Below are 72,089 nucleotides of genomic sequence, written 5' to 3' on the forward strand. Positions count from 1 at the left end.
ATTTCCAAAAACCACAAAAACAGCCCAAAGACATTAGCTTGCGTACAAAATATTGTGGCAGAAGTTGGCAGGTGCGCGTAGGGCTTGCCTTGCCATGTCTCGTTCTAACCTCATGTGCAGCGTGTCACAATCACAACTTTTCAAACACGGAACAGACTATTGTGCGACACTTGTTGTAACTCGATGAACACGTCAGTTGTATGAAATTCGATACGATGTAGCCTCCCTATAGATTTTAAGAGAAATTGGTTTTATTAAACATGAGAGAGAAAGGAAAGCATTGGAAATATCGTTAAAAAAAACTTTGAAGACTGTCCATTGCAAAGAGAGCTTAAATTGCAAAGAGTATCTCTGTGATGAGATTGGTTTGTGGAACCAATTGGGATGGGAAAAATTTTAGAGATATTTGAGAGAAACTCTTTTCTTTTTGCCAAGAGAAATAGCGTTAGCCTTATTTTTTTCTTTTTTTATTAATTCATTTTTTTAAGAAAATTGTTTTCTTCTAGATATTATAACTCTCTTTCCTTCTAGGAATAGAAAATGAAGTAGAAGAGAATCATGAGATTCTATTAATTTATAAATAATTAAATTAATATATATATTTCAAATCTACTGATTAATTAAACATTAATCAATTAGTTAATAATTAATGAAATCGAATTTAATTAAATAATATTAAACTAAACTATTAATTAATTCTCCAATTAACTAATAACACTAAATTATTTATCTTATATTTAACTTAAATTAAATTTGAATCATATTCAAATATAAGTTTCTCTCAATAATTTTAATATGAATCCAATTCACATTAAATTAATATTTGAACTCATTCAAAATATTTTATCTCTCATAAATTAATTTTGAATCATCCCCAAAGTTAAATTTATATAGTAAAGTTTGATAAACTTTATATTATAATGTATCACTATACATTATACTAATTCCCAAGTTAAATTTAAACATTTTAAATTACAACCAATACAAATAAATCTCATTACCCTTTACGAGCTAGGAAAGGGACCTAATGGACCTACAGATCAGAAGCTACAACGATCTAAGATTAATTGGCTAAACTCATTAATCAATATTTGTTAGCTTTGTGTACACTCCACTAAAGACTCACAACTGAACTCTTCTCACTAAAAATATATTTATGTGTCCATGGATATAGACCAATAATAGTAAGTTAGTCCTTCACGAGTGTTTGTAACACCAGTTGGACCAATTTACCGCTTTACCCCTATGTTACCTCTAATCCTTAAAAAACCAGTGCTCCTCTAATGAACAACTTGTTTATGGTCCTACTAATAAACAAAAACCCATCTCATGTCATAGAGAGGGTACGAGCCCTTTGTTCAAGTTTTGGAGACACCATTTAAGCTAACATTCATCTACTTACCCTAAAGTAGGAAATGAGTGAATTCCATTTTGTGCAATTATAATCCCAACTCCCCACTCAGTCTTGTCCCCAAAATCACTACTACAAAAACAGGCTCTCTTGACGGTTGTAGTTTTCCTTTCTTGACGTTTTTTCCCAAAAACGTCAAGAAAGATGTGATTTCAAATAAAAAAACGTCAAGAATTTTTATGAAAGGCCAATTTTCAACTTTCTTGACGTTTATTAAACGTCAAGTAAGATGTACTTTTTCTTGACGTTTTTTAAACATCAAGAAATATCTAATAATTTTTTGACGTTTTAAAAACGTCAAGAAATTTATAAAAAAATTCTTGACGTTTTTAAAACGTCAAGATAATTCTAAAAAATCATTGATGTTTTTAAAAACTTCAAGAAATTTTAATTTGTTTTTGATGTTTTAAAAACGTCAAGAAATTTCCAAAAAAATTATTGTGTTAATTTTCTTTTACAAAACGCAACGTTTCAATTAGATCACTTCCCCTTTTCTTAATTAAACCTAATTCGCCGCGACTTTGTCCCTTCTCCACCCGAAATCAAAAGCGTCGTTCACCTAACCTTCCCTTCGCGTTCATCTGTGCATTCATCTGCGTTCATCGCCGAAAAAGACTTCCCTTCGCGTTCATCAGCGTTCACCTTCATTCATTTGCCTTCATCGTCCGTCACTTCGTCTGCTTTGCGTTCCCTTCACCTTCGTTGATTTGCGTCCGTCTGTTCACCGTTTGAAATGTGTAAACACATTCTCTATTCGAAAACGAGTAAACACGTTCACCGTCCTTCTGTCGCATTCCACTTTCGCTAAACCTCTATTCGTTTCCAAATCCTTCATGGTTACTCATTCATTTTCTTCCCTTTCTAAAGGTAATAATTTTCCTTTTTTCGTTTGTGATTAAAATTTGTAATTTGGAATTTAAAATTGGAATGCAAAATTAAAGAAGAGGAAATATGCCTTAGAGAATGGAAGAAAGGTTTTGCATTTTAGGCTTGAAAAGGGGGGATACAAGTTATTATAATTGAATATATAATATTTTGAACAAGGCTACCAAGCCGTGCGAATATGATTCATGGTTAGTTTAGGGATTGGAAAGAGAAGGATTGTGGAGTTTGTGATAATATTTTTGGTACACTGGAGCTGGAAACAGAGAATATTAAAAAACACATACTGTTATACACAATATTATAATAATACGAATCACTAGATTTTCTTCTTCGTTTTCTTTTCTTCTCTCTTCAATTTTTGTTATGGTATTGTATTGAGTTTTGTGTTTTAGATTGTGAATATGGGTAGCTAAACTCTTAATCCTGGGATAGATGTAGACAAAGTTTATGAATTATTCTTTGTAATGCATCTGATTATCTGCTCTGAATCTTTTCATGTTTTTATGTGATTAATTGTTGATTGGCCATGAACCTTAATCTTTGCATGACTAGAGTGGTTATGAACTTGGAAAGAGCTAATTAAGGATCCTTGAGGAGGTTGTTGAAAGAAGTGGACCTAAAAACTTTTGTTTGTTAATAAAAAGAAAAATGAACAGAGATTCATCTTCGTGAGGGGTCTTGATGTTTAATTTAATTTAAATTGTGTATGAATTTTTAATTACGAGCATTTTAATATGTTGCGTTTTAATCCTAGGGATAGATGTAGACAAAGAGCACTATAGCCAAGGTATAGAGTGAGGGAGATAAGGTTTATATGTCTTAGAGAATGGAAAGATGGAATTTGTGCTAAAATCATTAGTGTTCCAAATACAATTATGAATTGGGTATAGTTGCATTCCCCCTTCTGGATTGCATAGCACATAAATATACTCTCATGGATTGCATAGCACATAAATATACTATCAAAAACAATAACATAAAACACAAACTTGATTTAGTTTCATTCACACTTGTACACCAACATGTTTCAATTAATGATCATATATTAAAAATCATTTTCAAATTTGGTAATATAAAATGGAAGAAGTGAGACCTTGAGGTTTTAACCACCAATACTATCTAACTGATGAGTTTATGATTTTTGTTTCTATTGTGTTTTTTCCTTAAGCTTTAACTTGCTTTAGGGGCAAGATGGTGAAGGTCTAGTCCACAACCTTTCCCAAGAATTTAATGATGTTTGGGTTGACCCAATTATTGTTATTGGACACCGTTTTATGGTAATTGGTTGTTATGGTTTTTAAGTGTGTTTTGATATCTTGTGTTAAAAAGTAATTGCAAAAAGTCAGAAAAGTTTGTTAAAGATTAAGTGTTTTTAAGTTTGTCATTCCACTTTAATTCTCACCAGTACTTGCTGAATGGAAGCCTCTTGTCTAAGACAATTCGAGTGGAATAACTCTCGTGACTACCACAACATTTGGGAACTCACCAAATGTAAGACTATTCCTTTATCCTAGCATTTGATCTCTCTCTATAATTTGGTTTGCTATCGTAAGTTTGATTAAAATAAATGCTGATAATTCAACTCCAATGTTCTTATTTTCTTAACTCTCATTCAGTCAGTTAGAATCAGAACTCATTTATTTATCTTGTCTCCATAATTTGGATTCAAAGATTCATCACAATAATCTTCTCAACAACATTCTTGAAAAGGTATTGAATTTTCAACTGTGTGACCTTTATACACAAATTTCTTCAAAGAAATTTACATTCTTTAGAGTTTAGAGCTTTGAATTCTAGTACAACTTATGAAGCTTTTGATACTTGTTAGACTTTTTTGCTTGGTGCGGATAAAACCTTATTTACATTCTTTCTTTCCTGCATGTTCTCTTTTGATATTTGTTAGACTTTTTTGCTTGGTTGTCCTTAGTGTTTTCCTCTTTAGCTGAAATTTCTCTATCTTGAAAAAAATAGAGCTTTAAAATTCAACTTCAACTTTATTTGATACTATCTTAGTCCATACTTATTTTGGTATTTCTTTCCTTTCTCACAAACACATCTAAGAGGTTGCCTTCACAATATGGCCAAATTAACAATATGGCAACCTTTTTCATTGCAAAACATATTAGAGGTTGGTTACTTAGTTAGCCTTATTGGGTAAATAATTGACATTTAGGTACTTTTTAGTTTGTATATTTATAGATGCCAAATCGATATGTGAATTTTAATTGTTGCTTATTTGAAACATTGCAACCATTTGATAAAATGTTGCTATGTGAATCCATCTTAACTTGATATATTATTTTATTTTGGTTTAGGTTGTGGAATCCAAGTTTGTATTTGAAGTCAAATTCATCCAAGATCATTGAGTTTCAAAGCTTCTTTAATTAAGATTTTGTTTCTTGAACTAGAATTGTAGTCTTGTGATTTTTGGAATAGCATAGTTGGATTGGTTTTGTAATTTTGGGATTATCATATTAGGTTGGGGTTGACTGAAGTAGTGTTTTGTATATGACAATATCGAACAAACATGTAAAGTTTTCGAAATGTTCATACATATATGATTAAATGTTAATATATGTTAAAGTTTTGGAATTGTATTCGTGCATATTTATGAGATTGTTGGGCCACACTACAAGAATTATAGAGACAATACAGGAACAAAAATATAAATAAATTATAATTTAGAAAAAAAATGAAACAAGCTTCATGTTTTTTAAATGTCATAAACAAATACATTCTTGACGGTTTTTCAATGTCATTAACAAGTAAATTCTTGACGTTTTTTAAACGTCATAAACAATTGTGTTCTTGACCGTTTTTAAATGTCATAAATTACATTCTTGATAGTTTTTAAATGTCATGAATACTCATTCACTTGACGATTTTTAACTGTCATGAATATTTGTATACTTGACGTTTATAAACTGTTAAGAATCGCTATTCTTGACGTTTTATTAACCGTCAAGAACTTTGACTTTCTTGACGCTGGCTTCAACGACGGTTTTAAAACCGTCAAGAATAGTGATTCTTGACAGTTTAAAAACGTCAAGAGAGTCTATTTTTGTAGTAGTGAATGATAAGCTTATTGAGTCGGCGATCTAGCCACTCTCACTCGTACAAATCAAAGGACAATCTCTCGCGAACAAGAGTTCATAATACACTCAAGATTAAGACTAAGTTATCTAGGTCATCCTAGTGAAATAGAAACCTAACTAGTTAATGTAGTAACACCAAGTGGTTACTATTTCACGGTCTGGTCTATTGCAATCTCATTGCATAGGATACCTTCACTCGCATGTCAACTACATGAACACATTGGATCATTGTATTTGTATCAAATACAAGGTGAGTCGTATTCATAATGTTACCAGGATAAAGGTACCCAGTCTTATCCCTATACTATAGACCCTTTAAGCTGATCTCGAACATTGATCCTTGTATGTCTCTACATAATATTCAATACTTATTAAACAGTTTAGGATGTTAGTTTATTGGATTTGAGTTATTAAGACAAAACTAATAATATAATCAATAACAATTATTACAATAATAACACTTTATTAACAATGGTCAATGGATTATATTTACAATCTACGAGTTTTAGGACATAAATTCCAACAAACTCCCACTTGGACTAAAACTCTAGTCTCTTTGGGATGTTCATAATAAAGTAATCCTCTAACATTGAAAATGGTAAAATGTACAAGTGTATTACATAGAATGTGTATATACAAATACAATAAACTAGGGCATCCTCATACCCATTACACATCTGCCACTTTTCCTAGATTACCTAATGTACATAACTCGCAGATCTAGACTTTCTAGAAGACCCTTGAACACTTTAGCCATGAGAGTCTTTGTAAATGGATTAGTAATATGCCCCACTATTATCACAATATAGAGTGATGGGGTATGTTCATGTTTGGAACAACTTCCAAATTATGCAAGAACTTCCTCAGCAAAACTGCTTCTTTTGCTGCTTCACAAGTATCAATATACTCAACTTTCATAATAGAGTGTGTAATGACGCGTGGCTCAGGCTGCTTGATCATGCTAGGACATGCTTTCTGCATGTCCGAAGCCTAAATAACCTCTTTCGCTCAAAACACACGCTCATCTCACCTTGTCATCCTGGCAATCAACCCACCCTTGGCCTTGCCTAGAAATATGATTTTTCTACCAGAAACTTAACTCGACTTTGAAGCTTAAATCAATAAGATTCCTTCTACAAACTTACTTAGAATGTCTTCACTAGCTTACCACAAAGTGTCACTAACAAATTCCAAGTATTGAGTTATGTAGCTCCAAAATACTCTAACATTGTTTAGGTTTTTTTTTTTTTTTTTTTTTTTCTGAAAATGACCTTTGAGTCTTTCTTCACTTCAATGCCTTTCTTCCTGGTAGCCTTTCTCCTGATACTACACTCAATTTAGGAGATTTTCGAAGTAGAGTTACCCAATTAACACAAGTTGATTGTTAACATAATTCGTCCAAAGTTGTACATATAGTGATCCTTGCATGCTCTTTGGTTGACACTTTTATTATCACCTCTTACGCCTATACTTGCCACTTTCCACCTCATGCAAGACACTTATTTGGCAAAACTTAGGTATCTTGTATGTTGTCCACTTGTACTCTACCGCACATCTTACCTCATATTGCTTAAGTCATCCTTGGACGCATATCCCTTTTTCTATAAGGGTTCTTTAGTAAATTCTTACTGCCAAGAATGCCTAAGACTTTTTTTTCTCGCCTAATCTCCCAAACATCCCTCAATGCCTTCAACAAACCATGCCATCTTGACTAGCATTTGGTTGAATTGCCCCATTGGCCGCATGGCCTATGTCCACATAGCCCACCTCTTTGTTGCATGACATTCCTTATCCACGTTCTAACTTCTTTAGAGTTTCTTGACATTTCCTAGATGCTTAGCTTCCTTGCCTAGCGCATACCCTTGGTCATATAGCCTTGTCTTATAGAGGTTGTCTTGACACCTTTCGGCCATACCACATCTCAACCTTTGGCCACCCAACATGTCTCTTTAGAGGTTCGCTTGACACTTTTGGCCGCCTAGAGTATGCAACATGCCCTAGCTAACACTTAGCCAATTTTCGAACACCCTTTAGGCCTTTCTTTGTTACGATGACACTTTTCTTTTGTCATCTTAAAAATATTAACACATCTTCCATAACACTTCAACTAAACTATCCAATCTTAAACCATCTTTCTCCTAACATCAACCCCTAATGTCCTATTGAGTTATTTAGATGAATTAAGGATTATTGGGTATCGGGGTTTACACGCGAGATGTAAGTCTTCCTCCTTGGAATTACGTATAGTAGTGTGCGGAGGGAGAGGAATGTGATGCAGTTCTTCCTCCTCAACCCTAAGGAATTCGTCTTCGCTAACAATGCCCTTTTTATCGGGTAAGGGCTTGTTCGGTCAGGTCGTGAGGTGAAGGATGTTGTTATAATGATGAGGTATTTGGTGGTGAGAGGATAATATTAAAGGTTTTGAGGTGTCTTCTTCTTCTCTGCCATTCCATTCTTCTCCCTTAGCTTTATTAAAGGTTTTGAGGTGTCTCTGTTCTTCTTTATTTTGATGGAGTGTTATGGTTTGGTTGAGATTCGCCTGAGAACATGCATAAGGGGTGATTGGAGAAAAGCTAAAAGCTTAGGAACCGTCGGAGGAAGGGCAGATCATTAATTGTATGTTACGCCTTCCTCTGACGTGGTGGCAGCAACGTTGAGAATAGATTTAGGGATTCCCGACGTATCATTAATCGCGTGGGAATATGTTTAGGGATTTCTGACGTTTAACAAATCAGGTCAAGAATAGGGTGCTATTCCCGACGTTTTCGTTGTGCGTCAGGAGTTCTCTGTCTTTTTTAACTCCATTCTTTACATAAAAAAAACATAAAGAGAAAGAAAAAAGAGAGGGAGAGGGAGACCGAGAGGAAGATTGAGAAGAAGAGGGCATTGTCATCTCCATTGCCGTCCCTGTTGTCGTCCTGTCGTCGTCGCCATCGGTAAGTGGTTTAGTTTAGATATTGTTTTGTTTTAGTTAATTAGTTTTAGTATTTAGATTTCAAATTTGTTTTAGGTGTTAGATTTTAGATTTCAAATTAGTTTTAGTATTTAGATTTTGAATTAGTTGTAAGTTTTAGTATTGAAATTTAATTTCAAGTGTTGTTAGAATTTTAAATTAGTTGTAGGTTTTAGAAATTTGAATTTGAAGTGTTGAAGTTGAGATTGAAGTGTTAAAGTTGAGGTTGAAGTGTTGAAGTTGAGTTTGAATTTAAAATTTTCAATTTGAATTTAGGAATTAATTGAAGTTATTTTTTTTAAAAAAAATAGAGGATCTCCCGACGCATGGTTCCTAGACATCTCTCGATGCTATATTGACAACATCTTCGACGTTCATACAACGTCGGAAGATGTCTAGAAACTCTCGACGCACAACATTGTGCATCGGGAGAGGAACTCCCGATACATTTTTCCTGACTTGTGTTCCGACGTATATTAGTGCGTCAGAAAAGCCTTTTCTGACGCTTTTTATATATCTCCCAATGATTTTATGCATCGAGAGAGCCCTCATTTCTTGTAGTGTTAGACAAAGAGCTTCAATGTGGTAGAGGGGAAAGGCATGACACCTTTAGGTTTCATCAAAGGGAGGATTGAGGTTCTGATTACGGCGCTAAGGTTAACTGCGCCATCTTCTTCTTAATGCAATAAATCATCATTGTGCACTCTAGTGGGATGGTGTTGTTGTCAACCAGGCAGGCGGTTTCGTTTTCAAGTCTTAGTTCTTAATTCTTAACAACCTTTGAGTATTGATGCTCTACCCCAACCCTCATCCAAAACGATAACTAACACAATGGTTTGGAAGTTTTTGTGAAACATCATCTATACTTTTTCTTTAATGGTCGATGAAAAAAAAGTCAGGAAAATGGTATTTCTGACCATTTTAAGTGTTACCAAAATATCACATTTGGTGTAGTATGGTATTGTTTTGAATATTTTTGTAAAATAGTGGATCAAGAAGTTTTACTAAGATAAAGTTTCATGTTGGACAAGAGGATAGTGGATGGGAATTAAGTTGAATGGTCCACTTTTTTTTTAAATCCTTTAAGGTTTTATGAAAACCTTTCACAATACCTTTTCATAATCATTTTGTAAAAATAATATCAAATCATTTAAATATACCAAAAAATTATTTCATTTCAAATAAACCTTTCTATGCTTAAAAAATCATTTCATTTTGTCAAGGATCCCGAATCGTTCTCTACGCTTGGTCTCATTACCTCGCGTTTAGACTACTGTATCAACAGCATCTGAGAACATACAAATTCGTCTTTGTTGCTCATACCGCTAAGCTTTATACGCTCATTTCAATGCATAAGTCAGCTTCTTATTACCATGTAGTTCGTACACTCCATAGTGGCCTTCACTCTTTATGTGCACACAAAAGTTAGCATCATCTCAAAGAAACATAATATTGAAATCATAGTCATCAAATCAAGCTTTAACATTATAAATAATGCTTGAAAACATAACTTTTCATAGAAATCTTTCTGAAACATTCTCATCTGAATTCTTCTTTCGAATCAGTAAAGAGAAATCGTAATAAAGTTTCTTAACATAAATTCTTTTGACTGAAAAGCACTCACCAAACTTTACTAAAGAAGTCCTTCTCACAACCATCTTTTCGTGTGGCTAAACCAACAACACTTTAGCATTTCAACAAAACTCTCATCATCCCCTCCTTAGTTACCTAAATTCTCCTATTTTATAGATCCCTTATACTAACTTAGTCATGCAAATCCTTAATATTTAACCTAGTCATGCTCAAATCCTTAATCTTACATGTTAACCCATGTCAAATCAGATTTGACATTTTCTTTACAAACCTTGCTCCCCACCTAACCCAAACCGTGAATAAATTCAACCACTTAACATTTCTCGTGAATAACCTTATCGCTTGATTATATTTTTATTATAAGAAACGTTCCACATGAACTAACCAACTTTTACTCGCATAAAACTCTTATCACGAACTTAAACTCCAAGGCTTCCTCGTAGACTTCTTCTCCACGAAATGCTTGATTCTTCTCGCGAAGACCACCCAAAACTCCTAGTCTAACACTCAAAACTTTCATTTCTTAACTTACGCAAAGACTTTTTCGCTTCTTATCGCACAACTTCTTTCGCGAACTACACACTTATCGCAAAAAAGTATACTTAACCGTAAAAGATCTTATCACTTAATCTTTCCATGGATTTATTTGAACACCAACTTCTTAATTCTTAGCCGAATTTTACTTCCTTACTCGAATTAGAAATGGGTCGCACAACTTCCTTCGCAAACTACCCACTGAATCGCAATAACGTATACTTAACCATAAATTTTTTTATCGCTTAATCCTTTTCGTGGATTTATTCAAACGCCAAATTCTTAATACCTAGCCAAATTTACTTCATTACTCAAATTAGAAATGGGTCTCACATTTAGAGCCTATCGCTTCTTTAAGATACATGATCTTACTGATTCAGAGAAATTAACCACAGGCGTTATTAGTTTTGATGATCTGGCATTGGATTGGTACCAAGCACAAGAAGAGTTGGAAGTTTTTAAGAATTGGGCTGACCTGAAAGAACGAATGCTTGTACAGTTTCGATCAATTCGAGAAGGAACTTTGGTTGGAAGATTTTTCTCAATCAAACAGAAAATGAATGTAGAAGACTACCGCAACCGATTTGATCGATATTTAGCTCTAGTAGCATTTCTTCAAACGGTAGTGTTAGAGGAGACTTTGATGATTGGGCTTAGCCCATGAATAAAAATGGAAGTGGAAATGTGGAACCGATTGGGTTGGCCCAGATGATGAAATTTGCGTTGAAGATTGAGAATAAGGAACTAGTGAGAAAAGAGTGTGGGTTGAGCAGTGCATTTCATGTAAAACTGCAACTCACCCTATCTATTGTGGAAAACAACAATACAATGATGACTAAGGAAGAAACCAGCAATGGAAAGTCTACTGATGAGAGCTATCACCCTGAAGGGAGTTACTGATAGAACTAAGACATGCACAACAGAAAAAGAATCGAAATTCTACCCTAATTGGGCTTAATTAACGAGACTAAACCAAAAAATAAGGTTTTTAGAATACTTACATTTGAAGCTGCGTTTTATTCGAACAACCACTAAGTTTGACTTAGTATCCTCTAGACTCATAATCGAGTTGTGGGACCCGTTGGATGAAAGAACCGGACGAGAGAAATAGATGAAAAAAATGGGCGTGGTAAATTTTCTTTTTTTTTTTTAAGTAAATAAGAAAAAGAAATTCCATTTGGTGTGAAAGCCCAAATTTAATAGGAAAATGAAAGGGAATTCCTTGGAAAGTTGGTTTGTGTGTCATTAAAAGTCAAGGTGGAAAACAAAGTACAACATATGGCTAAATGTGAGAGTAGGCGTGCAAGTATAATAAATACCTACCAAGATGTTTATTAATAACATGTGTTTGATACATAATTACAACACTTTGACCAAACAACCAATGCTTAACTATTTTCAAAACGTCTGGTCATCTCGCTGCAAATCCTTCAACCTTCTTCTCTACTTGGCCTAAACACCTCATCTTGGAAGATGAATTTTTGAAAGAATGTCTAAAAGACTAAGGTTTTATGAAATCCTTTTCGCAATACCTTTTCATAAACATCATTTCGCATAAACAACATCAAATAATTTTATCTCGCATAAACCTTTCTTTATCCTTAACATACTCATAACATAACAATTTCACATAAACACACATTAGTTAACATTCATTCCTTTCACCAAGGATTTTGAATCGTTCTCTACACTTTGATGTAGAACATCTCCCTTCTTGATGTTTCTTGAGTTTTATCCTAGAGGAGTGGTTTGAATTACCATTTTTATAGTTTAGGATTAGTTATTTGAATTACCAATTTTGTATCTTGAGTTAGTTATAACTAACTCAACTCCAAGTTAAACTAACTCAACCCCAAGTTAGTTTAACAACTCTCGTAATCTCCAGCCTATAAAAAAGCTTCTCATTTTCATTAATAAGACATAAAAAAAAAGAGGCATTATACATAAAGATTTCTAGCTTTGCAATTACTGCATCAATTGGTATCAGAGTGTGATCCTAGCTCACTCTTCCCTAAAAAAACTTGGATCCTACCACTCTTATCCATGGACGCAGAAGCCTCCTTCAACCAAGGCTTGCAGTTGGTAGAACAAGCTATTGAAGAACTTCGAAAAGGGCAGTCGATATACAGCAATCGTTAGTAGAATTAACAAACCTTTTTACCCGATTTCATGTCCAACCTTTAGAAGAAGCAATTCATCCCCCAAGAAACCCAATTGCAGCAAACCAAGAAAGACAAGAAAGACCAATAAACCCTGTTGTAAACCAAGAACTACTAAGAAATCAACCTATTCACATCCACAATAATCGATTGTATGGAAACAACGTACTTGGAAATTTCTTAAACGATTCTGACTCTTTCGATGAAGACAACTTGCTGAACATTCATCAAGAACCTCAACAAAGGTTTGGACTTCGACCATACTTTCAAGAAGATCAAGAAATACGTATGAAAGTGGATCTCCCTACCTTCAATGGTCGAATGGACGTGGAGAAGTTTCTTGATTGGATCAAGAACGTAGAAATTTTTTTCGACTATGCCAATACACCCGAACACAAGAAGGTTCGATTAGTTGCTCTCAAACTTCAAGGTGGCGCAAGCACTTGGTGGGATCAATTACAAAACAATAGACGATTATTCGGTAAACAATCTAAAGATTAGCTGAATATCTTATAAAAAGATGTTGCCGTAGGCTTAGTGGTGACAGGTGAGAAAGTAAGCTGTATCTTTTATGACTCTTAAACGTTGAAGTCAATCAATGAGTTCCAAATGCAATATTGGAAGTTTTCTTAAATATTTTGATGCTTTTGCATGTTGTGAAAGAACTTGGTTAGATGTGAGAAAGGGGTTTATGAGATTAGTTACTTACTATTCCCTTTTTCACTGTCATTGCTACTCCGTAGACATGCTATGGGCTCGTGTTTCTGTAGAATATAATTCAGATGCTCTTTCTCTAGAATATAATTTATGTGCTTTCTCTACAAATTTGAAGTAATTTCTACTGCTTTTGCTAATATTCTCTAAAGCTTATTCAAAATGTAGTTGTTTAATGATTGTTCAGATTTAAAATATATTATAGAGTTAAATTTAACACAGTTAATCAGCTTAAGCATTTGACTCTGGTGTTCTTAAGATATAAATTCAAATCCCTATAATTTTATCATGTTGATCTTTTCAATCTTCTCACATACCGTCTTCATTTCATAATCTTGCCTACTAGCTGTGTATCATCAATGAAATTACCATAGGAGTCCACATGTGGTAATTATGGATCTAGCACGATATACTGCGTATCATGTTGTTGGAGATCAGTTTAAATGATTAACCAGTCTATTGGTGGTTTGAGTCTTTTCTTTTGAATCTATAGGTTGTTCAATGGTCTAATATTAACTGTGTTTAGATTTATGGTAATTTTCATAAGCCTTAAGAAAAGGTGTGCTTTGATAATCTTTTCTTTCTCTTCAGCATGTTGGTAATGTAGAAAGATTACATGTATACTATGCCCATGGACTAGATAGCCCAACCTTTGTTCGCGGTGTTATTGGCTCCTAGATAAGTATGTTATGGTTGAAAGAAAATTGTTAAATTGCTTGCTACCAGTTGTTTCAGTGGGGTATATCCCCATCATGCTACAAGCAAAGAAAAATGAAATTAGACAGTGGCAGTATATCGTGTTCTACTTATATAATTTATGACTTTCTTCTGCTTTTTGTTCAGGACCTTTGAACACATTGTCCTTGTTCATTACCGTGAAACACAAGAGGTTAGGTTCAACACAATGCATCTGCAGTTACTAAAATATTATCTTGAGACAAACTTTTATCATTTGGACTACTACATCTATTTAAGATTTGCTGATTTTTCCTCCATGGTTGCAATATTAGAACTTCATCCAAAATAATGTTGTCATGTGTGTCTTTAAATTTTTACTGGCAGTCTGGCACCATATAGATCTAGTAGTTGTGCATGCATGTCTTCCTCTCTATCCTCCATTGAAAAACTCGATAATTATCTATTTGTGTTTTATTTTGATGATTTAATCCAACATTTATTATGGATAAAGTCAGCCATAAAATACATATGTTTACTACTGCTCTTTGTACATTTTAAATACTAGATTTCTTGATGATTGTTGTCTTTAAGTTGCTCTTAATGTTGTTGCATATCGAGAAATGCACTGTAATTTCTGTACCAATTTTATCACTGCTTTTAACTAAATCTTCAAAAATCAAGGCACCACCTGGATGTAGAGTGCTATATGGTGATTCAAGTGTTGAGAGTTCTCTTTCTTCTGCTATCCATAAATTTATGGAATGGAAAGGCAATGATCATGACACTATTTTTTGTCAGATAAACACAGGTTTCATATGCTTCAACTCTGTGGTGCTTCACAGCACACGGATAAAACTTCCAAACATTCTGCACCCAATATTACCATAATGCATTTGGACACTTCATTAACAACTTCTTACAATTAGCCTTTCTATATTGAAAATAATTCGTTGTCTTAACTTCATGTTGCTGCTAGTTTCAAAATTTTGCATCCACATCGTTGAACTCAAATTCTGGTTCTGTCTCTAACCCATCAACTCCGTGGCTTTTATCGAGGAACTTGATTCCAAGGCTACTCATGTTTATTCTCTTGGTGAAAATGAATTGTTAGGTGATACTGGCCGAACCTGTCAAAAATAAATGAGTCATAGTTTGTTTGATCATTCATTTTCTAATCTTTCTTCTTTATATTTAATTAGTTGTTTAATTTCTTAAAAAAGAATTCTGGTTTATTTATAGTATATTTGGTAGTATGCATGCCTCAGCTCCTTTAATGCATGTCTCTTACAGTATATTTGGTAGTCTTTTATAATGTTACACCCTTTTTTTTAATTCCTAAAACCTTTTAACTTTCCAAATTTTCATTCATTCTTTTAGAAAATTATTTTCATTATTTTTTTTGGTTACAAAACCATCCATTAACTACATTAATTAGACAATTCACTCCAATAATAAATAAATAACTTTTTTGGATCTAAGGTCTTTTCTCATTCTACAAATTTAATTTACTATATAAAGGTTATTATGCTAATTGAAAAATATATTTCTCTCAAGTATGCAATGACAGAAAATTAGGTTATAAATATAAAAAAATATATATTTTTAGGTATTATAATTTTTTTAAAAAAATTATATTTTAAATTTTTAATAAAACCTTGCATTTGGGGATTCACATGTTGTTACTTGTCGAACCAAAAAAGATAAATTCGTGGTGAAAACTCTTTAAAAGCCCAATTCGTGGAAGGAAAAATTGAAGTGTGGCGTTGAGTTATTTTGTTGTTGAAGAAGATCAGTAAAAAACCCACAGCATTAAAACTTCTTTTTGTTTCTTTAAGTATATTTTAGATTGCAACGTATTTTCTATTTGGGTTTAGTTAGGGTTTCTCTTGTTTATTCCAAGATATGCATGGATAGTTCATGTTCGACTATTTGGAAAGAGGGATTTATGTAGCACGGGTATTATATTCTGGTTTTGGAAGTGTCGAGATAAATTAAGGACTTTTTTAATCTTCTTCAAACAAACCTATACGAAGGCGAAGAATAATTTGTGCTTGTATTTTAGTCGGAATAAGAAGAAACATGAAGAGAATGCCCACGAGGAAAATGACCATGAGAAAAAGTTGTGTATTCCTCCATCCATAACTGAGCTCTCTAATGTGTATTCCTCCCTCCATAACTGGCTTACTTTGGACTGTTTGGATAGAAAGAAGAATCCTTCGAAGCCCTAGACTTGTCTCTACCGCATTCGAAAATGCCAAGTTCTCTCTGAGGATCTCTAACTTCTGCCGTGTTCACCGTCCGTCCGTCCGCGTTCACCACGTCCGAGTTTATCTAATATATTTTTCCAAATCTTAAAGAAGAACTTTTGATTTCATTGGAGTTTATCATTAGAGGCATTACTATATTGGCTGCCTCTCAGTGGGCGATAGGTTTTCCAATGGTCATTTGAGACTGGTTGATAATAGCAAAAGTTAGAGCTTGAGAAGAAGGAGCGAAGAAAGTAGTGAAGACAAAAAAGAAAGAAAGCTGAGTGAAAAACGAAAATTGACAAGGTAGAGATGTGACATGAAAATGATGATGAGAAGTGAAGGAGGCACGACACAATACTGGTACACAATAACAAAGCCTTGATAATTAAAAAAAGGATGGTGCCAAGAAAATTTAAATACAAAAAAAATGAAGGTTCTTGCAAGTGTATTGAGTGAATGGGAGAAAGAAAGGATAAAAAAGGTAGAAAGAGAGAAAGAGAAGTCAAGGGTAGAGATACATAGCTTTGTATATAGAAACTTTATGTTTATACTCCATTATACGTTGTGGAGAATATAACATCCTGATATGTTTGATTCAATTTGAATGATGCAATTATTTATTTTTCTGCAATAATTTCTACTACTTAAGAACCTAAATTTTGAAAGCCTACTAATTTTTCAGAATTAATTCGAGACCCCACTTTTGCTCCCCTTCCTACCTACGGTTACTTTTTGCTTAAACTTTAAAAGTTGTTTGAAAATTTTTGCTGAAACTTGTAAAATTTGTTTGAAGTTCGTATATCTCTCACATATTGCAAGGTTTCTTAATTATTTTATTGAATTTCCTACATAAATGCATTCAAACATGAGTTGACATAAATGCATTTTGCTATCAAGAGAGTATACCATACATGCATGTGTAGGACTTTTATCCCTTATATTTTATAATTTGTCTTACTACTGTTATTGACTGATATACCAATATACATGTGTAAAGTATTGATCATATAATTAATATTAAATTTATTACATTCACTCATCAATTTAAGTTTTTTAGTCAATGTATGTTCATGATGTACCATGGTCATATCATAATAGAATAGATCCAAGATTATATATGTTCAAACCAACTGGTGATTTAATTATCAAAGATATTATGATTTTGTCCAGTTTTTTTTCAGTCACTACTAGAAAAATGGATTTTAATCAAGACATTGTGTCGTTGAAAATAAAAGAAAAAAGAGGTGGGATGAGGTACATTGTGTTGTTGAAAATAAAAATATGGATTATTTCTTAAAACAATCATATTGACACAATTTAATTTATTTCAAAACAATTTTTGCGTCATTAATTAACAATTTTTTTGTCATTAAAAAATTTTCAAATGAAAAAACCTCAAATTTCAAAAAAGTTCGAAGTGGGCTACCGAGTCGTTATGAAGAACCCTTGCCCTCCAATTTTTTGCCACTTGCCGTCGTCGATTCCACACTCCAACCACTGTTGTCGTTGCTCCCACAACAAGCCTTCGCCGTCAAACCCACCAATCTAGCCACTTTCGTCGAATAAATTTATTTAGAAATATAAGTTTTAATGACACTTGAAATCAAGAAAAAGGGATATGAGGGAATAAAATGTGTCGTTAAAAATAAAAATACAAAATTTTTTGTGACACAAATTGGTTTTCTTGACAAAATTTTCGCATTGTAAATAATGGCATAAATTATGTGTCATTAAAAATTACCCTAATAAAAAATCAATGTTTTCCTTCAATCATATGCTTTTTGATTTAAAACAAATAATTCGAAGCTTTCATCCCACTTGTGAACAATGACCGAAAAAAACCTTACTTCATCCCACATCGTCACTGTCTTTAGCTCTCTCGCAAATGCTCTCTGGCGACGTTCCCCCTCTCTCGCAAATACTCTTCACGACTTTTTCTCTCTCTCAAAATTAAGCTCTTCGCCCACCGTTTGAAGGAACTCACCAAATTTGCAAGTAATTGAAGAATTTGTGGTCCATGAGATCGATTAAGTCCATTTATGAGTTAGTTTGATTAGATTATGTCACATATACATGTATTACAATTAAGGGACACTTGCGAAAATGGCAAAATAAGTTATAATAATTAAGTCCATAGAACACATACTTTATTATTTGAGAAAGTGACAAAAACAAAGACCAACTGTAACGACCCAACTTTTCTAGGTAAGTCGAGGTCGTTAATTTTTGACAAAAGACTTTGGTTGATACAAAATGAAATGTAAGCCAATTGAAAAACAACTTTAAGTCAGGCCTGATTTTCAAATATTCCAAAAACTTAAAAAAAGTACTATTTACAAATAAAAGTTTGTAAGCTAAGTTTCAATACAACGTCTTAAACCTAAAACAAACAATAAGCGGAAGCAAAATAACACATTTCCTATGGCAATCACACTTCCTTCCTGCCCCTCGCCGGTTTGCCGCCTTTATTACCTTTGCCTGAAAATTAAACATAAGAAGGGTGAGTATAAAAATACCCAGTAAGAGACCCTCTACTGGTCCCGTCAGGGGAAAAATAAATTGTTAACATTCTATTGGGACACCCTGTACAGTCGCAGTCTTGTGATCCCGTAGGATGCACATTTCAGTCTAACGCCCGAGGACGTACATTTCAGTGTAGTGTTCTGCAGAAACACATATCAGTCTAATGCTCCCGAAGGTGCAGAATAATTGGTGATCCCGTGGGACACCTACAAGGCACACATCCCAATAAAAGCTAACAATTTTTCCCCTCAATCCATTCGTACCATCTTTCAGTTACTTCAAAATATAAAGTTCTTTCACTCAACGTTCTAACAGTCAACTTATCTCACTTTAGCCCAATGTCTGTCAGTAACATACTAATACGTCAGTCAATCAAACTATATAGTCATAACGCCTCTCAGTTCACCAGCACACAGTCATACTTTAGTATAACGTACACCCAGTCTAAACGACAATCACAAGTTCACATCCGCATCTCATACAAACACAATCTACAATTGTCGTCCTGTCTACATCCACACACATATATATATATTCCAAGACAATCACAATATGCATTCAACATCAAGTCTACTTCAATCCATGTGTATATATATATTTTCAGTCATCCACAGTATACATTCAACACCGAACCTACATCCATACGTATATATATATTGTCTCAACACATTTACTCAATCAGAGGTGACTAACATTACAATTCAAAAGCATAGGTGAGTCCAGTAGAAAATAAAATCCCTTACCTCACTTTTATGCAAGTTCTTCAATCTACTAAATCCAATGAATCAAATCCTAAACATAATCAATCATAAAATCAACATCTTTCTAAATAGTTTCAACCATTCAAATTACCCCATATGTAAATTCCACAACTTACCCAAGAAGTGGAAAATCAAGTCCACTTCAACCTTTTGGAAAATCAAGGATTCGCTCACTGAATCAAGATGTACCTTCAAGAATTAAGCATTTCGCCAACAATTAAATCCAATGGCAGCATTCAACAAAAACCAAGAAACCAACAAAAACCATAACTTGTTCTTACCCAAATATGAGCCCAATGGTTCACGGCGAGGCAAAAATGACAATCAAGAACGAATCAAGCGGCTGTAAATAGAGCAACACTGAATGCGACTCAACTGGAAAAGAAAATCGGCTTCAAATCGTAACTCCGTCTTACAACGAGCAGAAGAACGTCGACTTGATAGGGGACACGTAATTTAGGAAGAGATCGACTTGGATCCGTGTATGACTTCACGAGATGTATGCGTCGACGGCTTCACGGAGGTGAAGACAGACGCGGTCGGAGAGTCACGCGGCAGTGCAGAAAACGGAGGAGAAAGGAACGGGCGGCGGCTGGCTTGGCTTCGACGGAGACAGAGATTGCGCAGCAGGGCTTCACGAACGGAGAGGAAAGGAATGGGCACGGCGATGCAGATCTGGACGACTGCTGCAAGGTGACGCGTACGGCACTTCACGAACCGGCCGACGGTTGCAGCGACGGATCTGGGTTATGGCGAACTGCAAGGGTGAAGCACAAGCGACGGCGAGGACCTGGACGGCTCGGCGATGCAGATCTGGATGACGATTTGCTTTCCGAGGGAGGCACGACGGTTGTGAGCGGAGAGGCACGGTGGTTGTGAGCGGATGGGCGCGGCGGTTTCGATCCGAAGGAGAAAAGGAAGACGACCGGAAAGAAGAAGAAGAAACGACCGGCAGCTTGTGTGGCCGACTGGGTGAACGGAGAAGAGAGGGATGTGCGGCTGCTAGGGTACGGGAAGGAGAAAGGGATGGAGGACGCACGGGAGGAAGAAGGAAGGAAAAATTTCTTTTTTCTTTTCTTTTATTTAAATAATAAAAATAAAACTAAAATATAAATAAATATATATATAATAAATTTCTTTTTCTTTTCTTTTATTTAAACTAAATAATAAAACTAAAATATAAATATATATATATAATTATATTATCACATTTTCAAATCTTCTTTCCCCCTTCAACATATTTTCTTCAAAACAATAAATCTTGTACAAATCGAAAAAATCTCTTAAAATAAAATACCTTCGAGTTTGGGGCGTTACATTCTTCCTCCTTAAGGCGAAAGTTCTAATCCTAAATAACTCTTGATAACGAGTCCTCATCTCTTCTTCTCGCTCCCATGTCGCCTCTTCAATTCGATGATTCCGCCACAAAACCTTTACTAATGGAATGCTTCTATTACGAAGCATCTTTACCTCTCTAGCGAATCTCCACAGGTTGTTCTACATAGCTCAAATGCTCATCAATCTCCAAGGTTCATAGTCCACGACATGAGATGTATCGGCCACATACTTCCTCAACATCGAAACATGGAAAACATTATGGACTGCAGAGAGTGATGGTGGTAATGCCAAGCGATACGCCACAACACCAACCCTCTCTAAGATCTCAAATGGTCCAACAAAACGAGGACTTAACTTCCCTTTCTTCTCAAAACGCATAACACCCTTCATAGGTGCTACCTTCAAGAATACCTTTTCTCCCACATCAAACTTAAGGTCTTTTCGCCGTACATCTGCATAACTCTTTTGTCTACTCTGCGCTGTTTGCATACGTGCTCTAATCTTTTGAATAGCCTCATTAGTAGACCGAACTAATTTAGGTCCCATCAACCTCTGTTCACCAACCTCACTCCAACAAATAGGGGTTCTACAACATTTACCATACAAAGCCTCAAATGGTGCCATACCGATGGTAGCCTGGAAACTGTTGTTATAAGCAAACTCCATCAAATGTAGATGAGAGTCCCAACTACCTGGAAACTCTAGAACACAAGCTCGTAGCATATCCTCTAAAACTTGGTTCAAACGTTCAGTTTGACCATCAGTTTGTGGATGAAAGGCTGTACTGAAATCTAATCTCGTACCCATAGCAGTCTGAAGTCCCTTCCAAAACTTGGAAGTAAACCGTGCATCCCTGTCAGAAACAATCGATACAGGCACTCCATGCAGTCTCACAACCTCAGTTAAATACAACTGTGCCCACTTACTAGCAGTATAAGTGGATTTCCCTGGTACAAAATGTGCGATTTCGTAAGCCTGTCTACAACAACCAAAATCACTGTGAAACCCTTCAGGGTCTTAGGCAGCCCTGAAATAAAATCCATCGACACATTCTCCCACTTCCACTCTGGCACACTTAAAGGTTGTAACAAACCTGCTGGTTTCTGTCTAGGTGCCTTAACCTGCTGACATACTAGACACTTACTAACGAATTCCGCCACTTCCCTTTTCATATTCCGCCACCAATAAAATCGTTTTAGATCCTGATACATTTTCGTACTACCAGGATGCATGGAAAATGAAGAATTATGGGCTTCATCTAGTAAGTCAATCTTAGCTGCACTGTTCGCTGGCACACACAAACGTCTCTCAAACATCAATCCACCATCAGAGGATATGGAGAACTCATCAGTCTGCTCTGTTCCAACAAGGCGACGTCTCTCCATCAAATAAGGATCATTACTCTGAGCATCAACAATCTTCTGCCTCAGAGTCAGTTGCACCGTTAATTGAGCTAACTGTGAGGTGACTCTCCCCACAGATACTACAATCTCAGCTCTCTCCAAGTCTCGATGTAATGGTACCTGTCTAGTAATGAGTGCTGCCGAATGTGATACTTTTCTACTAAGAGCATCAGCCACCACATTCGCCTTACCAGGATGGTACAATATCTCACAGTCATAATCCTTTACCAACTCGAGCCACCTTCGCTGTCTCATATTCAACTCCTTCTGAGTGAAGAAGTACTTCAGGCTCTTATGGTCAGTAAAGATTTGTATCTTTTCACCGTACAAATAATGTCTCCATATCTTCAATGCAAAAACCACTGCTGCCAACTCCAAATCATGTGTGGGGTAGTTCTGCTCGTGACTCTTCAACTGACGAGAGGCATAAGCAACCACCTTACCTTTCTGCATCAAAACACAACCCAGTCCTTTCTTGGAAGCATCACTGTAAATCACAAAACTTCCGGATCCATCTGGTACTGTAAGGACCGGTGCAGTAACTAACCTTTGCTTAAGGTTCTGAAAACTATCCTCGCAAGCTGGACTCCAAACAAACGGAGTTCCCTTCCTTGTCAACTGAGTCAAGGGAGTAGCCAAACGTGAAAAATCCTCCACAAACCTCCGGTAGTACCCTGCTAAACCCAGAAAACTACGAACCTCACTAACTGTAGAGGGTCGAGACCAACTGGTAACCGCTTCTATCTTTGCAGGGTCTACAGAAACTCCCTCACTGGAAACCACATGACCAAGAAAAGCCACCTGCTTCAACCAAAATTCGCACTTAGAGAATTTAGCATAAAGTTTATTGACTCGAAGAGTCTCTAACACTTTATGTAAGTGTTCCTCATGTTCGGCCTCAGTCTTGGAATAAACCAAAATATCATCAATGAAGACTATCACAAAAGTGTCTAAGAAATCCTTAAACACCCTGTTCATCAAATCCATAAATACTGCAGGTGCATTAGTCAAACCAAAAGACATTACCATGAATTCATAATGTCCGTACCTCGAACGAAAAGCAGTCTTAGGAATATCACGGTCTCTAATCCTCAACTGGTGATAACCTGACCGTAAGTCAATCTTAGAGAACACCGTGGCTCCCTGTAACTGATCGAACAAATCATCGATTCTAGGTAAAGGATATCTGTTCTTGATTGTTACTTTATTCAACTCTCTATAGTCAATGCAAAGACGCATCGACCCATCCTTCTTCTTCACAAACAATACTGGTGCACCCCAAGGCGACACACTAGGTCGAATAAAGCCTTTGTCAAGCAACTCCTGTAACTGTACCTTCAGTTATTTCAACTCGACAGGAGCCATCCTATAAGGGGCTCTAGAAATGGGAGTAGTGTCTGGCTCCAACTCAATGGCAAAATCAATCTCTCTATGTGGCGGTAGTCCTGGAAGATCTTCTGGAAACACATTGGGTATTCTCTTACCACAGGTTCTGAAGTTAAGGAAGTCTCATCTTCCCTAGTATCCACCACACTTGCCAAAATACTCCAGGTACCCTGGTTGAGCAGTTTACTAGCTTTCATAGCTGAGATTACTTTAGGCAGTACTACTGTTCCTACCCCTTGAATTTAAAGCTAGATTCGGTAGGGGGACTGAACACAACCTCTTTACGAGAGCAATCAATACTAGCATGATTAGTAGCTAGCCAATCCATACCTAAAATTACATCAAAGTCACGCATATCTAATACCAACAAGGTTACGTCCAGCACACGACCAGCTATCTCAATTTCACATGCTTTAATCTTTTCCTTAGACAACATAATTTCTCCAGACGGTGTAGACACTGACAAAACATAATCTAAGGGTTCCACCTCTAAGCATGCATGCGTCACAAAAAGCGATGAAATAAATGAATGAGAAGACCCCGAGTCAAACAAGGTCAAGGCAAAATGCCCTAACACTGGTAATGTACCTGTCACCACTGTGCAGGCCTTCTCTGCTTATGATCTATTAGTGGCAAAGATTGTACCCCGCTGTGGAGGTTTCGCTCCCTGACTGCTCTGTCCAGCCCCAGTAGATCTCAAGGGACATCGATCAGCCATGTGTCCCTCTTGCTTGCACTTATAACAGACTCTCGTTCCCATCAAACAACGACCCAGGTGGTGTTTCCCACACGTATTGCATAGTGGCTTCTCTCGAGTAGTGTCTCCTGCCCCGCCAGAACTCTGCTGGAAACTGCAAAAAGGATCGCCTAATCTCAAGTTCCTCTGAGGAATTCCCACAGTTCTCTGCTCTGCTTTCCTCTTTTGACCAGACGACGATCCCTTATCAAAACTCCTTGCCCGAATTTCATCCTTCCCAATGCTCATATCCACTGCCAGGCGCAGCGCTTCAGCCTGGGTAGTGGGCTTTAGTGCTCGCACAAAGCCTCTAATCTCATCTCTCAATCCTTTGACGAACCTATCAGCTCTAGCCTGCTCATTACCAACAAGTTCAGGGGCAAAACGCGACAGCATATCAAACTCCTGGTCGTACTCCTCGACTGTCATATGTCCTTGCTTCAATTCCAAGAATTCCTGGCTTTTGGCGTCTCTAAGGTTAGCCGAGAAAAACTTGGTATAGAAGCAGTCTTTAAACTGATCCCAGGTAATCTGTCTCACATCTCCACCTAGCATACGCATCGTAGTTCTCCACCAGATAATACCTCTGTCCCTCAGAAGAAAAGCAGCACACTGAACTCTATGCTCCTCTGGACATCTCATGTAATTAAATATGGTTTCCACAGAGGACAACCACAACTCAGCTTTAGTAGGATCCTCCAGTGACCCATCAAACGTCTGAGGGTCATATTTCCTAAAGTCCCTCAAATGTTTCGCCTCAGCAGAAAGTTGGTTCGGTAATGTCTGCGGCTGTTGTGCAGCCAATCCTTGCGCAGGAGGGGCTGCTGGTGCAGGTGGAGCTGCTGGTACAGGGGGAACCACAGGTGCAGGTGGAACTGCAGGTGCCTGCTGGTTCTGAGCTATAGCCGTCATAAGCTCCGTGAACCTCTGCTCCATGTGAGCAGACAGTGCAGCAAACTCAACATGAGTCACGGGTGCAGTAGGAATTCGCTATTCAGCTTGACCCTCAGTAGGTTGATTACGACCTGCTCCTCTACCCCAGCCTCTACGACCTCTCTACGTACACCTCTCTTTGGCGGCATAATTCCTATTATCCACCAACAACACTCTTTAAAAAGTCTTAATCATAAGCATAAGAGTCTTTATCGTCATGCAATCTAGTTTAATTTAGGCAAACTCATGCAAATAAACCATACATATAAGCATAAAGATACCTGACGAGAGACGAAGGGTCGCGTTAGCCATAGGGACATAAAACATAGACTTACATCGTAAGTCAGTCTACAGAACCTAAAACTTAGGCTCTGATACCAACTGTAACGACCCAACTTTTCTAGGTAAGTCGAGGTCGTTAATTTTTGACAAAAGACTTTGGTTGATACAAAATGAAATGTAAGCCAATTGAAAAACAACTTTAAGTCAGGCCTGATTTTCAAATATTCCAAAAACTTAAAAAAAGTATTTTACAAATAAAAGTTTGTAAGCTAAGTTTCAATACAACGTCTTAAACCTAAAAAAAAACAATAAGCGGAAGCAAAATAACACATTTCCTATGGCAATCACGCTTCCTTCCTGCCCCTCGCCGGTTTGCCGCCTTTATTACCTTTGCTGAAAATTAAACATAAGAAGGGTGAGTATAAAAATACCCAGTAAGAGACCCTCTACTGGTCCCGTCAGGGAAAAATAAATTGTTAACATTCTATTGGGACACCCTGTACAGTCGCAGTCTTGTGATCCCGTAGGATGCACATTTCAGTCTAACGCCTCGAGGGACGTACATTTCAGTGTAGTGTTCTGCAGAAACACATATCAGTCTAATGCTCCCGAAGGTGCAGAATAATTGGTGATCCCGTGGGACACCTACAAAGCACACATCCCAATAAAAGCTAACAATTTTTCCCCTCAATCCATTCGTACCATCTTTCAGTTACTTCAAAATATAAAGTTCTTTCACTCAACGTTCTAACAGTCAACTTATCTCACTTTAGCCCAATGTCTGTCAGTAACATACTAATACGTCAGTCAATCAAACTATATAGTCATAACGCCTCTCAGTTCACCAGCACACAGTCATACTTTAGTATAACGTACACCCAGTCTAAACGACAATCACAAGTTCACATCCGCATCTCATACAAACACAATCTACAATTGTCGTCCTGTCTACATCCACACACATATATATATATTCCAAGACAATCACAATATGCATTCAACATCAAGTCTACTTCAATCCATGTGTATATATATATTTTCAGTCATCCACAGTATACATTCAACACCGAACCTACATCCATACGTATATATATATTGTCTCAACACATTTACTCAATCAGAGGTGACTAACATTACAATTCAAAAGCATAGGTGAGTCCAGTAGAAAATAAAATCCCTTACCTCACTTTTATGCAAGTTCTTCAATCTACTAAATCCAATGAATCAAATCCTAAACATAATCAATCATAAAATCAACATCTTTCTAAATAGTTTCAACCATTCAAATTACCCCATATGTAAATTCCACAACTTACCCAAGAAGTGGAAAATCAAGTCCACTTCAACCTTTTGGAAAATCAAGGATTCGCTCACTGAATCAAGATGTACCTTCAAGAATTAAGCATTTCGCCAACAATTAAATCCAATGGCAGCATTCAACAAAAACCAAGAAACCAACAAAAACCATAACTTGTTCTTACCCAAATATGAGCCCAATGGTTCACGGCGAGGCAAAAATGACAATCAAGAACGAATCAAGCGGCTGTAAATAGAGCAACACTGAATGCGACTCAACTGGAAAAGAAAATCGGCTTCAAATCGTAACTCCGTCTTACAACGAGCAGAAGAACGTCGACTTGATAGGGGACACGTAATTTAGGAAGAGATCGACTTGGATCCGTGTATGACTTCACGAGATGTATGCGTCGACGGCTTCACGGAGGTGAAGACAGACGCGGTCGGAGAGTCGCGCGGCAGTGTAGAAAACGGAGAAGAAAGGAACGGGCGGCGGCTAGGCTTGGCTTCGACGGAGACAGAGATTGCGCAGCAGGTCTTCACGAACGGAGAGGAAAGGAATGGGCACGGCGACGCAGATCTGACGACTGCTGCAAGGTGACGCGTACGGCTTGCTTCACGAACCGACCGACGATTGCAGCGACGGATCTGGGTTACGGCGAACTGCAAGGGTGAAGCACATGCGGCGGCGAGGACCTAGACGGCTCGGCGATGCAGATCTGGACGACGATTTGCTTTCGAGGGAGGCACGACGGTTGTGAGCGGAGAGGCACGCGGTTGTGAGCGAATGGGCGCGGCGGTTTCGATCCGAAGGAGAAAAGGAAGACGACCGGAAAGAAGAAGAAACGACCGGCAGCTTGTGTGGCCGACTGGGTGAACGGAGAAGAGAGGGATGTGCGGCTGCTAGGGTACGGGAAGGAGAAAGGGATGGAGGACGCACGGGAGGAAGAAGGAAGGAAAATTTCTTTTTTCTTTTCTTTTATTTAAATAATAAAAATAAAACTAAAATATAAATAATATATATATAATAAAATTTCTTTTTCTTTTCTTTTATTTAAACTAAATAATAAAACTAAAATATAAATAAATATATATATAATTATATTATCACATTTTCAAATCTTCTTTCCCCCCTTCAACATATTTTCTTCAAAACAATAAATCTTGTACAAATCGAAAAAATCTCTTAAAATAAAATACCTTCGAGTTTGGGGCGTTACACCAACTCACACATCAAGAGGTAAAATGTCACAAATGCCCTCGTTATTGATGTACATTTGATACACCTTATACACGTCTGATACACCTAATACCTCTTGATACATTAAGTCCATTTATGAGTTAGTTTGATTAGATTATGTCACATATACATGTATTACAATTAAGGGACACTTGCGAAAATGGCAAAATAAGTTATAATAATTAAGTCCATAGAACACATACTTTATTATTTGAGAAAATGACAAAAACAAAGACCAACTCACACATCAAGAGGTAAAATGTCACAAATGCCCTCGTTATTGATGTACATTTGATACACTTATACACGTCTGATACACCTAATACCCCTTGATACACTTGATACTTCTTACTGATACACTTGATACATTTGATAGATACAATTCATGCACTCGGTACTCATTGATACACTCGATACTTTTTGATACACACCTGAAACATCTTCATACACATAATACTTCTCGTTCCACATAATACTTCTCGTTACACTTGATTCTTCTTGATACACTTGATACCCCTGAGACCTTGATACACTTGATTAGTTTGATACACTTAAAGACTTCACTTATAAGTTTGATACACTTGATACACCACTAATAAACTTGTTATACTTCATTGGTACACTTAACAAATTCGATATGTTTGACGTACATGCACTACAAGAAATTTACCCTTTGTCGATGACAAATATCGTCAGTAAATCTTCAAAAACTAATCAACTTTTCTTTTGCCAACGAAATTAAGCTGTCAACACACACCGTCAGGTAGGTCTGTCGGAAGATCCTCTATCAATGGCAAAAAATAAACTGTCAGCAAAAATAGGAACTATCGATGAAATTGAACCATCAGTGGGCGTGTGTGTGCGCTCGTGTGTGCGCATGTCCACGTGTGCTTGGGTGTGTGTATGCGCACATACATGTGTACGTGAGTAGGTGTGTGCGTGTTTGCGTGTGCATTTGTGTGTGCGGTTTTGTGCGTGTGCATGTGTGTGTGTTTGTGTGGTGTGCCTATGTTCGTGTGTGTGTGTGCGTGTATGGGTGCACGCGCGTGCAAGTGTATGTGTATGTGTGTGCGCGTGTGATTGTGTGTGAATAAGTTGATATTTTTTAATGTTGAGTTTCTCCCAATTTTAAAACAATAATTTAATTATCTTGATATTCAAGCCATTAATATTATTGTGAGATAAAGATAGTGAATAAGTTGATATTTTTTAATTTTGAAATTCAGTTAAAGTTATTTTGATACAAAATCTATTGCTGAGATTATCATATTCTGAAAAATAATAATTTTGTTATTTTGAAATTCAATTTGGTTATTTTGAAATTCAAATTCAATTAGGTTATTTTGAAATTAGTAAGATTAAATAAAGTTGAAGTCTTGAATCCATTAGTTGAGTCCCGAGATATTAAGAAAAAAGTATGATATGAGTTTATGTATCTTTTTCAGGTAAAAAATAATTAAAAGCTGATAAATGCATAATATAAATTAATTACAATATAGAAACAAGATAATTTTAGTTGGAGAATGTGAATATTTTGGTATTTTATAAAATATTATGCACGTAAAAAATGTTATTTGCTAAAATTAACAAAAAAATAGTTTTGCCATTTTTCAAAATGACCCATAAAAATGTTGCTATATCTCTTATGACAGAGTGTATATCTACTGGTTCATATTCGACATGTTTGTTGCTAATAGAATTGGATAAAATCGCATTATATTGAAATAATTACACGAATGACACTTTTAAGCCAATATTGGTAGAAATTATAGTTTAATTAATGTTATTAAGTCAATGAACATGGTTTAAAAGTCCTTCTAAACACAATTAATGTAGTTGTTTTTTAATTTTAACTCATTTATACATCTTTATGCATATGTGCGCGTGTAGGTAGGTGTGCGTATGTGTATGTGCGTGTGTTCGTGCGAGTGTCCGTGTGCATGTGTGTGTGGGTGTGTGCATGTTTGTATGTGTTTGTGCGTGCGTGTGTGTGCACGGGCTATTGCGTGTGTGCTTGGGTGTGTGGGTGTGCTCGCGCGTGCGTGTTTGTGCGCGTGTGCGTATGTGTTTACGTGTGTGCGTGTGTGCGTTTGTGCATGTGTGTGTGCTTGTGCGCGTGTGGATAGGTGTGTGTGTGCATGCGTGCGCGTGTGCATGTGTGTGTGCGTGCGTTCGTGCGTCTGTGGGTGTCTATGTGTAGGTGTGCGTGTGCACGCGTGTGTGTAAGTGTGCATGTGTACGTGTGTGCGCAGTGCTTCTATGCTTGTGTGCGAACAAGTTAATATTTTTTAATGTTGAGTTTCTTCCAATTTTAAAATAATAATTTAATTATCATGATATTCAAGGCATTAATGTTATTTTGAGATAAAGATAGTGAACAGGTTGATATTTTTTAATTTTGAAATTCAATTAAGGTTATTTTAATACAAAATCTATCGTTGAGACTCTCAAATTTCGAAAAATAATAATTTTGTTATTTTGAAATTCAATTTTGTTATTTTGAAATTCAAATTCAATTAGGTTATTTTGAAATTAGTATGATTGAATAAAGTTATTAATATGTTGAATTAATTAGTTGAGTCTCGAGATATTAAGAAAAATATTATGATATGAGTTAATATATCTATTTCAAGTAAAAGATAATTAAAAGCTGATAAATGCATAACATAAATTAATTACAATGTAGAAACGAAATAATTACAGTTGAAGAATGTTGATATTTTGGTATTTTATAAAATACCATGCACGTGCAAAAAATGCTAGTTGCTAAAATTCAAAGGAAAAAGTAGTTTTGTCATTTTTCAAAATGACCCCTAAAAACGTTGTTATGTCTCTTATGACAAAGAGTGTAGATCTACTGATCCATATTCGATTTGTTTTTTTGTTGGTAAAATTGGATAAGACCGCATTATATTGAAATAATTACACGAATGACAGTTTTAAGCCAATATTGATAGAAATTATAATTAATCAATGTTATTAAGTCAAATGAACATGGTTTAAAACTCTTTCTAAACATAATTAATGTATTTGTTTTTTAACTTTAATTAATTTACACATCCTTGTGCGTGTGTGCATATGTGCGCGTGCGTGTGCGTGTGTGGATGGGGTGTGTGTGTGTGCGTGTGTTGTGCACGTGTGCGCTGTGTGTGTGCGAACAAGTTGATATTTGTTAATGTAAAATTTCTCCCAATTTGAAAATAATAATTCAATTATCTTGATATTCAAGTCATTAATGTTATTTTGAGATAAAAATAGTGTACAAGTTGATATTTTTTAATTTTGAAATTCAATTAAAGTTATTTTGATACAAAATCTATCGTTGAGATTCTCAAATTTCGAAAAAAAATAATTTTGTTATTTTGAAATTGAAATTTAATTAGGTTATTTTGAAATTAGTAAGATTGAATAAAATTAAAATCTTGAATCAATTAGTTGAGTCCCGAGATATTAAGAAAAAAGGATGTATCTTTTTCAGGTAAAAAATAATTAAAAGCTAATAAATGCATAACATAAATTAATTACAACGTAGAAACGAAATAATTACTGTTTGAGAAGGTGAATATTTTGGTATTTTATAAAATATCATGCACACGTGCAAAAAATTCTATTTGCTAAAATTTAAAAGAAAAAGTAGTTTTGCCATTTTTCAAAATGACCCATAAAAACGTTGCTATATCTCTTATGACAAAGAGTGTGCATCTACATATTCGACTTGTTTTTTGTTCGTAAAATTGGAGAAATTGAGGACACAACTCCAATTCCTAGCATGCTTTCTCCCTAAGACTATGCTGGTCCTAGTCGGGGAGTGGCATTTACATCCCAGAAAGACACACATGTATCACCTCGTGTTGGCACTTCCATTGCAATGCACAACTCTGACATATATAGTGCCGACATTTCCTTCCTTAAGCTTGAAAAAAGGTGATTTGATGTCCATAAAAAATTAACTGAGCAGTTAGATATTTTCTAATATGTATCTCACGTAATTTGATGCTCATTGATACTGCAGTACTGTGTCAGGAACGTGTTGATGTAAAATCTTTCAGTTTTGATGGATCTTATTACAAGCTTTCAACTCTTCTTAGCACGACTTCTGACAGAACAAAGGTTTGATATATCTTTACACGATCGCATATCACATATGAACGATCGCATATCCCATCTGAAATATCGATCACCCTTGGTAAAACAACCGTTTAGATATTCTACACGATTGTTTGCTTAAGGATACACGATCATTTTGTAACTATTTTTTTTATTATCCTTTTTTCTTTCTATACTAGAACCAGAATCAATTGTTTGATGATATTAACAACATGTATGATGATCTTCGTGATGATTCTAGTCATCACAATCTGGACAAGAATGATGACCATCAAAATAACAAACATGTGATCATCCATGAGAATCCATTTGTTCAAGAGTCACATCTTCAAGAATCTACTGTAGAAACTCAACAGTTAGTGTTTAATTCATTAGTTACCGCTTTATATTGTTTAAAATTGCTTAGATTATAAATAAACAACAATAATTTTTTTTCTTTTCTGTGTAGGGAACAAAAATGAACAACGCCTCAACATCAAGAGTAGTCAGGCAGTGATATTAGCATATATGGCAGAGATGCACATTTGATATTAACTATAAGTAATATAGCAGAAAATATGGAAGGTCATACTCAAACAGAAAAGGGATTGCTAGAAATGATTGAAAATCTTCCGTTGGTAAGCCAACCACTTCCACTTTGTGAGATGCTACCATTAACTACTGTCAACGGTCTTGCATTAGTTTAATTGGTATGTGTGCCCTAAAGGGATAAAAGCTCTTGGCAGTGAAAGATTTTACAAAACCATTCATCAATTTTAATTTGAAAATTCCAAAATACCAGTACATTGACAATATTTAGAATCAAAGTTCTAAATAAAGAACTAAATATGCTTTTAAATTAAAAGATACATAGAACTGACTCTTGTTGACGTCTTTGAATCTATAATCCACCGAATTGGGGACACCACCCGTTGGAGACCTTCCTATCTTCGAAGATGAGATTGGTTTGTGGAAAACAATTGGAATGAAAAAAAAATTTAGAGAGAAACTATGTAAACCCCCAATATCAAGGTATTTCTCTCAAGCTAAATTTTTAAAATTTTATTAAGATTTTAAGGAATTTGGTTGTGGTGTGGATTTAGCAGGAAGTGAAGGGGCTTTTATGAAAAAATATACTAATACTAAAGGTTAAATAATAATAATAGAATTAATGTTATTATTAATTTAAAATATCAATTCTTTATTGATTCACGTGCAACCCCATCTCTTTCTCCTTCACTCTTCCTCTTCCCGTGCCCACCGCCGCCTGCCTCCCTTAGCCATTTTATATTACTCTTGGACGTCAGCCGGCCACGCCGTCACCGATCCCTTCGTCTCCGTTGAAGCCGAAGCACCGTTCGTCGTGAGTTCGAACTCTCGGCATCGCGTCTCACCTCTGTTTTCCAGCCAAGCTGTGATTCATTCGCGCGTAGCTCCTTCGACGTTCGCGCCACCACATTCTGCTCCAGGTGACGAGGAGCGTCACCGATTGACCTATCATCTCACCGGCGTTGTTACTTATTGAAGCAGCCGTCGACCAGACCTGAGCCCGTCACGTCTGTTGAAGTGCCGTCGCGCGGCTCTTCACCTTCCAGCCATGGGTTGTAAGCTGAAGTTTGTTTTTCGTTTGTTGATTAGATCTGATCTATTACACGCGTCGATTCCAGTTATTCGAAGTTGTTGCCCCCATTTTACTCTAATTTTTGGGATTTTTGTGGTAAGTTGTATTGGTGAGTGTGGTGGTTTTACATTGTAATTATCCTTGGGTTGTAGTTTTGGATAATTAGTTAAATTGTTAATTGATTCTTGAAGTTAGCGTTTGAGTTCTTTGGATTCACAACTAAATTGTAGATTTGTTGGAGTTCGATTCGCCAATACTTTGATAAGCTAGAATTTACATTGAGGAAATTAAATGAAAGAAAGTATTGTGAAAGTAATTGAGTTCCATATTCTTAGTATTAGGTTTCCTTCGTTCGAGAAATTTAAGTAACATTAAAGTAAGGGTTTCTATTACTGGACTCTTTGAAAGTTTTGAAATGTGTTGACTGTTTGGATCTCTGGACTTAGTATGGTTTACCAAATATGTAGAAGTAGATATGATGACAAATGTATATTATGCCAGACTAGTATAGAAGTAGATACGATGGATAATGTATTTGTAAACTGAGAAAGGTGTTATGTATATATATATATCTTGACTGTCTGGTGTGTTGTTATAGTATCAACTGATTTTGTGATAGATTGAATAGATTGAACGTAAGTGTGTTAAGTTGGATTGATGATATGATTGTAACGACCCAACTTTTCTAAGTAAGTCGAGGTCATTAATTTTTTTTACAAATAAAAGACTTTGATTAATATAAAACAAAACGTAAGCTAATTTAAAAACATCTTTAAGTCAGGCCTGAATTTCAAACATTTAAGAAAACATAAAAACAATACTATTTACAATAAACGTTTGTAAGCAAACTTTCAATTCATCTTAAACCTCACAAGAACCCATAAGCGGAAGCAAACAACATATTTCCTATGGCAGTCACGCTTCCTTCCTGCCCCTCGCCGGTTTGCCGCTTTTATTACCTTTGCCTGAAAATTAAACATAAGAAGGGTGAGTATTTAAATACTCAGTAAGAGACTCTCTACTAGTCCCGTCAGAGGGAAAATAAATTGTTAACGTTCTATTGGGACACCCTGTACGGTCGCAGTCTTGTGATCCCGTAGGATACACATCTCAGTCTAACGCCCCGAGGGACGTACATATCAGTCTAGTGTTCTGCAGAAACACATATCAGTCTAATGCTCCCGAAGGTGCCAAAATAAATTGGTAATCTCCGTGGGACACCTACAAGGTACACATCCCAATACAATCTAACAATTTTCCGTTCATTCCGTTCAATCCATCTTTCAATTACTTCAAAACACAAAGTTCTTTCTTTCCACGTCCTAACAGTCAACTTATTTTACTTCAGTCATATGTCTGTCAATAATATGCTAATACATCAGTCAATCAAACTATACAGTCAACACACCCCTCAGTTCATCAGCACACAGTCATACTTTAACCGTAACGTACACCCAATCTAAACGAAAATCACAAGTTCACATCTGCATCTCATACAAACACAATCTACAGTCTTCGTCCTGTCCACATACACACACTTATATATATATTCCATGACAATCACGATATACATTCGACGTCAAGTCTACTTCAATTCATATGCATTCATATATATTTTCAGTCAATCCACAGTATACATTTAACACATACAATTCACAGTCATAAGTGAGTCCAGTAGAAAATCCCTTACCTCAAAGTTAGGGAAGCTCCTTAATCAACTAACGTCCTCGAAACAATCCTAAGCATAACAACACAAAATTCAATTACTTTCACGATACATATGTCACTTACTTTCCTCAACGTAAGTTCCAACTCACCGATATATTGGCGAACTGAACCTTCAACAATTCACAAACGGGTTGTGAATGTAAGGGAGCCTAACGTTACTCCCAACACCTCAACGCACGAATGTCGAACTCGCAGCAAAAATCCTAAGTGTGGGTCGGTCAGCGGTCGGCCAAAGGGAACGTGGCGGCTGGGCTTCACGGATGGAGACCGTCGCGAACAGACCGCCGAATCTGAACGGTTACAGCAAATCTGAACGGTTACAGTAAATCTGAACGGTTACAGCAACTAGTCGGCCGACGTTGATAGCAGGTGGAGCGGCGGTTGTGAGTGGGGAGCGTGGTCGATGGAGACAGAACCGGCGGAGACGGTTGCAGAACCGTGGCTTCGACGGAGACAGAACCGGCGATGGAGACGGCAGATCGGCGCGCGGGACGACTGCTGCAAGGTTGCTTCGCGAACCGGAGATGGAGACGGCAGATCGGCGCGCGAGACGACTGCTGCAAGGTTGCTTCGCGAACCGGAGATGGAGACGGCAGATCGGGCGTTCGGCTTCAGTAGGGGAAGATGCGGCGATGAGGCTGGGTTTGGACGGAGCGAAGAGGAGAAAGAAGAAGGAGATGGCCGGGAGATGGTCGATGGCTTGCTGGCGAACAGAAGGAGAAGAAGAATGGAGGTCGGCGGCTTGCTGCGAACTGAAGGAGAAGAAGAATGGAGGTCGGCGGTTGCTGCGAACGGATGGGGTCGGTCGCGGCGCTGGGGGGAAGAAGAAAAGAGAAAGAGAGAAACGGAAGAAGAGAAGTCTCGGGCGTGCGCGTTGCTGGGCTGAGGACGGCGGGTTGCTGTGGCTGCGCAACGAGAGGAAGGGGAAGGGCGCACGGGGAGGAAAGGAAAGAGAAAAGAAATGAAAAAGAAAAAGAAAAAAGAAAAAAGAAAAGAAAAGAATATATATAATAAAGAATTTTCTTTTCTCTTTTTTTTTATTTAAATTAAATTAAAAAATATATAAAAAATAAAAAAATGTATATATATATATATATATTTTTACCTTTGGGGCTTTACAATGATGAAGTAGTTTGACTATACTAGGAATGGATTGATTAAATGTTTATAACGGACTAAGGGAAAATTGTTAGCTTTGTCGATTGGGTAGTGTGCCTTGCAGGTGTCCTACGGGATCACCACCTGTTGTGCATTCTTCGAGAGCACTAGAATGACATGTGCATTCTTCGAGAGCAATAGACTGACATGTGCATTCTTCGAAAGCACTAGACTTACATGTGCTTTCTGAAGAGCACTAGACTAATATTTGTGTCCTTTAGGGCATTGGACTGATTATGTGTATTTCTACATGATCACAAGACTTTTAAAGTGCAGGGCACCTCCAATAGGAAGTTAACAATTTTATTTTTCTTCTAACAGGATCAGTAGTGGGTCTCTTACTGGGTATGTTTATACTCACCCTTTTATGTTTAATCTTTTTCCGCGAAACTGCCATAGGGAAATGTCCTTCAAATTGCTTATACTTTATATTTTTTTTATTTTGGTTTTCTTTAGTAATTGAGACTGTTTTGGGTTTCATGATTGAACGACTTTTATGTTCTTGAACTTTCTTTATTATCGATACTTTTACACTTTCAAAATTTTATTTGAAATAGAGCCCGAATAAAAACTCTTTAATGTTGTTAAAAAATATATTTTTTTAAATTATAAAGTCTTATGGTTAAAGGACGAATCTAGTCTTAAAGTAATAACTTCAGCTTAATTCGAAAAATTAGGTCGTTACAATCTATTTTGCATAAAAGAAATTTTGGTTAAGAAAAGCTGTTTTTCTTCTACATATTTATAACTCTCTTTCTTTCATTGAGTAGGAGACGGGATAGGAGAAAATCATAGGATTCTATTAACTTAAAAAATATTAAATTAATAGAAGTTTCAAATCAACTAACTAATTAACCATTAATCAATTAGTTAATAATTAATTAAATCATATTTAATTAATATTTCATTTAAATCTTATTGAATGAATATCTCTCCAATACCTTATAGTTTTATATTAATTTAATTAAATCAAATTTAATTAAATAATATTAAACTAAACTATTAATTAATTAATAACTAAATTAAATATTTTATATTTAACTTAAGTTAAATTTGAATCATATTCTAATATAACTTTATCTCATAACTAAATTAAATTTATATAATAAAGTTTCATTAACATATAAACTTTATATTATAATGTATCACTGTATATTATACTAATTATACTAATTTCCAAAATAAATTTGAATATTTCAAATTAGAACCAATATAAATAAATCACATTATCATTTTGTATCATCCATTACTTTGTATTTAGTCATACTAATTGGATCAACCTAATACATAAAACAAATATAGAAAAATTAAAAAAAAAAAAAGCATGCACAAATAGAGACAAATAGACATTGATAGCTATCTATCTCTATCTATCTGAAACAAGCACACATAAATTGTTATATTTCTCTATCGATAGACAAAAATAGCAGTCTATTTATATCTACCTGAGATACAAACATTAAAAAAAAAAAACCTTACCAATAAAATTCTTGACTTTATTCTAAATGCAACACGTTCTCAGCCCAAGAAGTCAAACAACTCTTCATTGTAAAAGTAGCTTTACTTCTTTCATCAAACCACTTTTGCAATACATCTCTAGCTAATTGAACTAAGCATGGTAGCTACAGGTAGTTCTCTAAGATCTTTAAAAACTAAATTTACACTGTCTACACAATTTGATGTCATCATTCTATATATGAAACTCATTATACCTGAGATAGATTCAACCAATTTATCAAAGAACCTTGGAATCAACATGTATGATTTAACTGTGTCACCTTTTAATATCTTTACTATGTGTTCTTTTGCCCTCCAAGCTTTCTGCTAACTTATATTAACTCCAAGATTTGTACATGCCTTATGCACAATTGCTTTCGGAATGAAACGATCAGTAGACATGAACCTGAACTCATCTATCAAGCAACTGTCAATTACTGTTGAAGAAGCTTGCATATGACAACTAGTATTCAATGAACGGTCATGTTCATAATTCTACTTATCCATCCAATTGAATCTGTTCACATATTAAATCAACTAGAGAATTAAAGCTGACTCGGACATCTACCAAAATTTCAGCAACTAAGTAATTCTCATAAATATTACATCCATTCCATTGACCTCCATAAAAAACAACAATAGGAAAAGACATTATAATCTGTAAAAAAAAAAAAAAATTAAGTATTTAATTGGGATAGAAAGAAATAGATAGACATGAATATACATTTATTACTGAATAAAAGAATGAAATGTACAAAATGATAATACTAAACACAATGCAAGAATAAGTAAACGATCGTGCAATGAAATAATATACATTAAACGATCCTATTAACCGTGATAAACGACCATTTAACAACGGTAAATGATAATATTGATTAAAATAAATTATCGTGTTGACATGGGTACACGATCATATGATATTGGTGATCGTATTGAATAGTGTAAACAATCGTCTTGTTATCGGTACACGATCGTGTTAATATTTGTAAGTGATTCTATTGATAGTGGTAACTGATCGTGTAATTCCATGTAAATTATCGTAAAAAACTTTAAACTATCGATCTTTATAATGAAGTACATAATTCTTACATTAATACTTAAAATTTGTTGTAACGATCCAACTTTTCTAACTAAGTTGAAGTCATTAATTTGGACAAAGAGACCTTGATTGACACAAATTATAGTAAAATTCACTTGAAATCATACGATCAAAGAAAACAAACTTAAGTTCGGGCCCTATTTCAAATAACCAAAACTTTAAAAGTACTATTTACAAAACAACAGTTCGTAAACTCAGTTCCATCACAAAATTTTTAAACAACCTCATGTACAAAGGAAAAAACAAGAAACATAAAGCGAAAGCATTTGAAGAACATTCCCTTATGGCAATCACGTCTCCTTCTTGTCCCTCGTCGGTCTACCTCCTTTGTTACCTTTGCCTGAAATAGTTAAACATGAAAGGATGAGTATAAACATACCCAATAAGAGACCCGCTATTGGTCCATTAGGGGAAAAAGAAACTGTTAACTTCCTATTGGGGTACCCTGCACAGTCACAGTCTTGTGATCCCGTAGGATACACATAATCAGTCTAACACCTCAAAGGACACATAAATCAATCTACTGTTATGCAGAAACACATATCAGTCTAATGCTCTCGAAGGATGCACATATCAGTCTAGTGCTATCGAAGGATGCACATATCAGGTGGTGATCCCGTAGGACACCCGCAAGGTAACTACCCAATAGAAATCTAACAATTTTCCCCTCAATCCATTCTAAACATCTTAACACTCATTCATAGTACAGTCCAGCTACTTCAACATATAATCCTTTCACTTAACACCCTAATAGTCAACCTATCTCACTTGAGCCCAATGTCCGCCAGTAACATATCAATACATCAGTCAATCAAACTATATAGTTATAACACCCCTCAATTCACCAGTACACAGCCCTACTTTAGTATAACCTACACCCAATCTAAACGACAATCACAAGTTCACATCCACATTCCATACAAACACAATCTACAATTGTCGTCCTGTCTACATCCATACATATATATATATTCCCAGACAATCACAATATGCATTCAACATCAAGTCTACATCAATCCATGTATATATATATTTTTTTTCAGTCATTCACAGTATACATTCAACACCAAGTCTACATCCATATGTATATATATCGTTTTGACATCTTTACTCAATCAGAGGTAACTATACAGACAGCACAATTCAAAACTATAGGTGAGTCCAGTAGTAGAGAATCCCTTACCTTATAACCTTACTTAAGCTTCTTTTTCAAACTAAAGTGCAACGAACCGACCTAAACATAATTGAAGAGAAATCAATCACTTCCACAAACAATTTAATCCATTCAATTCACTCTATATGTAAATTCCATAACTTACCCAAATTGTGGAGAATCAAATTCTAACGGAGACGGATCGGTGCAACAAATAACCGAACAATTCAGATCTAAACATACATGGCGTGACAGAACTGGAGTGACTCGGGCTAACGGTTATGCGACGATAGGAAAAAATTTGCTTGACGTTCGGTGTAGGTGGAAGACGGTGGTGAAGTTGATTGGAGAAGGAAAAGAGAAGGAAGAAAAGAGAGATTATGCATACACTGTGAGAAGCACACAAAAAAATTGAAAATAAATTGAAAAGAAGAGAGAGATAAGTCTGAGGGAGAAATATTCATTTCCTTTTCAAAGTGAATTGCAAAGAAATTTTCTCAAATTGAAAAGAAAGGAGAAATATACAAAGTCAGCCACCGCTTCTTCTCCCTTCAGTTTGCAGTTTTCGTCTCCCTCTCTTCTATTATTAAAATAAATAAATAAAATATCACAACCCGACTTAACACAAACTATTTACTCCAACTTTTTAAACTACAAATTTAATTTCTCAACTTTTAAACTATTTTAAACTTACAAATCTACTTTATTCATTTCTTCAGATTTATATCTAACAAATAAAAAAAAATCAAAATTTATAGACACTTAAAACATAAAATTGAAAGACCTATTAAACAATTGAAAGGTTTAAGAGGTAACTAGACAAACTTTAAAAGTTCTAAGGGAAAGAATCTTTTGTTTAACTATTACAGTAATTAATTTTGAAAATATGTTATTTTAAAAAAACTACAAGTGTTTGACAACTCTTTGAAAGCTATTGAAATACTCTCAAATTGTATTTTAAGCAATTTTAATAAAAAGAAAGTCTACATAAAAAAATTACCCTTTTTAAAGGAACATTTTTTCTCTAATCACTCCAATGGAACTCAAACACGTACTTCAAGTTAATTCTGGTATCCAAGAATCAGTCTCATCCAACATAAACAAGAACATTCAACTTGATAGAACTTCATTACCTCATTTTTACAATTCCCAAAGTTACTAAATGAAGGACCATTCCTAAAACATACTTACATCCAACTTTCTCCATGAATAAACTTATCGTCTTTTATGTACTGATGAATATAGAGATGGAGCGATCAGAGTTTGTTTATGTACCAAATTAGAGTGAGTTGAGAAAAGAGTGGATTTACACAAGGACGAAATGGCTGGCTGCTGCTTGTTCAAAACTGAAAGTTAGGGTGACCTTGTTTCTCATAGGGACTCAGCAAATTGAGGGGCCTCCAGGTCAACTTCTGGTCTCATTATACATGCCATTAGCCATTCAACGTTGAAAGTCCATATCCCTTTTTGTACGGCCACCAAGGCTTCCTCCACGTCTTCCTCACAAGCCACAAAGATCGTCTTCCATACGTTGTTTACTTTATCTAGCTCATGAATCACCTAAATTTTCAAGCATAATGAATTTGCCAAATGAGAGAAAAAATTATGTATATACTACAAGGAAATTGCAAGAATTCACCCTATCAAAAAATATTAAACAAATTCTTGTTCTAGTCCCTAAAATTTTCCATCTTTTCCCAACTTTCAAAATGATTCCTATGAGATATATTCCAATCACATATAGCAGAAATGACCGATGAGTATTGGATAAATGAATATTAGTTGATAAAATAATTTACAAAATACTAAAATCGTTAGTTGGCTACGTTTTGGAAGCTCGATGATTAAAATGGATGTTTTGAAAGTTCTAAGGCTAAAATGGAATTTAAATCAACATAATAGTAAGTTCAAGATCAAAGACAAGCTAAACAATAAAATGTTGCAAGCAGAAAACAATCTAATCATAATTAGAAACATGAATGTATGTATTTGTAAACCAAATCACAAAAAATAACTCCAAATTTCGATCTAGAGACAATTAAAAACTTGAACAAATTTGATAATTAAAGAAACACGGAGATGGCCATATGACCCCTTGTGCATAGACTTTTTACATTACATGCTCAATTCCTAGGATCAAAACAAACATAAATATTAAAGACTTAAGAAGCACATACACTCTAGTTTGGCTAGTGTATCAATAAACAATATGTATGGAACACTCGGAGAACACGTGTTGAACACTAGTTAGTATACAGTAGATGTGTTAGACAACAAGTATTCCAATGCAATAAAGGTCAAGATTGGTCACACACACATATTAAACTCTTGGCTTTGAATAAGTTTTGAGTGAAGGACAAGCTTATTTTTAAGCATATAAATACATAAACTTATTGACTTTGAATTTCTATATAAATATGATACATACTTTTTAAATTATATATATTAAAACTGTGTTCTAGCACTATCCTATATTTTTTAGAAAAAAATGACACGTCACCATGTCTATGATTTATTGACCCATGTCTAGAATTCGTATACGTGCTTGTTTGTTGAGAACTTCACGTCTTCATTAGATGGGAGGATAGCCATATTATAGTGGTTGTATATGTAATATAGAGAACCAAACCTAGTACTCGAGATTTGTACAATAACAGAGAACTTACATTTCACCGGTTGACTTGACTATCAGGGATAGAGTTTTAGGTGGTGGTTGAGCGTGAGCTGATATGCAAACATCATACCCTTCAAATAAAGCTCAAGAACATGCTTTTGCCCTGAGAACTGCAGCTTTTAGGCTGGCTCGATACTTCGATATGTAGTCATCATCATTTAGTATGTAAGGCAACTCGTCTGCAGATCAATAAGGAATTAATCAATCAAAAATTAGGTAGGATGAAAAACATAAGTGGAAGAAAATACATTACGCTTTGATACTAGCAAGCCATTCGAACTTACCAACAAATCTGCCTTCCGTTAGGTTTCCTTTAACCAACTGGAGGAGAAAATCCAAGCTCTGAGTAATTTGCAATTAACTTGCAATTTTAGTAACAAGATATAGTAAAAATTATGAGCAAGAGCACACTGACACACTTGAAGCCACATGGTAATGCATATGCTCGATAATCATTGAGAACATTAACGGAGAAAATAAAGTTAAGAACAGTAGCTTGAAGAACAAAAAACATTCTACAACATAAAATCTTCAAAAACACATTGCTTAAAATCAAGTTTACTAATATAAAAGGTAAGATATTACGTTCCACTCTCCACACTACTGAAGTTCAACATTTCACATGAAAGAAATGAAATACTACTCTCAAATATAACTGAAAAAAGCATAAAGGGTAAAGAAAAAGCATAGAGAAATGCAAAAGAATCCTTGGCTTTGATATATTGAAAGGTAAAGAATATCAACCATAGATGCCCGGGAGAAGAACTCCTACAAATACACACTTAACGCAGATTATCATTCGCTAACATGAGACCTTCTAGAGGAATTCTGTTAGGATACTTCCAAACAAGAACAAGATCTTAATTTATTATAATGAACTATAAGAAAATACAAGATAAAGTATCACTTGGAACCTCCCTCTTGAGTACTCTCACCCAAGCCCTAGATCACTCCCCAGAATTCTCCCCTCACTTACCCTCCCTCCATTTATAATAAGATGTAACCACACTTACATAATAACTACTAGTAACTTTCTAAATATCTAATTACCCTTATACCCTAACCTTATAATAATCTAAGTATCTAACATTACCCGATCCTTCAAAACACCTTGTCCTCAAGGTGTGCTTACAAACATGATCAAGGCCCCTTTCTCTTTTTTTCTCTTTTTAATTGCAAACAATCCCCAGCATTCTGCTCTTCAATGTTGAAAAAGAAATCCTCCCCTTCGGCTTTGAAAAACTCTTGATTCCAATAAGGTCCATTGACTTCAGCCCACAAAGCAGCCCAATGTACTTGAATTTTCCTTTTCCAAAACACATTGTCTTAGTTAACCCTTTGCATATCACCAACAAGTGTTTAATTTTCAAACTCTTCATCTCTAGTGGGCTCGGCCATAATCAAAGTGTTGCGTCAAGACCAAAATCATATTGCCGCCGGTTTCATTCCTAGGACCCACCTACATACACGTTTTTCTTCCCTCCTATTTTTGGAACTCTCCACCCACTTCATCTACAAAATGATGTGCCCCAATGTTTTATTTAGAATAAGTTGAAGCTCATTTAGAGTAAGTTGAAGCCCACTTGAAATAGTAAAACCCAAGATTGTTACTTTTGTCCTAATCCTCTTTCCTACCAATTTCTACCACGTCATTGTCACCATCATGTGTGCAGCAACTTCTTCCTCGTCACGTGATTCACCCCTATTCCAGACCACCTTCTCGAGCCTCTGTAGACCGGTAACTGTCGGCTTCTTCTTTCTCCATTGCAACCAGCCATTTTGTGTTTCTTTGAGCAACAAATTTTTCTCCACTCGCGTCTTCATTTCGAGCCTCACAGGTAATCCTCGTCGACCTTCCTCTATAGTTTCTTCTTGGTCACTCTTTGCCATCCTCTTCACCTTCGTTGTATAACCGTTGCAATCGCGTTTTCCTCGATTCTTCTATGGATTTAGCAACTTCTTGGAATCCATCGATTTATGGACCTGAAGATTCCAATCCGTTCTAAATAAACACAATCCATGATCAGTGCCACTGAACACAGGCATTTCAACCTTCTTGAATTTGCTATGATCGTTCGAGTTTTCATCCCTTTTAAAGTTGTTTGTTTTACCTTCTACCTTGATTTCCTTCAATGTCTTACCTCCACCTTCGATGATACTCTCAATCGTTGGTCCTTTGCTCGACGATCCTTCCATTCTTCCGGAGATTTTCGAATTATCCTTCTGCTATTCCTTCGATGCATTTAGCAACCGTTCTTTTTCCAACTAGATGACCAGTCTTTCGATGCTTTCTGGCAAGGATAACAAGTTTTATTCAATTGCCAGCAACTTGTGTAACTCCACTTGTATCCCCGAGATTTCCTTATCAGAGGTCTCCAACTTCTCTTCGATCCGTTTTTGTGCTGCTCTATCGTTCTCCCAAGTTAAAACGCTCTGATACCAATTTGTTAAGATACTGTAAATATACGGCAAGTGTATCTTACTTTATTGAATTACCTCAACGAATTACAGTATAGAGAATAAAAAATCACTCACATCTACTTCCTAAAGGCACACTCCAGTGAGGATCACAACAAAGAACAAGAAAAACTAAGAACAAACCGCAACCATGAAAATGACCAAAACAAACAATAAAAAGAACTTGACTTGGACCCTCTACTTCTCCCGAGCACGAAAGACCAGCCTCTACTTCTTTGGAATATTTTGTCCCCTTTCTCCCTCCTCTTTCCTCCCTTTTATTTTGCTTTACTAACAAACTAATGGGAAAGATCTCCTCGATATTTTCTCCTCCTATAATCTCTCCTATATTCTCGTGTGGGTCAATATTACCCTTTTTAATTCTTCTACTGTATTTAAATAATATTGGAGACATATACTTCCTAACAAGAACAAGATCTGAATTATATTATAACTATAAAAAAATACAAGATAAAACCAAGTATAAAGCACTTGGAACCCTCCCTCTTGAGTACTCTCACCCAAGCCTTATATCACTCCCCAAAATTCTCCCAACTTACCCTCCCTCCATTTATAATAACATGTAACCACCCTAGTTACCACACTTACATAATAACTACTAGTAACCACACTTACACAATAACTACTAGTAACTTCCTAAATATCTAATTACCCTTATACCCCAACCCTATACTAATCTAGGTATCTAACAAATTCCATAACATAATGTATTAGGGGAAGAAGGAAATCGAGGATAAAAACACTAGCTAGCCAACAAATATCTTTCATTAGTGAGCTTGAGCCATTTTACACGTAAAATGGGAAAAGTAAGCCTGAAACCCAAATTAGCCTAATGGTTGTCTTAACAACCACTACCCACCATCACGATAGAAACAACTGAGAAGGAAGAGCATGATACAATCCAACTCAAACATAAGAATTGATTTTGATGTTTAATTAAAAGTAAACAGGCAGTAGAATAAGAAACTATGCCCTTTTAGATCTAGAAGGTTCACAACAATTTCCAGCCTAAGCACAACTACGAGGCAATGGAAGAATAACGACAAAGGCCTTGTGTGCATGGAATCGCTAACTTTTGTGCAAATGAGATGATTATCGGTATTCAAAGGCCAAAAGGATACATAGAAGAGTGTTCGTCTAAGGTTGCAAGACTAACCCTGAAAAGAGAGCAATACAAAAATTTAGAGTTTTCCGCAAATTTCCTGTAATGACATGAGTGCTTGTACTCCCATCAGCAGTGAGAGAACCACCAAGCTCCTCAATCATCTGAATCAGAAAACAACTGCACATTAGAGCAGTCACAATTTGGAATAAATAGAACTTTTTATTGTTAGAATCTTAGAATATTTATGAAAAGTTTATGGGAATATTTTTCTTAATTCCTAAATATTTTCCTTTTTTATTCCTCTGTATATTCTATTTATTCTCCCTTGTACCTATTGTATTTTTCATCAAAAAATAATAAGAAGAAAAATATAGTGGTTTTTCTCCTGGTACACAGGTTTCCACATAAAGTTCTGTGTTTATTTGTCTCCCTTTCAATATGGTATCTGAGCAGGTGGTCCAAGAAGGTCTTGTGTTCAAGCCTCGCATTGTCGTTTCCTCCCCAATTAAAATCCGTTTCCAGTTGTTGGGCCTTTCAAATATTTCAAGCCCACAAGTGAGGAGAGTGTTGGTGATATATAATTGAATTTTCTTTCTTTTTTTAAAAAAGGATACGAGTCTCACTATTATTAATATAAAGAAAGAGACAAAGCTCAATGTACATGAGGATTATACAAAGAGCAAAAGGGGAGAGGAAGATCAACAGGCGCATCCGGGCATCTCAAACTAGGTTGACACCCCCTTAGTGCCCTCAAAACATCCAAAAAGCGACAACACAAGATCAAAACAAAAAGCCACAAAAACAAAGACAAACAAAATGATAAAAGAATCTTTCCAAAGCAAAATCATAATCCAAGGCAGCATGCTGAGAACAAAGAAGAATAAGCCTTGATTGGTTGAGCAAAAACTGTTTGAAGCAGAGGGTTGATCCGAAAGTTCTGATCATCACAATATCCTACGTCGAAGATCTTCTTTTGCATTACATTTTCTAAAATTTCCAATCCACTCTGTTAAAGGCCTTTTCAAGGTCTAATTTAATGATCCATCTTTTCTTTTTTCGGATACTATAGACCTCCACAGTTTCTTTTGCTATTAAAATAGGATCCAATATTTGGCACTCTTCCAGAAAGCCACATTGTAATGGAGAAGTATGTTAGGATTCTAACAATAAAACACAAAATATCCTAACCAAATGGCTAAACAGAGGCAGCACTCTGTAATTCTTTATTTATGTAAAAGCCAAAACACATTCAACTGTAGTAGATATGAAAAATAAAGGATGAACAACATAGAAAACTTACCCAGCTCCTTTATACGGGGCTGGATACCCTCAGGCTACAACAGCCTTTACTCTCCTTGAAATAACCAAAAAAGACCTAGCCCCCCTACCCCAACATTACATATTTATACCTCTCTCTCTCATCCCTCCTGGCGGGCCCCACCTGCACGATCCTCTCCCATTATTCTCTCATCATTGGTTGCTAAGGAATTTCCCTTTCTACCGTTCCTTTTATAGGTATAGATAATAGGAGGTCTTACAAAGTAATACTGGCCTGACTTTCTTTAATCTTTCTGCGAGAACCTTTCCAAACAACTTATAAATTAATGTTGAAACAACTTATAAGCCACACTGTAATGACATTCCTTCTCTTGACCGAACTTCAATAATCGACAACTTATATTTATCCACATAATCAGCAAAACTCTTAATCTGCCACTAGCTTCAAACAAAGACCCAGCCAATTCCTTTTAAACTCCATAGTGCCTTTATAATACAACTGGCAATCTCTTCTCTTTTGGTCTCCGGAATCAATGCTCTATCTGGATTAGCTTTCTTCAAAAGATTTTTAATAGCCAATTGTTTCGAATGGCCCATGAATCCTCTAGTGTTCCATGATATAATCTCCATCTTTGCTACCTCTGCCTTATATCAATTCAATTTCACATGCTGCCAAGAAAGGAACCAACTCTTGAGGGGGAAGGATACTTGCTGACCTGCACAAAATTTCTTTTTATGGGGAGGAAAACAATTTAATAAAATCTGGACCAAGAGAGTCAATGTCCTCTTGTTTCTCTGTCTCTGATTGAATTATTTCTTCCTCAACTGGTTCAAATTCTGCACTACTTAAACTGGTGACTGATTCAACTTCCATGAATTCATCTTCTAGGTTCTCAACTTTTTTGAGACAAGAAGTATCTTGCACAAAATTAAAGAATGAACCAAAAAGTTTGGAGGAGGATTGAGAAAATTTATTACTTAAGGAGGAAGGCAGTACTGACCTTTTGCCAACTGAATTTGGAATTTGTATCTTCACACAACTTTCCTCTAATAAATCAGAATTAGCCAAGCTCATCCAAATGTTGCGAAAAGAAGTTCTCCCTTTGGTATAGGTCTTGAGGTGCTCATAAATTTTTTGGCATGTATTGGAATAGCTTTCATTGCAGAGGATATTTTAGTCTTGGGAGAGGCTGGTAATTTTGGTTGAGAACTGAAAACAGGAGATGGCCAGCAAGTGAAGTTCCTTGATGGAGGAGAGGACTCTGATTCTTCCTCCAATTCGTCAGAATACCAAAAGCCATTGGTATTCTGATTAATAAAATTCTTGGGGCCTACCATCTGTGTGTCAGATTTTAAAATGTCTGCAGATACATTAAGTTTGAAAAAATCTGGTTGGGGAGGGCTAGGTGAGCTATTTTTTGAGATAATAAAATACCGGCTGGCTGCCTTTTCTACTTTCAAGGTCTGTTTTTCTCTCTTTTCTGTTGAAGTCTTTTCCCCTTCTAAGTACGTGGAGATGCCAGCTATACCCAAATTTGAATTTTGCCTTCTGAAAATTTTTTTTCCGGCGAGGATTCAAGGTCTGAAACTCTTTCCGGTCGAACAAGGTTTTCTTCTTCATCCAACTTCCTAAGTGCTTCGAAAGGATTTCTTGAGATGGATGGGGCATTCTGTTTGAGAAAATTCAGGTATCTGGGAGACCATCACTTTGGAGCCCTTCATCTAAAATCACTGAATTTATTCTACATAAATCAATAGGATTGGAAAAATCACTTTGAAATAGATCAGATTGGATTATTACAGGAGCTTCTAAGGGTTCAAAATCCCCAAAATTAAGGGAAAATTTTCCTCAGTTCTCACTCTTTAATTCTATAGTTGCTGGTAAAAATCCGCAAAGATTTTTCCAAACTTTAATTCTTGCTTCAGAGAACTTGATCAGATTGAGTGTTTCTAAGATTATACTTTCTAGTCCACCAAAGTAGCTTAAGCTTAAGGCTATAATTGAATTTTCTTTCAACCACCAGCTTAAACTTTTTGGTGAATCGGTGGTTTAATATTTATATTAATATTTTATAAAAAAGTATACAGCTAATGCCATATAAAATAAATAAAGAAATACTATAAAATCTACATCCATAAAATATGCATGTGAACACATATCAGAAGATGGATATTCGTAAGTTAGAAAGACCGATAACAAAATGTCATAATTAAACAACATCATTAATATTATGGGTAGTTTCAAGCTTCATTTGTCTATTCTAGGTAGGGATATTGAATAACTCTTAAAAATAATATAAAGATTGAATCCCTAAACTTCATGTGCTTGCTAGTATACAACCTAAAAGTTCAACAGTTAAAGAAACTGATTAATCATTTTTGGCAGGATGTCAGATTCGCCTTTCGAAATCCTACATGAGTAGAGCCAGCCAAATAAGCCAAGCCTCTTAAGGAATATGGAGAAGTTCAATGACTGGGTATGTATATGATAAGCCTTAACCTCAATTTTATTTGTCAATAATGGAGGGAAGGAATCAAAAGCTTCTCTAGCTCTCCCAATTATTCTAAGAAACCTAATACAAGGTATGTCAAAACATACCCTCCCCAAACAATCATAATAGCATTTATATGAAAGCATAAAAGACTCATGGCCCCCTTAACTAGCAACATTCAGACCAACAAATACAGCTTCCCATCCTCCTCTCCTGAATCCTTTCTTGTGCCTACGGGTGTACACCTTCACTACCATGGGCCTATCAGTATTTAGAGATCGTAGAGGCTGTATGAGCCAAGGAGCTGGAAGAGTAGGATTAGGGAAGTGTGGAGTTTTCCGCTCTTTGTTTGGCCAAAAGTGTTTGTGGACTCCCGACAAGAAAATTTCAATTTTATGCCTTATTGACTTCGTATGTCCTAGGCCCTAAGAGTTCAAAACTTTCTAGATTTCACAACTTCTTGGACCACTCCTTGTGCCAAACACCCCTTTAAAGAATACTAAGCCAAGGATATAAAACTTCAATACCATCAATAGAAAATCTCATAAAAGAAACATGAATGATGAATATTTTAGAAGACTATAAATTGGTACCGTACCTTCATGAGCTGAGTTTTCTTAGTTTCGTCTGCAATGTTCATCAGCATAATTTTAAATGATTTTCCTAATGTGTTCTCTTCAGAATTGAGGTCCTCTGATGCCACATTTACACTTCCAAATTCTTGACAGAAATTTTGTGTACACTGATTGGTTGGATTTTTAGGATAAATACTTGATAAAATCTCATGCTTTGAATTGGCTAAAGAGCATCCTGGAGAGCAGGTATCGTATACATCACTTTTAGGATCAAGATTTTTGTTAGAGTGGGAATGGAAATGGTCCAGATTGACTCCTTTTACTTTCTTTGACTTCAGGGAAGAAAGTGATGCTTCCCAAACTCTCTTTGCGCTATGTTTAGAGCAAGAACAATGTGTCTCATCCAAATTACCAAGAGTATTGGATAATTTTGCAATACTAGCTGTCGTGTTGTTCTCTATTTCTGCAAAAGAAACCAGACCGTTGCTGTCATGCACTGCATCCTGGTTTAAATAAACCGTTATGAGATAATTAAGCAACATATGGAGAATAATTTAAATTGTACTATCTTGTGGAACAAAACCTGAATTACACATACCCTGAATTTCATTTTCTTCTCCAAGGGGCACTAAAGTTACAAACTCGTCATGTTGAAAATTCAAATTTTGAGTGGTATTGCATCAGTTGCATTTGAAACGTTGCAACCTCGATTGGCAACACTGATTCTTGCAGCATACGGGGCTTCAGGCTTTAATAGAGAAAGTAACTTTGGAAAGTTAGTCGAACACATTGAAATTCCCTGAATGTGCGAAATCCATGGATTTTATTACACATCCCAAAGGTGAACGACTTTGAGGCATCTTGGTTATAATCAATTGGTTCTCGAAGTACGCCACCTTCATCCCCACTACAAAACTATGTTCTGTCGAGCTGATAGCACACTTGTTCTTTAAGAACGTCTTGAAGTTATGGAGAGTTCCATCAAGCATTGTGAGTGACAGGGATGGTAGATTCATTGGTACTCTCTGGACCGAACTATTCGCCTTCTTGGGGACACGCCTAAATATATCCTTAAGCTGCCATCCTCAGACGAATGGCCAAACTGAAGGATTCAATTGTATGCTTAAGGAATATCTACGACATTTTGTTGATTCTGGACAAAAGAATTGGGCCTAGTTGATGGATGTGGCTCAATTTTGTTTTAATGCACAAACTAGTCTATCCACAAGAACGAGTCCTTTCGAAATCTTGAGTGGAAGACAACCTATACTGCCTCATATTGTTGATCATCCTTATGCCGGAAAAAATCCTCAAGCTCATAACTTTACGAAAAAGTGGGAGAAGACTACGAACATCGCTCGAGCATACTAAGAGAAAGTCTCGAAGCGTATGATAAGAAGCATCATCCTCTCAAGTTTTGAGCGGAAGACCAACTCTTCATAGAGTTTAAAGCAAAGCAAATTTGATTTAGAGGACATCAACATCAGCATCTCACCAGAAAATACGAAGGGCCTGTTGAAGTTCTGAAGAAAATTGGAAATGCATCCTATAGGGTATCGTTGCCTGCATGGATAAAAAATCATCTAGTAGCTCATGTGAGCAACTTGAAACCTTACCATCAAGATCCAGATGACCAGTAGTGCAACAATGGTGTATGGTCATCTAGTGACCTAAAGCAGAAAGACGATAAAGAAATGGAAGAAATCCTTCCTAAGAGAGTGAGGAAGGGTATACCCATGAAGAAGATACATGAATTCCTACTGAAGTGAAAGAACCTCCATGTGGAAGAAACACGTTAGGAATGTGCTGAAGACCTTGGAGCGTGAAAGAAGAAGATCGAGGAATTCTAGCTTCGCCAGTCGACAGGGACGTCAATTGTTTAAGTGGGGGAGAATGTAACAAGCATGCTTGTCCAAGGCGCTGTTTACTTATGGCCGCATGCCCAAACACCCCCAATTTACATTGTTTTTATGTTTTGTATTTAGTTTTACTTTTTGCTTTCCTTTTTATGTCATAAACCTTGGGTGTGACTTGGCTTTTTCTTATGCAAGCCTACCAGAACTAAAAAAGTCTAAAATGTACTATAGATGGGACATAGTAGTTGAATTCCTGCCCAAGCCTTGTTGCACTCTTCGCAATCAAAGTTTTTCTTTGCAATTGACAGTCTTCAATGCTTGCTTTAACGATATTTTCATTGAATTTCTTTCTCCTCACGTTTTATAAAACATTTTCTTAAGAACGTGAAGAGAGGCTACATCGTATCATGTGTTTGTCCGTGGTTTCTGGATTTTGATCAGCTAACTTGTTGTCTACGTAAAACAAGTGCAACATAATCGCTCCTCTCGTGTTTGAAAGCTCGCGATTGTGACACAAGAAATGCACTAGCCAAGAATGCACACGAGGAGGGCTACACGAAATGCCAAGCACGCAACCATGTGAGGTTCACAATGTGCTTGTGTGTGAGGTTAGCACGCGGGCATGCCCAACACGCGTGAAAAGCCTCTTGTGAGATTCACACACAGTAGCCAGCGCCCAACCAAGGCCCTACTACCCACCCATTCGTGCCAGGCAGTGTCATATTGCGTGTTGAGCTATTTTTGGTAATTTTTTGTGTTTTTTAAGTATACTTTTGATATTTTATTGGCAAAAGATAATTAATTGTACTATTTTACCATTATTTCAGGACATGAGAAGATCATACAAATTTATAAACCAAGGATTTGAGCTTGTATCTATGAGTGGAAAATGTTTTATTTAAAGTGATTTCAAGCATGTTCTTAAGTCATGATTTATGACGGATTTATGATAAAATGTTTAAGTTATGTTATGAAAAGTCTTTCAAGGGTGTTATTGTTTAAAGGTATTTATTCAAGCATATTGTTTACTCTTCAAAATGCATAATATTCAAAATGTTTTCCCACTTTCTAGGTAGAGATCGTGTCCTCTAAGCCTAACTTGCTACTACCTGTCTACTAAAGGATTTCATTTTGTTATCATATGTGTCCTGTTATTTTGTACTAATGATAAATTAGTCTTTTGTGCTATCAGACTTAGGCTTTTGGGAAGGTTTAATAAGGTTTTGTTCTAGATAAATAAGATTACGTTTTTTCTATGTAAAACTTGTCTAAGGTTGTTAAATGAAAAAGGTTTAGCCCAATTTTTTAGTAAAATTTATGTGTTATGTTTCCGCTGTTGTTTAGAGTTTAAAGGTTCAGGCTAAGGGTTAAATGGTGTCGTTCTTGACGTGGGTGCTATCGATTGGCTTCACGCCATATCTCGAGCCACGCAAGTAGGTTCTCGTGGTGGGGTGTGATAGCCTAAGTTGGCTTATTAACGGTTAAAATGTAAACATGTCCATAACAAAATAGTCGGGCGAGGCCCATGTGGACCGACTGGTAAAGGTTGAAGAGCAAATGCTCTACCTAATGAAAGTTCCTAACTCAATTCGCTTCTTGGAAACCCGCCTTGAAGAAATTTTTTAGAAAGCTGATGCTATTAATTAAACCACCACCCAAAATCTTAAGCTAGTGATTAAAAGTAAATTTAATTATATATCACTAACAATCCCCCACTTATGGGTTCAAAATATCTAAAAGGTCCAACAAGTGAAAATCAATTTTAATTGGGAAGGAAACACCAATACAAGGTGTAACGACCCAACTTTTCCAAATAAGTCGAAGTCATTAATTTCAAATAAAGACCTGAGTTTACGCAAAATCTCAATCTCAAATAATTTCAAAGTCTCAAAGAAAACAAAAATTTATATTTGGGCCCTGTTTAAAATAGCCAACACTTTCAAGAAAAGTTTACTAATTCGTGAATACAGTTCAACTATAAAATTTTCTAAACAATCTCAAGAACTAAAACAAAACATGAGAAACAAAACATTAAGCGGAAGCAAATTAAAATATCCCCTATGGCAATCACGCTTCCTTCCTGCCCCTCGCCGGTTTGTCGCCTTTATTACCTTTGCCTGAAAAAATTAAACATAAGGAGGGTGAGTATAAAATACCCAGTAAGAAACCCTCTACTGGTCCCATCAGGGGAAAATAAATTGTTAACATTCTATTGGGACACCCTGTACAGTCGCAGTCTTGTGATCCCGTAGGATGCATATTTCAGTCTAACGCCCCGAGGGACGTACATTTCAGTCTAGTGTTCTGCAGAAACACATATCAGTCTAATGCTCCCGAAGGTGCAGAATAATTGGTGATCCCGTGGGACACCTACAAGGCACACATCCCAATAAAAGCTAACAATTTTTCCCCTCAGTCCATTCTAAACATCTTAACAGTCATTCACAGATCAGTTAAACATTCTCATCATATAAACTCCTTATTTAACCCCAAACAGTCGTCTTACTCTAATTTAGCCCAAGGTCAATAAAAAGTATATCATTACATCAGTTAACAAGCTAAACAATCATAATCTCCTCCTCAGCCACCAAGGGCACAACCATGACGTTTCCTCCGTTCACAAGCACACAACATAACAGTAGATTATACATTCAGTCTAGACAACAATCAATCTACTAATCAAATCCACACTTTATATAAGCAACATCTACGAGATTCAGTCGTTTCCACATCCTTATCTTTGTACATATACATAACCAGACAGTCACAACATATACTCAACCACAGTCCACATCAACCCATGCACATATATATATTAATTTCTCCCAGTCAAACACACAAACATTAAACTTTAAGTCAATACCCAAACATACATCATAACTGTCGTCCCTACTCAGTTCACATATAATATTTCGGTCCATACAGTCAATACATCTTAATTAGTCAATATATCTTAATTTTGTTGTTGAGTCCAGTAGAAAATCCCTTACCTCAAAGTTAGGGAAGCTCCTTAATCAACTATCGTCCACGAAACAATCCAAATAAGGGCAAACTGAAATCAAAATTCACAATTTGGTTGTGAATTTAAGTGATCCAATAAATCAAATCCTAAACATAATCAAACATAAAATCAACATCTTTCTAAATAGTTTCAACCATTCAAATTACCCCATATGTAAATTCCACAACTTACCCAAGAAGTGGAAAATCAATTCCACTTCAACCTTTTGGAAAATCAAGGATTCGCTCACTGAATTAAGATGTACCTTCAAGAATTAAGCAATTCGCCAACAATTAAATCCAATGGTAGCATTCAACAAAAACCAAGAAACCAACAAAAACCATAACTTGTTCTTACCAAATATGAGCCCAATGGTTCACGGCAAGGCAAAAATGACAATCAAGAACGAATAAACGGCTGTAAATAGAGCAACACTGAATGCGACTCAACCGGAAAAGAAAATCGGCTTCAAATCGTAACTCCGTCTTCCAACGAGCAGAAGAACGACGACTTGATAGGGACACGCAATTTAGGAAGAGATCGGCTACCGGTGGGGACACGGCGTTGCAGATCTGGACAACGGCGCGGAGACAAAGGTTGCGCGGTGCTGGGTAGAGGGTCACACGGCACTGGGCGGAGGGTCACGCGGTGCTGGGCAGAGGGTCACACGACGCTGGGCAGAAAACAGAGGAGAAAGGAGAGGGGAGACAGCCGGCGGTTACAGGTTCACGCGGCGGCCTTGGCTTCGACGGACGGAAGGGAAGAGAGGAGATGATCGGCGGCTGCGACAAATAGAAGAAGAAAAAAGGAAAGAGGTGGGCGGCTGCTAGGGTGAACGAAGAAGAAGAAAGAGATGGAGGACGCACGGGAGGAAGAAGGAAGGGAAAAATTCTTTTTCTTTTCTTTTATTTATTTTAAATAATAAAAACTAAAATATAAATAAATATATATATAATTATATTATCACATTTTCAAATCTTCTTTCTCCCCCTTCAACATATTTTCTTAAAAAAATAAATCTTGTACAAATCGAAAAATTTTCTTAAAATAAATTACCTTCGAGTTTGGGGCGTTACACAAGGACTTGAACATAGGACCTTTTGGACCACCTGCTCTGATACCATATTAAACCCCAAATTCACCCAAAAGCTTAAGCTAGTGGTTGAAGGTAAATTTAATTATATATTACCAAAGTATGAGGTTTCATCACAATACCAATTGGCAATGAGAGGAGTAGCTCATCTATTTTATAAGGAGTCTAAGTTTCCTTGGTTTTTCAATTGTGGGAACATGCCCCTTCAAGATGGTGCCTCTTTGGTTTCACCTATCTTGAACCAAATATCCGTTTAGGCTTAATGAGCTCTAATACCATATTGAAAGCAATATATACGAAACCAAAGCTTACGTGAAAACGCAAGAATCGAAAGAAAAGCATTGTGTTTGTAGAGGCACAATTGGTTGTTTAATATATATCACTAACACTATTGCTGCAATGATCGATCATCTCGATGGATTACCCATTTAAGAGTTGTTGACAAGAGTTGACACTCTAGAATCAAAAGTTGTAAGAACTAGATGTTGTAATTTATGTCCTAAAACTCGTTGTAATCATAATCTATTCAATTAAGTCGTTATTGATACTATAATCTTAAAGCCAATAAACTAAGGACCCGAGGTTATTATTAAGTAAACTTGAACTTTATGTAGAGACATAAAAGTTGATCAAGTTTAAGTATAGAGCCTAAATAGTATAGATTGTACGAATACAGTTAGGCACCTTATTCCAGGACACAATGAATGCAGTCTGCTTTGTATTTAGTATAAACGATGTGATCCTAAATCCTAGAGACATGAAAGTATGGACATCCTATGTAAAGAGTTTACAAAAGAATAGAACCATGAAATAGTCACTTTTAAGTTATAACACCGTTAACTTTGAAAAACTTACTATTTCATTGATAGATATCAAATATAACTTAATCTTAATACTGGGCTAACTATAAGCTTTTGTTCTCACCAGCATGCTTGTTTAAGGCGTTGTTTATCTATGGCCACATGCCCAAATACCCCCAAATCACCTTTTCTTTATGTCTTGTATTTAGTTTAGTCTATTGCTTTCCTTTTTATGTCATAGACCTAGGGTGTGAGGTGTCACACATTTTCATTTGCAAACCTGTCAAAGCTCAAAAAGTCTAAACTATACTATAGGAGAGACCCAATAGTTGAATCCCCAACCATGTCTTATCGTATTCTTTATAATTAAATTTTTATTTGCAATTGAAAGTCTTCAACGCATTCTTTAATGATGTTTTTAATGATATTCTCTCTCACATTTTATAAAACAATTTTTTCAAGAACGAGAAGGGAGGTTATATCATATCGTGAGTTTGTTTGTGATTTTCGGATTTTACATGCCTGACTTATTGACTGAGCAAAACAAGTGTTCTACAATTGTCCGTTCCATGTTTGAAAGATTGCGATTGTTGTGGTACAGAGTGTCACAAGTGTGCTTGTCCAAGGCATTATTTGCCTATGGTCGTATGCTCGTATATCCTCAAACCACTTTATCTTTATGCTTTGTACTTAGTTTAGTCAACTGCTTTCCTTTTGTTGTCACCGACCTAAGGTGCGTCGTCGTTTGCAATTTTCATATGCAATGTTGTCAATGCTAAAAAAGTTTAAGATGTATTGTAGGGGAGGCATGGTAGTTGAATCCCCAACTAAGCCCTATTGTGATTTTTGCAAATCTAAGCTTTCTTTGTAATTGACAATATTCAATTTTTTCTTTAAGGATGTTATCAATGTTTTTCTTTATCTCTCACGTTTTATAAAACCAATTTCTCTCAAAAGATGAAGCGAGGCTACATCGTACCACAAGTTTGTCCGCAACTTTCAAATTTCACAAGGTTGCCTTGTTCATCAATTTAGAACAAGTGTTGCACAATCGCCCGTCCCGTATTTGAAAAGTTGCATTTTGTGACAAGTGGTATTAAAGCTTTGTTAGCTCCTTGGCTAAGCGAGATGCAATTATGTCAACAATGAAACAACTATCAAAGTTGCAACCGGAGCGACTGACTGAGATTGAAGAGGAATTCTTGGATATGAAAGAATTGCCAAACGAAGTAAGATTTCTCTAGACCCAACTTGAGATGTTTAAAGAAAAAGTCAGAGAAATAGACGCATTGAATGCCTAAATAGACAAACTACCCATAAATGAATTGGTGCTGAGGGTTGATTCGTTAGAACATAAAACCACCAAAGTAGGTAGTTTTGAACGTGGAAGTAGCTCTTCAAGTTCTATTGCACAAATGGAAGAGCGTGTCGAAGATTTTGACTTTTGACAAGCTCCAACATAATCAGTTATATTTCAAGAAAGAGAAAAGTGTTTTTGCTAAATAGCGTATCAATTTTCTAGGTCACATCATCGAATGTAGAAAGATTTGAATGGACGAACATAAGTTGTAAGCTATTAAGGAGTGGAGAGCCCCCACTTCCGTGAAAGAGTTACGTTTCATCCTTCAATATATTCTAAAATAGGGTTCACCTACTATCCTCTAGACTCAGTACCGGGAGAAAGAAATAGATGGAAAAAGAAATGGGCTTGGTAATTTTTTTCTATGTAAATAAGAAAAAGAAATCCAATTTGGTACAAGAGCCCAAATTCAATAGCCAGCCCATCAAATGAGGTCAACGACCCTATTTATAAGGATTTTCCATGCAAAATTGCATGTCCATGGAATACTAAAGCCCAACAACTCAAAGCTCTATTTCTAATATGAAATTCGATGGCTATAACACATATACTTGTCAGTTTCTCTCTCTTCTCCCAATTCGAACAATTCGACTTATTCCATCACACTGTTTTAAGTTTATTCCATATGAGCTAGCAAGGGAACCTAATGGACCTATATATCATGGACTCCAATGATTCAAGATTAATTGACAAAATTCTTATAGACTGAGTTAATCAACATTCGTTAACTAACGGGTCATTCATGTATGTACTGGAACGATTCAGAATCACCTCGTTTGTACTAACTACAAAGCGGGCGGCATCCACAATTTCTCTGAAAAAATCTGGGTTACTACAACGTCACCACGATGTACAATTTTCCTGATAAGATGGTACTTACGTTCGATATGTTTTCCCCATTTACGGCTTTTAGGTTCTCTTGAATTTGCAACTGCACCACTGTTGTGACAGTATAAAGTGATTGATAGATGCATATTTGGAACGACTTTCAGATCTGTCAAGAATTTTCTTAGCCATAATGCTTCTGTTGTTGCTTCAAAAGTTGCTACGTATTCTCCCTCCATTGTGGAATCAACTATACAAGTTTGTTTTATGCTTCTCCAAACTACTACTCTTCTATTTAGAGTGAATACTAATCCTGATGTAGACTTTCTAGCATCTTTATCAGTTTGAAAATCATAATGAGTGTATCCAGTAAGGATCAAATCTTTTGTACCATACACGAGAATGTAGTGTTTTGTTCTTCAAAGATATTTTAGAACATTCTTAACGGTTGTCTAGTGATCACGTCCAAGATTGGACTGATACCTACTGACCATCCCTACTAAGTAGCAAATGTCAGATCTAGTACACAACATTGCATATATCAAACTTCCAACAGCGGAAGCATAGGAAATTTTTCTCATATCCTCAATTTCTTGAGGTGTCTTAGGACATTGTTCCTTTGACAAATGAATTCCGTAGATGTATAATAGCATACCCTTTTTGGAATTCTACATTTTATATCTAGACAACATTTTGTCTATATAAGATGCTTGAGACATGGCTAGTGTTTTGTTCTTGCAGTTCTGTACAATTTGGATCTTAAGAACGTATTGTGCATTTCCCAGAACTTTCATTTGAAATTGCATAGCTAGCCATTTCTTGATATTAGTATGAAATCCTATGTCCTTTTCCAATAAGTAGAATATCATCTACATACAAGACTAAGAATACTACAATGGAATTGACGACCTTTTTTGTAAACATAAGGTTCGTCAACCTTTTGTATCAAAGCCATAAGATTTGATCATAGTATCAAATCTTATATTCCAGGATCTAGATGTTTGTTTTAATCCATAAATGGATTTTTGAATCTTACAAACCTTTTGTTCTTGATCTTGATCTATAAACCCCTATAATTGAGTAATATAGATACTCTCTTCAAGATTGTCATTAAAAAAAAAGTTGTCTTGACATCCATCTGCCAAATTTCATAATCATAAAACGTGGCGATGCATAAGACTATTCTAATTGACTTTAGCATGGCAACGATAGAGAAAGTTTCTTCATAGTCTATGTTAGAAAGAGACATGCGCAGTGGAAAAATGGAATACAAAATTCCCCTAATTGCACCTATTTAACTTGCAACCCTAAATTAAAAGAATTAGGGTTTAGGAAATATTATACCTTTGTATCTATTCGAATATGAACGTCTATACCTCTCACAAAATTCCAAAAGTTTTTGAAACCAAAATGTAACACCTTAAACTTAGGATTTGGAATTCGTATCTCCAGCATTCTCTGCATCCCCTGCCACCTGGCAGCATCATCCTTACTATTCTTAAAAACTTATTAGAATGAAATTCCTCTTCACAAAACAACACGAAATCTTTCAGCATGCTTTTCCTCACTCACATGCATCCTAGGAAAATTTCCAAGAGGTCACCCAACATAGAATTTCTTCAAGCTAAGCACGCTTAACTTTGAAGTCCCTATAATCGAGCCACCGAAAAAAAAAGGTTCACATTGTTGGTATAGGTATTAAGTTTTAATTCTTTTCAGTCTTTCTTAACATGACTTTCATGTCCTCAAGGTGCACCTTGTCGGTATACTTGTCGATTTCTCTCTCTTCTCTCAATTCGGACAATTCGACTTATTCCATCACAGTGTTCTAAGTTTATTCCATATGAACTAGCAGGGAAACCTAATGGACTTATATATCATGGGCTCCATGATCAATAAGTTAATCCTTCACATGTTATTCGTAACCTCGAATGGATCAAATTACTGTTTTATCCTTGAGACTACATCTTATTTCTTAAGTCTCATTGATCCACTATTGAACAATTGGTTTAAGGTCCAACCTATAAACTTAATCCCTCTCGGGCTAATGTGAGGGTGGGGCCCCTTGTTCAAGACTTGGATTAGTGCTTAAGAGAACAACCTATCTACTAACCCTAAAACAGGTAGAAGTGAATTTTTTCTTGCATCCTATGTTCCCAGCCATTCATCTGATCTTACCCTTGAAATAGGAGGCTTATTGGGAGAACGTTGATGAGATACCCTCACCTATGCAGATGTAACCCTAAAACAAGTAGAAGTGAATTCAGTCTTATGTAAGTACTTTATAGTGTTTAAGAGAACAACCTATCTACTAACCCTAAAACAGGTAGAAGTGAATTTTTTCTTGCATCCTATGTTCCCAGCCATTCATCTGATCTTACCCTTGAAATAGGAGGCTTATTGGGAGAACGTTGATGAGATACCCTCACCTATGCAGATGTAACCCTAAAACAAGTAGAAGTGAATTCAGTCTTATGTAAGTACTTTATAGTGTTTAAGAGAACAACCTATCTACTAACCCTAAAACAGGTAGAAGTGAATTATGTCTTGCATCCTATGTTCCCAGCCATTCATCCGATCTTACCCTTGAAATGAGAGGCTTATTGGGAGAACGTTGATGAGATACCCTCACCTATGCAAATGTAAGGATAATCTCATGTGAACAGGAGTTCATAGTTAGCTTAGGATTAAGATTAAGCTACCTAAGTCATCAATAAACGAAATAGTCAGTTCTAAACAGTAAACGGTGTTTAACGTAAAAGTGACTATTTCATGGATCAGTCTTATGTAAGTACTTTACATAGGATGCCCCCACTTTCATGTCTCTACATGAACAATTTAGGATCACCTCGTTTGTACTAATTACAAAGCGGGTCACATCTGTAGTTTCTCTAAATAAGGCACTATAGACTATTGAGGCTATATACTCGAACTTGATCCACATTTATGTCTCGACATAAAGTTCAAATGTATTAAAAAATAGCATCAAGACTTAGTTTATTGGATTTAAGATTATAATTTTTAATTTTTCAATAATGATTTTATTGAACTGAATATGATAACAAACTACGAGTTTTAGGACATAAAATCCCAACATATGTATTTTTGCCTCTAATAATAATGTTGAAAGATGTTTATTGATGTTGTCTCTTTGATTTGGAGTCGCCATGTAGGAGTTTCTCTGATTGTGAGTTTCGTAAGAAATTTACATAACCACAAGCCTACCCTCCATATACAGTTTGGTAAGCACATTCAGAGCCTAAGTGAGGAGGTTCGTATTGCTAAAGAGTCCATGGATAAAGCTCAGAGAAAGGTTGGGCAAAATCCTATGTCTGATGTTTTGAGTCGCCAAGCAGGTCTTGCCATTGAGGCCTTTTGGACGGCTGTTAAATTGGAGGAAGCCTTCATGTGTTAGAAGTCCAAGAGGTTTGTGAGTTTCCTTAGAACTTGTGTTACCTCCTCGATGTTCTCCATTATGATTAATGGCTCTTTCAAGGGTTTTTTAATGGGAAGAAAGGTTTGCGGTAGGGTGATCCTTTATCTCCTTTCCTTTTTATCATGGTGATGGAGGTCCTCTCTCGTATGTTAAATCGGCCTCCTCCGAGCTATCAGTTTCACAGGCATTGTGAGAAGGTTAGCTTAACTCATCTGACCTTTGCTAATGATCTTATGATTTTTTGTGCTATGATGATTCCTCTTTGAGTTTTATTAACGAGACTATTCGAAAGTTTGGTGATCTCTCGGGGCTATTTACTAATCTTAGTAAAATTTCTATGTTTGTTGTAGGGGTTAATAGTGATGATGTTTATCGTTTGACTACCAGTTTGGGTTTTGTCCTCAGGCATCTCCCTGTTCGTTATCTTGGGCTTCCTTTACTTTCTGGAAGGTTACGACCTACTGATTGTGCTCTCTTATTCAACGTATTACTAGTCAGATTCATTCTTGGTTTGCTAGAGTTTTATCATTTGCAGGTAGATTGCAACTGGTTCAATATGTGCTTGATAATCTTCAGGTTTACTAGGCTAACGTGTTTGTGCTGCCTGTGAGTGTGCATCATGAGGTTGATAAAATCTTGAGGTCTTATCTTTGGAGGGTAAGGAGGAAGGTAGAGGAGGTGTTAAGGTGGCGTGGGCTGAGGTGTGTTCCTTTTGAGGAGGGTGGTCTTGCTATTCTTGATGGGTCTTCTTAGAATGTTGTGAGTACTATGAAGAATCTTTGGTTGTTGCTGACTAGTTCGAGTTTTCTATGGGTTCCTTGGGTGGAGGCTTATATTCATAAAGGAAGGTCATTGTGGGAGGTCGATTCTTGTGTTGGTCGGTCTTGGTGTCTTTGCGTTATCATGTGGAAACGAGATAGTCTAAAAGAGCATGTTCAGATGGAGGTTGGGGATGGTAGGCATTGTAAACTGTGCCTGGATCCGTGGTTGCAGGGTGGTCCTATCCTTCAACAAGTTGGTGAGAGAGCGCTTTATAATGTAACGAGTAGATAGGAGGCTAGGCTCTCTAAGTTTATTGGTTCGAAAGGGGAGTGGAGGTGGTCGAGGGTGTCTTTGGATTTGATTAATTTATGGGATAGGGTTCAAGTTGTAAGTTCGTGTCCTAATGTTGGTGATAGGTGGGTTTGGGTTCTTGGTCGTCATAGTGGTTTTTTGATTGCTAGTGCATGGGATACTATTCATCCTCGTAGTGTTAAGGTTCGTTGGACAGGTTTCTTGTGGGGTGGGATTGAGAGTCTCGTTATCATTTGTTTTTTCATGTCCTTTTGGGTGTGATATTTAGTCTCGGGTCCTTCAGGTTATGGCTTCCTCTCACAGGATTGGGTATTGGAGGGTTGAGTTGTTTGGGGTTTGTCATTAGAGTATTGGTAAGGGTGTGAGAAGGAAGTTGTGGTATGTTCTCTGGTGTGCTACGATTTATTTTATGTGAAAGGAGCATAATCATTGTCTCCATGGTGGTCAAGCTCGTGAGCTCATTGTTCTGTTTCAGCTTATTCCATCTTGTATCAGTGCTCGTGTTGTTTATTTGCGTGAGGATGCTCATGGTATTATTTAGCTTGTTTTCTTTTGATTTTTGTTTTATCTGCTTGTTCTCGGGCTGTGGGGTTGTTTGGACTTTTTATGTTTTTGTTGCTCTTAATTTTGTTGGGTTTATTATTGTTCTTTCTTTTGATACTTTGGATTCTTCCTATTTTTGTGAGCATTGTCCGCTCTTGTGAGGTCATCCTTGTTGTATTATGATATTAACTTTTCAAAAAAAAAAGAAAGATAATGCAATTCAACTTTAGATAAAAACATGATTCGAATTTTCATTTCAAGAAAATACAAGGGGACAGAACTTTTCTTTCACTATTTCAATTACTAGAATCTAAATTTCAATTCTCACTTTTTTGTATTTTGAATTTACAAGCCTCTTTTTTCTTTCTTTGGTATGAAAGGTGGCAACTAGGCCTTGCTAGAACGAGTGGGGTAACCTTTCTATGGTTCTACACTTAGTTTCGAAGTTCGAAGTTTTCCTCCTACAGTGGATCATCGCTATTGATTTTTCTACTGTTAATTCGACCTCCCACGAATTCTCTTCTTCTAAGGATTCACTTTTCTTTAAGGCTCTGCACTCTACTAAAAAGCCTTGATCTTCTTCCCCCCAATGTTTTCATAAACTTCTTAAGACAGACCCTGACCTTGGTTAGGCTCGGATCTCCTTGGATTATCACCTTCTTCCCCTAATATATCAATGTTAACATCATATTCTTCCAATCCACTCCAGTCGTTCCCAAGGAATACAATCACTGCATTCCAAGTATGGCAACTACCCCTCCCAACTTCAAGGGTAAAAACTCATTCACTACCTTCTAGTCTCCCAGCATTAACTCAACATCTTCACAAATTACCTTCCCTTTGACTACAGTGCCCGAGCCCAAAATGACTCCATAATTCGACGTTTCTCTTGTACTCAGTTGCAACTCTTTCACTATTTTTTTTAAATGAAATTGCGTGTGACTCCACAATCAATTAGTACTATAGCCACCTTCCCTTGTATCATCTCTTTTACCTTCATTTTCCCTAGGTTGGATAATCCCACCACATAATTAATGGATAATTCCACCATCACTTGACTCTCCTCTACGATCTCAGGGGCATTCAATTCTTTCTGATCAATTCCTCCTTCTTCAATAATTTCATACTCCTCGCCTTCTTCCTTGACAACAATCATTCGCAATTCCCTTTGCTCTTTCATCTTGCATTTGTGGTCATGAGAATATTTCTCATTACAACGAAAGCACAATCCCTTCTTTCTAGATTGAAATTCAGCATCAAATAAGCGCTTCGTCTGTCCCTTTTTCCGTACTTCCTCTTTTGTTGTTCCTCGTAGAGTAATAGTTCTCATCGGCCAATTCATTCTCCTTTACTTTCTTCTGTATTCAATGGTATTAGCCTTGGTGCTATTATGGGAGTTTATCACCTTTTCTCCAGAATATCCAGAAAGATTTGCTTCCTGACGTATATCTTCCTTGTTCTCTACCTTTTGCGCGATTCGTATCATTTGTGCTAATCCCTTCGACTCACATAAATCCATCTCGCGTAGATCCATAGTTTCAATCCCGACATAAATGTCTCTTTTACCACCTTCTCTAATAGGTCCGACAAAGGAGCTACCCACTTATCGAATAAATTTTGATATTCCTCTATCGTTGTCTTTTGTTGAATTTGCAAGAACCTTACATACAGCGATTCCTCCCTAACGGATCGAAATCGCACCAATAATCTTTCCTTCATATTCACCCAATCTACAAAGTTCTCTCGTTCTTCTTGAGAACGGTAAAAGTTCAATGCTAGTCCCTTAAAACTAATAGTGGATACAGTCATTTTCTCAAATTCAGTAAGTTTATGAATGTGCAAATACCTCTCTACGCGAAACAGCCAAGAATCAGGATCATCTCCATTGAATATCGACATCTCCACCTTCTTAAACTTATTGCAGTCACTATTACTTTCATCATCTATTTTCTTTCCTTCCTTCCTTGTTTCGTTCTCCCATCTTGGTCACCCTTCGCCTTCGTCCACATTCTTCGTCGATGAATTGTGCATTGTTGTCGATTCCATAATTCGTAACATCATCTGATTCTACCTCTCCATATTTTTGGATAGTTTGGCAACGTCTTTTCGATCACCAGTATCTTACTAATCTCTTTCTTAATGTCCTGTATTTCCTGGTCAAACGTCTCCATCTCTTCGATTCGAGTCTGAAACCATTTGCATTCTTCTTGCCCAAGATCAATGCTCTAATACCAATTTGATGGAAACCAGTCTTGGAATAAAATTGCTACTATATTATTAATGATAGAATAGGAATGAAATCCTAATTACAATATGAAATCCCTCTCCTGTTATCCTCTCTCTCAAGGAAGAATAGAAATTCACTTTCTCAAACAAAACCTAACTTTCCCGCCCACGATTACTTTTTATTTATACTAACAATAAGGTAACTAACCCTTCCCTTTACTAACCCTCACATGCTATTCATGTGCACGTGATATTTTTTTTTAATTTCTTTATCCCTCTTCTGCTGTACAGATGTAATATAGGGGGTCTATCAGATTCCTCCTCTTTTCAAAGCCTCCAATCAAACTCAATGCTAAGTTTGACTGCTCCCTTCAGAGTGACGACCCTCATTTTCCCCCTTCCGTGGTTTGGGGAGGATTCCTCCTCTTTTTAAAGCCCTCAATCAAACTTGATGCTATGTTTAGAACGCTAAGAATAGGTGGTTTAGTTTTGGTTAGGCCAAAAGTGAAATTTTCCCCCACAAGCACTAATAGTTAGGGAACTCAACACATTCTACTTGACTTAATCGACTTGACTCTCTAATTTTTATGAGCTTTTTTCAATGCATATTGCATATGTTTTTTTTATAGTTGTTGATTGTCTCACATTTTTATGGTTTGCATTTACAAGCCCCTTTTTTCTTTCTTTGGTATGAAATATGGTAATAGGCCTTGCTAGAACCGGTGGGGTAATCTCTCTATGGTTCTACACTTAGTTTCAAAGTTTGATTACTCCCTTCGAAGTGACAACAAGCCTCGTTTTCCCCTATTGTGGATCAGAGAGGATTCCTCCTCTTTTCAAAGCCCACAATCAAACTCAATTAGAGTAAAAAGGAAAAATTTTCATCTCGGCGCGTGTACCTCACACGCATCTCTCTAGGATTTCCAAGTTCTCTCACTCGGCTGGTGAAGGAGGCGAACGGTTGGTGAGTGCTGCGGCCAGCAAGGGATCAAATTCGAAGGTAATTCGTTCAATTTTGGCAGATTGAATGTGAAAACTAATGTCATTTGGTATCCATTTCGAAATTGATTACAATTGATCAATTGAACCATTACGAATGATATTCGTTTTGATTCGGGAGAATTAACGTCTGTCCAGAAATTGTTTAAATCGGTTTCCAAGCTGAATTGATTTGAACTATCTTGAAAGTATTGCGTGTGGTACAAAATCGATTTATTGGCTATCAGTTCTGGGTTTGGAGACTGTGATTTAATTCACTCTGCTCGCATGAATCTCCTCGGTTGAATTTCAATTCTTTTTTAGTTCATTCATGTTCCCAAATTGGCCGAAAAGATCATCACGGGTGTTGGGTTGATGTCTTAAGCATGAAACAATGAAGAAATTATCCAGTGACATTGAGGAGGTGAAGAAACGCGTGATGTCAAGCCTTCAACGCGTACATGATATGGCGGCGAACGACCGAAGGGCGGCGACTGCAAAGGCTTGTGAGGAAGAAATGGTCGGACATGAGTGGACCCGAACCGGTTTACGTGAACCATGAAACATATAGAAATCGAAATACAGGAAATGGACCGAGCGGAGATGGTCCCATGAAGATTGTTGGCCCAAAGGCGTGTGGACCGATTGTTTCGAATGAAAACTTGATGAAGCCCAGTGAGCCGGTAAAGGGGTGAAGCCGAATGGTGTGTTCACATTTACGAATGGAATTGGTCATGGATCTCTGGTTGATGGGCCATCGTTGAATGATGGGCCGTCCATCTCACACGAAATTGGGATCTCACAGAAGGAGTGCTTACCTGCTGGTGCTTCATGTGTTCAGCATGTTGGGCAAATTGCAGCGGCCGAAGGATATGGACCTCGACTGGATGCTATTGCAAGTGCCCAAAGATTGGGCCGGTTGATGGGCATTTGAATGATGGGCCAGCCATTAGAGAACCGTTTGGTACTAATTCCAATGGTAGGCCGCCTGTTTCGATTCGTGGGCATGAGGTGCAGAAATCTAATAATTCTAGAGGTGCAGGCAAAAATTCATGGGCTTCCTTATTTGGCTCAACAAGAGGTTTCTCTATGACCTATACACCTCTGACTACCGTGGGAGAGAAAATTGTGGTGACCCCGTTTGAAGAAGTTATTAGTTAAGGAGTTAGAGTGTGGGAGAACTCCCTCGTCAGCCAATTAATTGATGCAAAATTGTTGTATCTAGTCATCTATCGTCTTATAGAGAAGATTTGGGGTAGAATTGAAATGCCAACAATTACTCTGATGGAGAATGGGCTCATCTGCTTTCAATTCAAACATCTGAAGTCAATACAGTGGATCTTATCCCGTGGCCCATGGCACCTTGGAGGCAAACCTATGCTCCTCCGCAAATGGACTCCAGGTATAGTTCCTGAATCCTTCGTCTTTGATTCAGTTCCTGTTTGGATAAAGTTAGGGAGGATTCCGTTGGAGCTATGGACGGATGCTGGTTTGGCTGTGGTAGCGAGTGCAATAGGAAAACCTCTTTTAGTTGATCTTGCTACTAAAGAGAGGCGTCGTCTTTCTTATGCCCGTATATGTGTGGAATTGAATGTGGACAATATTATGCCTGCCGAAGTAACAGTCAACCTTAGAGAGAGAGGAATTTATTGTAACTGTCACTTATGAGTGGAAACCGAAAAAATGTAACTTGTGTAGATCTTTTGGACACTTGCAGAACACCTGCCCTAAGAAAAGAGGCAATGAAGATAGTAAAAAGGAAGCTGCAAGTAAAGAGGTTCCTGTTAAAGAGGTTGTTCCTACTAAAGAGGTGGTTCCAGATTGTGGGGAGTATGGAGATGTTGTGTTGGAATCCTTCCAACACATGGAAGAAGGAGAAATTATTACCCATAAACTTCCTGAAAAGGTGGAGGTGAATCGGGAGGAATTTACCCCAGTTGACAGGAAAAATAGGGGAATGATCTCTATTCGGGACAGAGGGAAAAGGGCAGAAGTGAGTATCACTAACTCCTTTAAGAACCTCATGGAGGTGGATAAAGGAGATAAATGGCTTTTATCTATAGTGGATGGCTCCCCTCCTCCCTTACGAGTAGATGACTCTTTATGGTCCTTTTGAGTACTACAGGTGATGTAATTCCTATGGGAGAGGCGGCTCCCATATGACCTCATGGTTAGTTGGTGTACGTGGAACGTGCGGGGCCTTAAGAGCCCTGTAAAGTGTAGAGCGGTGAAGGACCGGGTATGGTCTTGGGTGATTTTAACACCATCAGACTCCACTCTGAAGCCTTTGGGGGTGCTCCGAACGTGGTGGATATGGAGGAGTTTGACATGGCTATTAAAGAGGCGAACCTTGTTGAACCCGCGGTCCAGGGGAACTGGTTTACTTGGACTAGTAAGATACATGGGTCGGGTTTGATGAAGAGACTTGATCGTATCCTAGTGAATGATGAGGGGCTTAGTACATGGCCTAACATGAGGGTTAACGTCCTCCCGTGGGGTATTTCTGATCATTCTCCCATACTTGTCGATCCTAGTAATCAGCGAAGCCAACAAGTGGTCTCTTTTCGTTTCTTTAACCATTGGGTTGAAGAAGCGTCCTTTATGGATGTTGTGTCCTCTACTTGGACCAAAGATACTAGAGTTTCTCCAATTGTGAATATTGTGAGGAACTTAAGAAATCTCAAGTCGATTCTTCGCAGACATTTTGGTAGGCATATCCGGACCATCAGTGAGGATGTTCGTCTTCCAATGATACCATGGACCGAGCTCAAAGAGAGATGGAGACGAACTCTCTGTCGGAGGAGGCGAGTAATCACGCGAGCTTAGCCACGGTAAACTTTTGGAAAGCGGTTAGAGTGGAGGAAGCCGCTATGCGCCAGAAGTCGCAAATCAGATGGTTGAAGCTAGATGACCAGAATACTGCCTTTTTTCATCGATCTGTTCGATCAAGGCAGAGCAGCAATGCTTTGAGATCAGTTATTGACCCAGATGGAAATCGGTTGACTAACTATGATTAGGTGACTCGGGTGGTAGTGAATTATTTCAAAGATATATGGGTTCTCAGAATATTAGCTATAGAGAGCTCTCTACTAGTATTGAGGAGATTGTTCAGTTTAGATGGACTGAGAAGTGTTGTCAGGCCCTCCAGTCGCCTATTGGTAGGGAGGAAGTGAGACTTGTTCTGTTCTCCATGGATGGTGGAAAGGCTCCAGGCCCGATGGGTATTCAGTTGGCTTCTTCAAAGGAGCTTGGAGTGGTTGAAGAAGGTTCTCTGTGATGTCGTCTTACACTTCTTTGAGACCAATTACTTCCCTCAAGGGGTGAATACGACTATTACACTTATTCCTAAAAGGAATGGTGCTGATCGATTGGAGGATTTCAGCCCTATATCTTGTTGCAGCGTTATTTATAAGTGCATTTCAAGAATATTGGCAGATAGGCTTCGTGTGTGGCTTCCTTCTTTTGTTAGTGGAAATCAGCCAGCTTTCATCCCTGGGAGGAGTATTATTGACAATATTCTTCTTTGTCAGGAGCTTGTAGGGGCATACCATTTGTACAGAGGTAAACCTCGGTGCACTATGAAGGTTGACCTCCACAAAGCTTATGATTCTGTTAATTGGGATTTCCTCTTTGGCCTGCTGATTGCCATAGGTACGCCTTTAAGATTTGTGAGTTGGGTTCGAGCGTGTGTGACCTCTCCGATGTTCTCCATTATGATTAATGGATCGTTGGAAGGTTTTTTCCATGGGAGGAAAGGACTTAGACAAGGTGACCCTTTATC

General features: G+C 36.6%; 3 protein-coding genes and 4 long non-coding RNA genes across 12 annotated transcripts; 1 reads left to right on the forward strand and 6 right to left on the reverse strand.

Annotated features, from left to right (window-relative positions):
* Positions 1–18,552: 18,552 nt before the first annotated feature.
* On the reverse strand, positions 18,553–25,470 carry LOC116403209. Of its 5 annotated transcripts, none has more exons than XR_004215858.1 (4): positions 19,837–20,646; positions 19,672–19,744; positions 19,538–19,586; positions 18,553–18,749 (listed from the first exon to the last, which is right to left on the reverse strand). XR_004215858.1 is itself a non-coding variant. In XM_031883815.1 (2 exons), exon 1 carries the CDS (start codon positions 25,352–25,354, stop codon positions 24,299–24,301), a length of 1,056 nt encoding a protein of 351 aa, XP_031739675.1. In that variant the 5' UTR covers positions 25,355–25,470; the 3' UTR covers positions 18,553–18,749; positions 24,271–24,298. The 5 variants fall into 5 exon arrangements, 1 of the variants encoding a protein (XP_031739675.1); XR_004215859.1 differs by lacking the exon at positions 18,553–18,749 and adding an exon at positions 18,940–19,000; XR_004215860.1 differs by lacking the exon at positions 19,538–19,586.
* A 1,193-nt stretch (positions 25,471–26,663) lies between these two features.
* LOC116403210 lies at positions 26,664–27,682 on the reverse strand. Its single transcript, XR_004215862.1, has 3 exons — positions 27,115–27,682; positions 26,950–27,022; positions 26,664–26,864 (listed from the first exon to the last, which is right to left on the reverse strand). It is a non-coding gene; the product is annotated as an uncharacterized LOC116403210 (long non-coding RNA).
* Positions 27,683–31,798: 4,116 nt separating this feature from the next.
* Positions 31,799–33,043, forward strand: LOC116403475. Its single transcript, XM_031884660.1, has 4 exons — positions 31,799–32,093; positions 32,182–32,279; positions 32,456–32,631; positions 32,725–33,043. The coding sequence occupies exons 1-4, from the start codon at positions 31,958–31,960 to the stop codon at positions 32,735–32,737; spliced, it is 423 nt and encodes a 140-aa protein (XP_031740520.1). The 5' UTR covers positions 31,799–31,957; the 3' UTR covers positions 32,738–33,043.
* Positions 33,044–34,615: 1,572 nt separating this feature from the next.
* Positions 34,616–35,908, reverse strand: LOC116403456. Of its 2 annotated transcripts, none has more exons than XR_004216208.1 (3): positions 35,694–35,908; positions 35,567–35,614; positions 34,616–34,841 (listed from the first exon to the last, which is right to left on the reverse strand). It is a non-coding gene; the product is annotated as an uncharacterized LOC116403456 (long non-coding RNA). The 2 variants fall into 2 exon arrangements; XR_004216209.1 differs by having other exon boundaries at positions 35,668–35,908.
* Positions 35,909–39,472: 3,564 nt separating this feature from the next.
* On the reverse strand, positions 39,473–41,158 carry LOC116403523. The gene is made up of 3 exons (XR_004216302.1): positions 40,681–41,158; positions 40,545–40,595; positions 39,473–39,701 (listed from the first exon to the last, which is right to left on the reverse strand). It is a non-coding gene; the product is annotated as an uncharacterized LOC116403523 (long non-coding RNA).
* A 727-nt stretch (positions 41,159–41,885) lies between these two features.
* LOC116403414 lies at positions 41,886–51,763 on the reverse strand. The gene is made up of 4 exons (XM_031884549.1): positions 51,140–51,763; positions 43,473–43,530; positions 43,291–43,367; positions 41,886–42,074 (listed from the first exon to the last, which is right to left on the reverse strand). The coding sequence occupies exons 1-4, from the start codon at positions 51,656–51,658 to the stop codon at positions 41,886–41,888; spliced, it is 843 nt and encodes a 280-aa protein (XP_031740409.1). The 5' UTR covers positions 51,659–51,763.
* Positions 51,764–54,846: 3,083 nt separating this feature from the next.
* Positions 54,847–56,245, reverse strand: LOC116403177. The gene is made up of 3 exons (XR_004215779.1): positions 56,166–56,245; positions 55,963–56,024; positions 54,847–55,089 (listed from the first exon to the last, which is right to left on the reverse strand). It is a non-coding gene; the product is annotated as an uncharacterized LOC116403177 (long non-coding RNA).
* Positions 56,246–72,089: the final 15,844 nt, after the last annotated feature.

This window comes from Cucumis sativus, chromosome 4 (assembly GCF_000004075.3).
Source record: "Cucumis sativus cultivar 9930 chromosome 4, Cucumber_9930_V3, whole genome shotgun sequence".
NCBI lineage: Eukaryota > Viridiplantae > Streptophyta > Magnoliopsida > Cucurbitales > Cucurbitaceae > Cucumis > Cucumis sativus.

Coding starts and splice junctions, on each gene's coding strand:
- LOC116403209 (XM_031883815.1), bottom strand. CDS start 25,354: ATGGAGCAGAGGTTCACGGAGCTTATGACGGCTATAGCTCAGAACCAG.
- LOC116403475 (XM_031884660.1), top strand. CDS start 31,958: ATGCTGGTCCTAGTCGGGGAGTGGCATTTACATCCCAGAAAGACACAC. Junction 32,094..32,181: donor TTCCTTAAGCTTGAAAAAAG/GTGATTTGATGT, acceptor TTGATACTGCAG/TACTGTGTCAGGAACGTGTT. Junction 32,280..32,455: donor CGACTTCTGACAGAACAAAG/GTTTGATATATC, acceptor TTTCTATACTAG/AACCAGAATCAATTGTTTGA.
- LOC116403414 (XM_031884549.1), bottom strand. CDS start 51,658: ATGTTGCTTAATTATCTCATAACGGTTTATTTAAACCAGGATGCAGTG. Junction 43,368..43,472: donor AACGGAAGGCAGATTTGTTG/GTAAGTTCGAAT, acceptor ATTGATCTGCAG/ACGAGTTGCCTTACATACTA. Junction 42,075..43,290: donor TAAAAGCTGCAGTTCTCAGG/GCAAAAGCATGT, acceptor TTGAAAATTTAG/GTGATTCATGAGCTAGATAA.